Source organism: Dunckerocampus dactyliophorus, chromosome 13 (assembly GCF_027744805.1).
Source record: "Dunckerocampus dactyliophorus isolate RoL2022-P2 chromosome 13, RoL_Ddac_1.1, whole genome shotgun sequence".
In the NCBI taxonomy this organism is placed as follows: Eukaryota; Metazoa; Chordata; class Actinopteri; order Syngnathiformes; family Syngnathidae; genus Dunckerocampus; species Dunckerocampus dactyliophorus.
In genome coordinates this window covers 21,993,163-22,065,251 of record NC_072831.1, presented here as the reverse complement: position 1 = coordinate 22,065,251, position 72,089 = coordinate 21,993,163, and the positions used below count along the sequence as shown (strand labels likewise).

Here is a 72,089-nt window from a genome sequence, read left to right as displayed (position 1 = left end):
TCTGCAGTGATGCAATGACAAATGAGCCACGGTACGCAGGTGGCCCCCGTGGGGCTCTTCGTCGGGGTCGGAATTGTGGGGTTGGCTCTATGAGCAATACAACTCGGCTTGTACCCCTTTTCCACTGTGACTGGTTCTGAGCTCTTTTGCAGCTGGTTCTCAGAGCTTTGCTTTTCCATTGTCACACTTCCACAATTGGTTCGAACTGAAGCTGCCTTTTTTGGTTTAACTCTGACTCCAAAGGTTTGCTGGGCTGAGTGAGTGAACCGTTTGCATAATGAGGTAGGTGGGGTTACCTCAAAAAAAGTCAGCGAATTACCTTCATCTTTATTACATTGCATTGCAACTCTCACAATGGAAAACGCTCCCAAAACATGGACACCAGAGGAAACCTGCTGTCTCTTGTTCATTTGGACAGCTAAGCCAGGAATTGTTGTGCCTTTTTTGTGTCCACAGAGCAAAAAACAACTGTTGCTGTCTGAAAACAAAAATATAAACGCTTCTACGTACACAAAAGGCCTATCTCTCTCTGTCTCAAATATTGTTCAGAAATCTGTCTAAATCGGTATTAGTGAGAATTCATCATTCATGATTCATATCCACCTCACAGGTGTGGCATATCACGATACTGATGAGACGCCATGATTATTGCTTACAGCTTACATGTATGTGTCTTACACACTGGGGTCTTACAGACTTAAAGGGTGAAATAAGTATCGCGAGATTTCATCTCGGGTGTGTGATCCAAGATGGCTGCGTAAACAAACCAACGACAAACACGACAGCTTGTTACGCGCTCCATATTGTACGCTAACCAAGTGGGTGAACGCAAACCAAGGCAAGATTTTAGCAAAATTTTTGGATGTTAACCGAAAAACACGGGGCAGACTATAGTCACATACATAAGTCAACAAGCATGTACTAAAACTAAGCTGCAGTATACCAGTGTGACATTTGCTGCACACAGCTCTGTTTTTTTTTATTTTATTGGTTCGATTTCTAAAAATAAAATTAAAACACAGGCCGCATCAGAAATATATCAAGGCTGGATGAAAACGGAGAAAATAAGAATGCACGTTGTTCTTGCTTTGACTGATAGCAGTTATTATTGCCAGTCTGGCGTCAGAACTCACTGGAGACCCGAAAGCATGAAAACTCAACACCTCCAGCAAGAAATCATCACTCATATCTAAAAAGAAGGAGACACTTCATCTGGGGGATTGACAGAAGTAAATGTAGCATACTTGAACATCTTTCACCTTTTAATGTGAGAGAAACAATTGTACTTGACAGTATAACAAAATAGGGCTTTTTTTCTTTCTTTTTATTTATTTATTTTTTTTAAAAAAAAGGGACATTTATTTCCCCGAGACTGGAAGGCAGTCAGCTCCTTCTCGACTGCCAACATTGCGAGCCAACAACAAGTGATGGGCAAACTGTTCCTGGATCATTTTGTCTGCCAATCATCACAACTTCTTTTTTTTCCTCTTTTGACAGAAACAAAAAAATTGACTTGATTTTAGATTTATCACAATTACATCAATCAAAGCACTTATTATACTGGTAAGTGCTTATTCATGGAATATTGTGTTGCGAATACGTGAAGAAAAAAATGCTCAGTTTTAGATAACTAAAATATATCGGTGATGTACTGTAGTACAGTACTAAAATATACCATCAAAATAAATCGTTTTAAATTATATTTGTTTCTTGAGAAATATGTTCTCTCTATTTTAATTTGGTCTTACATTTGAATTCCATGTGCACTAGTACCAGTGATGGATACATATTACACAAATAGTACATTTGATTGCTTTAATCTGATTGTCAACATGCAAATTTTAATTATTTGGACTTTTCAACTGTATTGTTTTGTCAACATAAACCCAAATGTTTCAACATAAAATATTCATAATGCAAATAAAGCCTTTTGGCTAAAAAGCTCTTTCCCAAACTTCAAAGCCTGCAACAGAAGAGAGGAAAAAAATTAATATTTTTTTTATTCATGTACATAAATTTAAGAACAATATGCGTAATGTATACAATTGAATAATTAAATGATGTTTTTTTTTAAACTAATTGGTCATTAGTCATTATTTCTCACAAGGCTTTGTAATTTAGTTTGAGCTCAGAATAATTCGTTTGTCAGCCTTTAATTGGTCTTTATTACATCTCTACGTGTCTGCTTGGTTTGCACACCCACACGCATTTTAGTCATTAAAAGAATTTCATTTTTAGCATCATGTTTTAAGTTAATAAGGCCCTGATGTGACGCCAATAATGATGATGTTTACTTTTAAATTCACTGAAAAACACAAGAAATGTTATTTCTGGCATGCAATGCCAGAAATAATGAAGTATGTTTTTTAATAAATAATGAAGGCCTTCCTCCAAAGAAAGAAAGAAAGGAAGGACTAACTAATTAAATTTTCCGCTTGATGTCCAAAGGCTGTGCGCTGGCCCTTCCTCCATCCTGCAGTGACCCCGCTCTGTGCCACATAGCATCATGTGATAAAAGTAATAATGACAGGATGAGGCTCCGAGAGGCACGCCTGACTCCTTGAAATGCTTTCAGAAGCTGGGGAGATGGCAGCCAGCTATATCTGGACTCAATTTCCAATTTATTTTCTGGTCTTGCTTTATGAATTTTTAATATTGAAACCTCCCAGCTGTAGAAAGACAAAGAGACTATCAGGAGTTTAACCTCACATATTGCACTATTTTTAACTCCGCAAAGAGAGATGGACACATTCGAGCAAGAAAGCTTGGATCTATGGTGGCATTATGAAGTGAGTCTAACGGCCCACTTTTATCATCTCCTTTATTCCGGCACCAAGAAGCATAGCAGATTTATTTTGTTAATTAGATTGGCTAGACAACTTTGCTCGCTCCAGCTGGCCAATTGGAGATTGCAGAGCGTGCACGTGGCTATCAAAAGGTTATCAAGCCCATCAAATGAGGGAAAGTCATCTTGGGATGTACTGGACAGTGAGCAAGGAATGAAACATAAGTGACCCACTGAAGTGGAACTATTCTATTCGCATCACAAGGCTGGGGTAATTGATGCCTTCTTGGCTGCTTTAACACTTGTGGTTCGGTACTCTGGTTCGCACAATAAAACAAAAAATATATACTTGGTGGACACTTCGGCGTTCATGTCACATCCCCGTTGGTATTTTTGCTACGGGACCAAGGTGCATCACGTGAGGACTTGATTGGTGACCTTCCAAGACAAATTACCAGGGGTGTCAAAAATAACGCGTAAATGGCAGAACACATTTATTTAATTAATTACGTAAAAAAATGTTACCGTAATTAACGCATGCGCATCATGGCAAGTGAAGGTGGACGGAGATGCTTTTGCATATTGTAGCTCAACTTAAAACCTCATTAAAATCCAAATGTGCAAAATGCATATTCTAGCAATATATAATTATAGCAATATAGTCTTAAGATTTTGATCAGGTCTATGTATGTACTGTATATGTTGGAATTGAGCATTATATAACATTATGTATCGCCAACTCTCAAACATGTTCTTTCGTCCATTTGTGAAACTACACTTGCTCATTGTCACCACACTACCACGAGGTGCATTCATGGACACTCTGAACGCCGATCATCATTCTATTTACCACACAAAGAGGAATGACTAAGCAATAAGCCAATAGAGGATAAATGTACAGTATTTGAAAATAGCAATACTGTTCAAAATACCTGTAACTCCAACTTACAGCCAAGTTCAGAGGAACTGCAGAAAGAAACACTGCAAAAAGGTGCAGTCAGATGTCACGAGACACCCAGCTCACGAGACGAGAATCAAATATTCCCACACAAAATGCTGCCTACTGGGTTGAATATGTTAGCTATTTTTATATTATGCTATATTTACCAGCTTAAATTTCATGAAAAGCTTCCACAATGTACTTTCGAAGAGCGCCGCCACAGACATAGCGTGCCGAGAAGAGAGACCGCATTTCCAAAGCATCTTCTCTTACACATTTGTTATATCTGCATGGTTGTTGCTGTCATTTTGTCTTTGGGCCATGTAGTGTTCACATTTGAGCTCAAGTGAACCAAACCACACCAAGACCCGTAGGTCCACTTGCTTGTTTTAATCGAACCACACATAACAAGTGTGAGCGCATCCTTAAACTACTTTACTTGTACGCGGTGTTTGGCGGGATAACTAATCAGCCATGTACAACTCATGTAAGAGCTGCTAATACAGCCTATTAGCTGCAGATGCAAGGGGCAAAATAATCACCTTGTAAAAACATACAGCTTGTCCGCCGTGTGCAGCCACTGTCCGCCTCTGTCTTGGCAGTCAGGGAGGCAACAGCCAGCCATACATACATATGGATTGGGAGCCGTAATGGCCTCCCTCAGGAATCCCAATAGCAGCGGCACGGGCCAGAGAGGAGCTCCTGTGGGAAATCAGAAGAGCAGCAAGCATTCAGGTCAGCTTGTTCGTGCCCCCCCTCCCCACATGTTACATCTCCATTTCCCGCTCCCGCCTCCGTGGTGATTTATACACTTGTGTTATGCATTGAGGAGAGAGCATTTCAGGAGCACAACTGGCTTTCTGTTGAAAGAGTGAAATATGGTTTGGCTGAAAGGATTGATGATGTTTGGTGAGGTGTGGCTGTGCTTTTTTGGACGAGTGGGGGAGTTTGTTCGTCACTTTTGCATGCAGCAATTGAGCAATTTTCACTATTTAGCGACTCAACATTGCCATAAGAAAGCTTATTACCAAGATATTTTGCACAATTCTATGCTTGAAACTGTGCTAATAGCAATGAAAAGGTCACAGTGCACATAACAAGGTTCAGAACAGCATGCCTGGATGAGTATGGTGTGGAAGAACTCGAGGGCTCTGAACAGAGCTTGCGTTAGCTGACGAATGCCAACATTTGACCACCTAATAACACAATACCTATCAAAAGGGAATACATCCTCACATTTCAGCCAACCACTTTTTATTACAGTATATCTTCTCAAAAGGCAATGGATAATTGGATATACTTTAGAGTAGTTAGCGTACAGCTTGTATAAGTAGTGTCCTCTGAAAATGACTCAACACACAGTCTAAATGGCGGGCAAGTGAGTACAAGATAAATGGTTCCCAGGGTTTCCCCTAGGGTTTCTTTAAGCTGTGGTGGTGGGCTGCATGGGAGGGCGGACTGCCGCCGCTGTGTCTGCATTTTTTTTTTTATATAACAAAAAGCTAATTTTTATGATTTATTGATGTATTATTTATTTAACTTTTCAACAACTAGCAGATCATGAACTGAGAACATTGCAAAACTGTTACTTTAATGGCAAAGTAGCTGAGAGCACTGCCAACATTTAAATGGCACTTTATTTACAAAGCATATCTCCACTCAGTGTGCTCATTTGTCATTAAATACTGGTGTCATGTATGAATAGAACACTTATAAAAATACTAAGAGGTGAAGCAAATATTCTTTGGTGAACTACTCAACATCAGCTGGTGAGCTGGTGCTAGCATAGGAGCTACCTGTTGGAGAACCCTGTGGTAGCGTCACTGTCTAAAGCTGTGCCCATTACGCGTTTCAGGTGAACAACTTTGACACACAAAGACTTTTTTGAAGACAAGCCATAAGTATTATAACAATAACAAGAGAGCAAGATGGTTAAGTGACGCTTTAAAAAAGTAAGTTGTGATGATGAGCGATGTATTCCATGTGTTCCATGAACTTGTAACTCCGAGCTAGCTAGATGCCACCAGCCAAGCATGTAAACAAAAATGCCAGAGAGTGGAATGATATTGAAAGGTGAAAGATCACACACGCTGGCATAGTTAGGCTTAGCATGTGACAAGCTGCCGTCAATTGGCTACACATTTTACGAGCTATTGTTCATTCTTCCAAAAATAAGAAACAAACTGAAAGTCAACACAATACGTGCTGGTCACTGGTCAAGTAAGGCAGACAGGAAATTCCGGTGCATGCTTATCAAAATAAAGCGCAGTGAAACATTTATATGATATTTTAAATTGTTTTCAAAGTAATTGTGGGTAATTAGTGCATAAATAATAAGCTATATATGTATCTATATATCATATACATACATTCAGACAATATGTTACTTAAAATTGTTTTCAACGTTTTAAAAAACCCCAATTTTTAAGGTGTAGCGGAAACATGTAGCGGAAACCCTACAGTTTCATTCCTACAGTCTAGCACGGTAGCTGTAGCACAGGGCTGTCCAGGGTGTGGCCCGTGGCCAGACATTGTTAAAGTTGTAATATTAAGAGAAACACATTTTTGAGAAAAGTAATTTTTGGAAAATTAGGTTGGGGAAAAATATATTATGATTAGAAATAAGGTCAAATATTTTGGGAATAATAAATAAACAAAAAGAAAATTTACGAGAAGAAAATTGAAGTAGTTGGAAAAAAAAACAAAACAGCAGAAGTGAAAAAAAACTGTTATTTTATGAGAATAAAGTCAAAATGTTACAGGAAAAAAGTCACAATTCTAAACGTTAAACACGTCATATGATGAAAAATAATGCTATTTTAGTAGAGTTTAAATATTAAAGAAAAAATATGTTATTACAGTCACAATATGAGAAAATAAATACCGTATTTTTGGAAAATTAAGTTGGGAAAAATGTTTTCATAGTTATATTTAGTTATAATATTATGGGCATGAAGTCATAATATTACAAGAAGAAATATACGTATGAAAATTATTTCAGAAGAAATGACAAATATTTTGAAAATAAAAAAAAATCAGCAAAAATTAGAAAAAACAGGACAAAGTCTGAAGTTCACATACTAACATCGCTTTTTCAAGTACTGAATATCACAAAGCTGGCATGCAGTTTTTACTTTATATATACATAACTTTTAGTATAGCAATGTGTTGGTTTACAAACATCACAATGACCCTTGCATTCTTTAATTTTTCCATATGTGGCCATCATTGGAAAAAGTTTGGACGCCACTGTTGTAGCGTCATAGTCTGGGGCTGCATGAGTGGTGCCAGCACTGGGGTGCTGCGATTCATTGAGGGAAGCATGAATTCAAACATGTACTGTGACATTCTGAAGCACAGCATGACCCCCTCCCTTGGGAAACTTGCCGTTATTGTGAAATGGCGACACCAACAACCATTCTGACTTCCTTCCACTTTTGTTTAGAATAAAGCACACAACTGGTGAAAAATTTCCAAAACAGAAATGATGAGGCACTTTCACTCAAGCATCAACTTTTGAAGTGGAAAGCTGGTTCGAAAGGCTAATTCACTTTTGTTTATATGGGAATTTATATAGGAAAAAAAATCTGTGCTTAAAAGCTAATTTGTCAGCAGCAAACACCAGATGCTTTGCTAGGGGACATCTGATCAAATCCGGAGTGCGTCAGTTGCATTCGACAAAGCTGACGTCTTTCGGGCGTTAATCAAACAAACCCAACATAAATACAAATTACATCAGGAGACAGATTTTGGAAGGTGACGCCTGCCCAGAACAGGAATAAGTGATACGATGAGTCATCATTTCATTTAAAGGACTGCTGATTATGAAGGAGCTTTATTAATTACCTTACATGGAGAAAAGTTGACATTTCAGTGACACTTTATTTTTAATTGACACAAAACATTAAAGAACATCAGCTTCTCCGTGAATCACCACCTTATCGCGGTGGAGGGGTTTGAGTGCCCGAGTGATCCTAGGAGCTATGTTGTCTGGGACTATATGCCCCTCGTAGAGTCTCCCAAGGCAAACAGGTCCTTGGTGACAGGCCAGGCCAATATTGATTCAGAAGACCCGATGAACAAACACAAAGGAGGGACCGCACCTCGCTCGGACGTGGGATACTGGGGCCTCACCCTGGAGCCAGGCCCGGGGGGAGATGCTCTAAGCGCAAGGATCCGGTGAAATGTGTTTTGGGTGGCGGTCGAGGGCAGGCACCTGGGCGACCTGGTCTTCGGCAGCCAAATTTGTTTTTTGGGACATGGAGTGTCACTTCTTTGGTGGGAAAGGAGCCCGAGCTTGTGCGAGAGGTTGAGAGATTTCGACATAGTCGGACTCACCTCGACCCACAGTTTGGGTTCTGGAAACAAACTCCTCGAGAGGGGCTGGACCTTGTTCTACTCTGGAGTTGCTGCAGGGGAGAGGCGGCGAGCTGGTGTGGTCATGCTAATAGCCCCCCGGCTTGGTGCCTCCGTGTTGGAGTCATCCCCAGTAAACGAGAGGGTCATTTCCCTACACCTTCGGGGTTGGGAAAAGGGTCCTGACTGTCTTTTGTGCGTACGTGCCAAACGGCAGTTCAGAGTACCTAGACTTCTTGGAGTCCATCAGAGGGGTACGGGAGAGCACCCCAGGTCTATGATCAAATTTGTAGTGGTATCATCAGACCTACATCCGCATGTTCGGGACACACGGGTGAAGAGAGGGGCTGAGCTGTCAACTGTCAACCATCACCACTGGTGATGAGTTGGATTAGATGGTGAGTAAGGATGCCGGACAGACCTGGGAGACCCAAACATGTAGTGAGGGTGTGCTGGGAATGTCTGGCAAAGTCTCCCTTCCGTCGAGGCTTCAACTCTCACCTCCGGCAGAGCTTCGCCTGCATCTCAGGGGGAGGATTAGGATATCGAGTCCGAATGTACAGTATTCTGTGCCTCCATTGCTGAGGCAGCCGATCAGAGCTGTGGCCACAAGGTGGTGCCCATCATGACGGCAAGCCCAGAACCCGATGGTAGACACCAGAGGTCAGGGCAGCTCTCAAGCTGAAGAAGGAGTTCTATCGAGCATGGATGGCTTGTGGGACTCCCGAAGCAGCTAACAGATACCGGCAGGCAAAGCGGCATGCAGCTTCGGCGGTAGTCGAGGCAAAAACTTGCATGTGGGAGGCGTCCGGTGAGGCCATGGAGCATGACTTTCGGTTGGCCTCGAAGGGGTTCTGGCAAACCATCCGATTCCTCAGAAAGGGGAAGCAGTGTCCAGTCCACACTGTTTACAGCGAGAATGGTAGCCTGCTGACCTTAACTGAGGACACAGTCGAACAGTGGAAGGACTACTTTGAGTCTGAGGACACGAATGCGAACGAGTTTCCGCCAATGGGTGGCTGGACTCACCCTAAGAAATAGGGTGAGAAGCTCGGTCATCCAGAAGGGGCTCAGAGTAGAACCGCTGCTCCTTCACATCAAGGGGAGCCAGTTCAGGTGGCTCAGGCAACTAGTCCGGATGCTGCCCGAACACCTCCCTGGTGAGGTGTCCAGGGCATGCCCAGCCGAGAGAAGGCCACGGGGCAGACCTAGGGTACGCTGGAGAGATTCACAGCTGGCCTGAAATGCCTTGGTTTTCTCTCCTACATATTCCGTCATGCATGTGGAATACATTTTTGATTAATTACATCTTTGAAGTAATAGTCAAAATCTAGGTGACTTCCCAGCAGCAACCAGCAGGGGCACTGTTGATTTAGTCTCAACTAGTTTGAAGTCTTCTGTCTGATTAGAAATAAAAGTAAAAAAAAAAAAAATCAATTTATTAATCGTTTTTTCTTTAACTCCAGTATTGAGATATTTTTGTAATAAAATTCAACAGAAAACATTTTAAAAATAGAACTGCTCATATTAACGTCACATTTCGAGTGCAGAGAGGAAATGACCAAAAAGAACACTACAGTTGTCCCTTGTGTACTGTAGTTAATTGGTTCCAGAAGTGAATTTCCGCAAAGTCACATTCAATATTAATAAATGGAATATTTTTGTAGTAGAAAACCTCTTTATGACTGTCTAAATAGGTTTTTTAAACATTATTAGATCCCCGTAGACATGACACAACACCCTTACAGTCACCTTTACACTCATATTACCCAAAAGATTAGACATAATCATAGAAATTATATTATTGTTTGTTTACACTACATTGCGCAGGCGACAGGAGCACCTCAGGGGCATAAGAGATGGCTGCCACTAGCATAACAAGCTACCGAGCTAACTAGTTAGCCTATCCAATTTACTTATTCTAAACCTAAGAAAGTGTTTCAAATGGAGTGGGGAAGGACAAGGTAAGACGCCAAAAACTTACCACTTCCACAAGGAAAAGGAGGAGACCTTTTTTCACTCTATTATGTTGGGCATGCCATGGCTGACTCCATGCCGTGTGAGGGTGATGTAATATAACGTCATGTCTCATCAATGTAACATTACTGACACCTAGTGACCAGAATACTACATGTAACTTGTCTTTCAATATTTTTGACTAGTAATAGACTATAGTCAACCACGACACAGCAATCATTTATGAATTAATTTTTGGCAAACCCCAATAAAGTGAGTGAGTGATGTTCGAACTGCGATGTAGCGAGGGATGAGTGTATAAAGATTGTTAGATAAATACATATGCATCCATCAAACTATTTCATCAGCATAAAACAGATAGTTTGGGCACTGAATGTCCTGCCCTTAATACAGAGACAGCCTGAATAAATCATGACGAAAAAAATTGATCCCAGTATGAAAAGTGATGGGAGCTGTTGTGGAGAACAATCGTCTTTATCTGAGCACATTCAAGAATGCTAACAATGCAAGCGTCATAAGCAGAACATGTGACCTTGCCTCCCTCCCACACAAACAATGTATCAATACCGCCTGTGTCTGTCACGGCCTAAAGGGTTCTGCACACCATGTGACCAACTGAGGTAAGACAATTAGAGAAGAAGAGGGGTCAAACCACATAATTTTATTAGCATCTTTTTTTCAACTCAATTTAAAGGCCTTGGTAAACCGAGGCTGTCAAATACCAATGCTTTGTTGTCGCATGTAGCTGGCACACAAGGCACACTTCTGTGTCTGTGAGGATGCAGCACAACATTACTTAACTCTGCTCACTCCATTATGAGACCTTTGAGCTATAAATAATAAACCAGAACATTATTGTACTAATTTCATTATGAACATTCTTAATGGTCACATAAGTGTAAAAAGAATGAATAGTAAAATATAAAACCAATCATTTAGATCGATAAAACCCAATTATAACCTAGATAAGTGACAGAGTTGCAATTCTTGGAATTCACAGAACTTTATAAATCCTAAGCTCATGTTCTTTCAGCTTTTTTGGACTAAATCAGTGCTTCTCAAATAGAGGGGCAGGGCCCCCTCAGGGGGCAGGCGTGAAGTATCGGGGTCATGACAAAAAATAATCAATGTAAAGTGGTGGAGGTACAAATAAAGTTCCTTTTGTATTTTATGTAGCCTATTTGAATTATAATGACCAAACATGACTTTTTAGTCAGCGTAGAGTCCACGTTGTGAGCATTGCCAGTCAGTCGTAATGGATTGTGTATGTGCATCCACAACTCAACACCTCACACTGATAGACTCCAACGAGTTCACTCTCCATCCATTCACCCAGTTCCATCATCATGTATCTTCCTGCCGTCCACCCAGCATGTGTGTGTGTGTGTGTGTGTGTGTGTGTGTGTGTGTGTCAGGTATGGTTATACTTCCACACAGCAGCAGCAGCAGCCGCCGCCTGTGGAAACAAAGGTAGGTTGATTTATAGCCCCGCACTGAGAGCATAAATCACACCTGCAGTGCCGCGCCTTTTAACGCCCTGCGTCCTGACAGCATTTACCTTTTATAAATGATTGGGCTGCACCTCCCATAGAGCCTGAGACCACAAAGCTCACTCATTCCACGTCTGACTCTTCCTTTGTTTCAGCTCTCCCTCCTTCCTGTCTCATTTCAATATTCTCTGGCTATCTCCCCGAGCACGTCAGCGCTCGGATTCAGCCGTCTCCGTTCCTTTACCTCAACTTAATCGCTCCATATCATGGCCTTCCTTACTGTTTGTGGGGACATGATGGGATGCTCCCGACCGCACCTTGCTTTCCTCTCACCCAACGTCCAAATTTGTTAGGGGATATATAACGAAAGCTGCTTAAAATGAGCCAGCGCTGCATCGGCGCCTGTTAAGAAAATGAATGTGTCAGTCTCGGCCCTATCTGCCTTCCTCATGGCCACTTTTGTGACAAACATAAGGGGGGAGGTGTACACACACATTTATAATACCACACCTGTGCATCATTGAGGGAGTGTGCAGCAGCCTCAGCTGCAGAGTGTGGCTAAAGATAAAGGTGACGTCTTGAGGCCATTACTTATCCAGCACAGCGGAAAAGGTTTGCTGATATTATACCTGCCGTCCCTGCATAATAGCTCCAGGTTGGGGGGCCACAAACACGCACACATATAAACAACATAGACACAAGGTGCACAGGACAAGCACACATAAAACCCGGCAGGGCTATTTATGCACATATTCGCACACGCGCTGCTCATCTGAGTTAAAGCAGATAAAAGAGCTGGTAAATTAGATGTGACTCAACAGTTTACAATGACAGAATGGAGAGACGCAAGTAGCAGGATTAGAAAACGACAATATTTTTTTTAAAGGTGCCACAGTAAACACCAACGGGGACATCACTAATGTGCTTTGTTTTTAAAATTGTTCACTTTTATTGGACTGCAGCTTGCCCATCGTACCGGTGTGGACGGAAAATACTTCCACACTTTGGATGATTTTTTTATTCGCCATTACGACCCAATAAGTCTATCAATGTTGAGGGTCTTCTTAGCGTTCAAAGCTAGCGCTCACCTCAGCTCCACTGGATTGTGCCACTGAAGCGGGTGATTTTATGAATGCGTGGGAAGTATAGGTCTTCTCTTAAACACACGTCATTTTCAATTAATTATTAGCACAAATTAGGTAGTTTTTGTACCAAAATAGGGTATTACAAAAGCAAAGACTTCATTAAAAGAATTTAGTAAAAATGTATGCTCAGCAGAAGCCGTGGCCACCCCCCATGTAGGCAGAATGGCAAAATCTTGATCACATGACATTTTTTTTGTGATCCGACGGCAATATTGATCGTCGAATCAGACTCCTCCTGATCAAATTGTCCAATAGTCGACTATTCTAAGACATCCCTAAAACGAACAGCCAAAACAAAGCTTTTATTTAATGCATTTGTAGGTAAAACAAGTGTAAACAATCTCAAAGACTGAACCATCCATCCATCCTGTTCAGAGCTACCCGTGAGCTAGAGCCTATCCCAGCTGACTTTGGGTGAAAGGAGAGAGGTATACCTCGGACTGGTCGACAATCAATCACAGAGGCAGATAACCACACAGTCACTGAGTGGGAAACTAACATACACTGGAAGTTAGCCGAGTGAACCACTACGCTATGAGTGACCTCAACTCGTAGTCGATGTCCAGAAATACACAAGTAACAAATCCTGTCTTCCGATACCATTGGTACACACCATTGCAAAAGATGGCACTATAAATACCAACTATTAGGCCCTTTAACCAATCAAAAATAATTTCTGGAAAAGGAACAACACCAACAACGGCAAAAAATTGAGTCATACATATTGACATATTGAAGTCAAACTCTACAAAATAAGCAAAAAAGAATCATTTAGCTTCAAAAGATCACACCAAAATACAAGAAAGACAAGCTCTTGAAAAATAAATAAATGAATAAAAGTCCGGTTATAAGATCCATGAATAAGATTCAAATGATATGTGACCTATGCCAAGTCTTCATTTTAAGGTGACTTTCAATTTGGATGAAGACGAAAGACAAAAAAACATAAATTACACACATTTGCAGCAAATGATCATTTCAAAACCCTAAAATTTAATGACCACTTATCAACCGCTAAAATTAAAGACTGGTGACAATAACTCAGACATTCTGCTCACGTCCCTGACTGAGGACTCCCATCCACGTAAAGCATGCAAAGTGGATTCATAGCATCCATGCATTAGCACTCCATTTAGTCCGAATTCCATCTGTTAAATCCTTACGCACTTGATCTTCTCCCTCTAGCGCGGGGGGTTCTCATACACTTCCAACTTTTCATGGCAGGGAATAAAAAAGAGGGACCCTGACAGACAAGATAAATGGAAACCCAGCCAGTCATTTCAGCTCGAGTTTGAATGTGACAGTTGTTCTTTGTATTTGCGTTGGACACTCTACAGTGGAATGGAGAGATACCCTGCAAATGTGTGTTTTTCTGCTGCCAGCATGCCGCTTGTTCTACTGTAACCGAGCAGGAGTGTGTGTGTGTGTGTGTGTGTGTGTGTGTGTGTGTGTGTGTGTGTGTGTGTGTGTATAAAATAAACACCAGTGAATAAAGCTTTGCACATATCCTCGAGGTCTGAGATTCTTTTTTTTTTTATTTGTATACAATGACATGTTTATTGCAAGAGACAGTGAATGGCAATGCTTTATGAATTAGCCACAACATGGATAGGGATTTATGCTGCTGGCAGAAAGCAGTGCTTAACCATGAATGTGGATGCTTTAATCGAACAGCGTTATTTTAGGGTATGAGAAGGTAGTCCTTAAGGTTTGTGGTAACAGAGTTTGATAAATTGGAAATACAGTGGATTCCTGCACATTTGCGATTTAGCGTTCACAGCCCTGCAAATTTAGTAATTTTTCTTCGAAAATAGGCATGTCATTCACCAGAAGTCGGTAATAATTTATTAATATGTGATAATACAGGTAGAATGTACCACTGTTACAAAGCGAACAAATTTTTACATAATGTTTAGATCTGTATGTGTCATATTACATTATCATTCAACAGTGGTGAGTATCTAGAGTATACATTTTATACTTTAAATGAGTTTAACAAGTGTGTGAGGCATACTTAAGGCTTAAACCTGGATTATGTCGCAAGTGTTGGCAACTGAAAAGAAAAGGGGAAGATTCTGGCACTGAATCTAATCTAATAATTATATATAATAATCCCTCTGTTAATTGGTTCCAGACCCTACAGTGATAAGTGAATTTCTGTCAAGTACAATTCCTTCTTGATAAATGGAATATTTTTGTAGTGAGAGCACATAAAATCTGTTTGCAACCTTCTAAATGTGTTTTGTTAACATTAGAGGCCTGTAGACATGAAATAACACCCCTATAGTCATTTATATATTCTTATTACCCAACATAGTAGACATAATAACACAAAAAAAGCCATTTAATACATAAGTAAGACTCGTGCTTGTGTGTGTCGCTGTAAATGCGTTCCAGTGGTATGGACAGGAAGCGATGTCGGGAGTTCAGAGTTGAGTTTTAGCTTGACGTGGGTAACGACCACAATAGTAGCTCATGTTAGTGAAGATTGGGCCTGTTGGGAGATTATTCAAACCTGCAATAAAAGCCTGTTGTTCTGGCGATCAAGTCTGGTGCTTGTGTGCCTTACGGAACATTACAGTAACATCACTAACACCTAGTGGCTGGCGAAGAATACTACATATCATCCCAGAGTCTTTGAATACGTCTTCTGAATGTCTACTATTTGTATTTTAATTCATTTAGTCATGAAAAATGCTTGAAAATGCTTAATTTAATAACTATAACTGTATTGAACCACGAAACAGCATGATATATTAGTTAATGTATCTTTAAAAACTGAGTTCATCGTAAAAGGATATAGTCATTTAAAGTTATTTAACAAGAATTTATTGTGGAAATGTACAATAGTTTAAGTACTATATATACGTACTATTCCTTATGAGAATAGACTCAAAAATAATATTCCCGACTGCATTATTTCCCTCCGGGAGGAAGCCAACAGTTGCACAAATATTTGTATTTGTCGGCTATTAGCGTGCCCTCAGTTAGTGCTGCAGAGGCCCTGTGTGCTGTCGGCCTGACCTCCATGTTGAAAACGAGCGAGGCATCATCTCTCCTGAACCAGACCTTGCTCTTTCTGATGCATGAATAGGAATACAAACACACACACGTACACACTGCTCTCGGCCTTGGGTTAATTGGTTTGATTGTTGCCCCCGGCTCTGGCTAATTCAGAGGGGGGACTTCGAGCTTGTTGTGATGGCGAGGGCACATAAAGCATTCAGATGGTATTAATTAACTATTCATAAGAGTATAGCTCCTGGCTGTTGTGTTTACCTTATCTTCAAATATCACCTTTTATAGTCAGCCAAAGCTATGCCTCCTTCATGAGTAGAGGTTGAAGTTATGTAGTCGTGGTTGCCAAACAATAGAAATTGGAAGGATAAAAAGAAAGAAAACGGTGTATAAATTCAGCCGTCATTTCATGAGGCACTTTGCCTTGAGATTTAAAAAAGCACTGATGTACAGTTTGACCAAGGCCAGCTACAGTAAGCCTTACACGTGCATGATTAAGAAGAAATTCCTCATGTACAAACAGGAGTTGTCTTAAATCATGGAAGTTTTTGGTCTACTAGGCAGCAGCCACTAAAAGGTGAAGGCGCCCTCAATCAAACGCATCCTTCATCCTGAAGTGTAAAACAAGGCCGAAGCATATCAGCAGCCAAGGCCCGATAAACTGTCAGCTGTGCCATGCAGTGCTGATCTTGAGATAACAGCAAGGTGCACAGTGTAATGTCAGGTCATCTTAACCTACCCTGTATCAAGCAGTTTAATGAAGAAGTAAGAAATAACTGTTTTTGTTCCATGGCTCTGCAACATTTAAAAAAAATGCAGTAAATATGCAAGTGTTTCATTATAATACAAAATCAACTCCTGAATGAAACCAACATCAAGCTGATGGAAATGGAAGCAAATATTGATACTAGAACACCGAGAGGTGTCCAAGCTGGTCCACCAATATTTTTGACCACTAAAACAGGCAATCTAGCTTTACCTTCAGAATACAAATACTGCTGCAATTACAAAACATTGTACCATTAAACATTATTTTGTTTTGTTACTTTAAAAGGTAGAGTTATTACATATTGTAGCTTTAATCCAGCTCCCAACCTTGTCTATTTTATAGTCCGGGGGTCTTCAATTAAAATTAAGTAAAGTCCTTTCATGCAATTTTTTCACAGCGAAGGTCTGAACCTTATTTTGCCTTAAATTGCGTCAAACTGAGTAGCTCATATGAATATCAAATGTAATGCAACCCTGCACATCACCCTACAACCAGTCCTTCTCAAATAGCTGGGCAGCCCCCCACCGGGGGCCAGAGAATGGGAGGACTTTCAATATTAGTGCAGACCTGCCAACATGACTGAACATGCATTGCTTGCATGCTTCACTGCCCGCCATTTTGTTGCATTTTGCTGGTTTCAGTTTCAAGTTCAGTCTGTAAAGTACATATAAATAAATTGATATTAATAAATTCATATTATAGCTTCCATCCATCCATTTTCTATACCGCTTCATCCTCATTAGGGTCGCGGGGGCATGCTTGAGCCTATCCCAGCTGACTTCGGGCGACAGGCGGGGTACACCCTGGACTGGTCGCCAGCCAATCGCAGGGCACATATAGACAAACAACCATTCACACTCACATTCATACTATGGACAATTTAGAGTCGCCAATTAACCTCACCTGCATGTTTTTGGGAATGTGGGAGGAAGCCGGAGTACCCGGAGAAAACCCACGCGCACACGGGGAGAACATGCAAACTCCACACAGAAATGCCCAGGGGAGAATCGAACCCGATCTTCCCGATCTCCAGGCTGTTCCTGTATTGGCCAATGTGCTAACCACTAGACCACCGTGCAGCCCCATATTATAGCTTGTCAATACTTATTTCATATTGTGGGTGATGCTAAAATGTTTCTGTCCCCCAGTTTGGGCATGACAGAAAATCATTGAGAACCACTGTCCTACAACACACTTATTTTGGCACCTAAATTACATTTAAAAGAAAACAGGACCAAATTTCACATAATTAATAAAAAGTTTGACTGTACAAACAATGAATGAACACAAGAGGCTTATTTTTAAGTGAAATAAAACTGCACCGGTTTCTCTGAAAAAAAAATAACATGAAATAATAATTTCTGTCTCTTTAACAGAAAAGCTGCAACGGTACATTGTTGACCTTTGGGTAAAATCTCGGCAGCAGAAGCACTCCTCCACCACCCTCCCGTCAGCAAAAGATGTTGTTGTTTTGCTCCAATATGCACACAATCCTGAGTGAAGACTCATTGCACCTTGCTGTGCTGTAAATGCTTTTTCATAATGGGTGCTCCAGTTTCAGAGCACATGAGACACAGCGGTTTGGCACTGGATTCTGGAAGAATGAACATAAATTGGTCTGTCCTTTGACTTTTAAATGTTCGGTTTTACTTTTGAGCAAGCCACGGTTCTCATTCGAAGATTAGTGGCATAAAACATGGATGGATGGATGGTTCTCGGCAAGTAAACAAACCATTTCATTGGCTCATTTTGAGTGACGTCACCACGTTTGCTGTCACGTTAACCGTGATAACTGATGCTGTAATCGGTCCGCGAGCATAATTATATGTTATTATATTTCCCATTAACTTTAATTGGTCACGGGTCCGTAAAGGGCTATCACTGGGTCGGGATCCGGGCCGAGGTCTGCCATTTAGTGATGCCTGTTATTGTCCATAAAGTTGAATGTTTTCACTGTTTATGTGAAGGTGAAACAAATGTATTATTGACATTTGAACAAAAATATATTATGCTCTAAAAGTAGTTTATGTTCATTTATTTTTTTCCTACTCGTGATATTAGGGATAAGGATAAACATCCATTTATCAATTAATCAATCATTAAGAACTAGATGATGGCAGTGCCTGAAGACATGGTGTGGGACTGCTTAAGCAGAATGAACAGATGAAGGGAAAAAACAGAAATGAGCAAGACAGGCATGAGTGTGGAAATTCATACAAAAGGAATCCTACTTCACAAAAACTCACTTATGGTCGGGTCTGGAACTAATTAACTGCAATAAATAAAAAACAGCAATGATGACAAATTGCCATTGTTTGGTGTTGATACGTTGGAACACAAAGCCCAAGGGAGCAGATCATGCTCTGAAAAATGAAGTCAGTAACAGTACAGACCTGTGCTGCCAGATATTTAGACAATAATGGCTGTGCGTTGAGTCATTTTCAGTGTATACTATACCTACACTGCTATACAAGCTGTACGCTGACTACTCTAAAGCATATCAAATTTCTAAATCGTTGTCCCTTGAGAAGATATTCTGTCATAATAAGGCAGAAATGTGAGGGTAACATACTGTAGACTCAAATAGCAGTACTGCAGTAGCACTTGTATGTTTGTATGACGGTCCCGACTGTTTACAATGACTTTCCTCCTCCCTACTCTTGCACCTGCTGAAACATCCTCCTCCTCCTCTATAGTATGTATACATTCTGTGGTTCAACATCACAGGGGAGAGAAATATATATATATAAATATAAACACTAGCTCTGAATCATGTTTTCTCCTCCTTCCCCTCCCCTCCTCCTCCCTCCTGGCCCCTACATTGAGAAGTAATGAGGGGCTACCTGTAATTACAAGCAGCTGCTGTCTTCCCTGACGAACGCTAATTGCCAATAATGATTTTGGAGAGCTGTAAAAATTCACCGGCTGACGCTTGTCTCCCTTTTGCCCGTCTCTCTACCCGAGACAGAAAAGGAGTCGTTTTTTCCTGCCTGTGTCGCAGTCAGGAGTGCAGTGAGCTAATTTCTGTTGCTGACATATCAGAAGCCCTCGTTGGCCTTATTGGCAATGCCTCCCCATTCTTGCCTCTCTCACGCCTGTTTGCTGTCTTCTTCACGGGCTGATAGCAGCTTTATTAGCACCATAATGTGCAGGTGGAGGTTTAAAGGTCCCGTGTGAGGGGAGGAAGGAAGTGGAGGGAAGCAGAGCGAGGAAGACTTGGGTGAATGGCTGAGGTGACTAATAAGCCACATGCATAATTAAAAGACAACGAGGCCGCTAATTAATGAATGCTTATGTTTGGCAGTGCGTTGTAATGGAAGCGGCATCAGCGTGCGAGAGAGTTGGGGCTGAGACAAATTGAATTAGGCCGTAAAATAAAATGGAGAGGACGACTCACGCAACTTGCATTATGCGAGCTGTCACACTTGCTTTTTGTCACATGGAACACCTTGGAATGCATTAAGATCCATGTTCAATTCCTGTTTCCTCAATTAAGAGCCAGAGGTTCTCACGCTGAAACAGAAAGCAAGAAATACTCTGATCATCCTTGCTTTTCATCTTTATCTCCTCTGGTGTCAACATCTTGTTCCAAAGATAACTCTGCAATAACACACAGTGAACAAACACAGTGAACAAACACTTAGGTAGAGCTGCAACACTGCATAAAGTCCATACATGAAAGCCTTTTGACGAGCACAGGAACCCACCTGGCCCAAATGTCCTCAAAAACTCTATAAAAGTGTATTTCACAACCTTTAGAAGGACTCCCTCAGAGATCACCGCCAGCAGAAAATATGATGAATTTTCTACACCAAGTAATGCACTGTAATTACTGCAAAAATACATATTTTTGGGAGATTATTTGAAACTTGCCCTATTTGTTTTTCTTACATATCACCACAAAATTAAGACAAAGCAGACTTTTTGCTTTTGACAATTTGTGTTTGTTTGTTTTTTTTAGATCAGAACATCTCGGTTTAATGTCTATATTCAGAATTTGTATTAGTTTTTATTTCCTCAGTGACAAAAAATGTACATTCACTGTCACATACATCAGACCATGCTTGTTATGATCCTACTAATAACCTCTCTGTACTGTAGACCTTTAGATACAATGAAAAACCTTGTTTTTTTAGATTTTTTTTTTTCCGAGAAACATGGCATAGGGCTTACGTATGTAGTTTAACATACAACAAAACAAGTTTAAGCTACACAAACAAAATTACAGAAAAAAAAAAAACTTAATCTAATGACAACGTTGGTCTTGGATTATGTTTGAAATAGTGATTCTATCTTGTATATTTAAAAACAACAATAGGTGAAGAAGAAAAATACAATAAGCAAAAAATAAACAACTTTGCAACCCATAAGTGGCAGAAAATGGCTTTTTTTTAATAAAAGAAATTCCAATACCAAACTAGTAGGGGTGTCACAAAACCTCGTGTTACAAGATCTCGCCAGATGGAAACGAGATGTCTTGTTCAAAAAACAAAAGTGTCTCATGGGTAAATAAATTAATCACACAATAAATGAAAATGAACTTGATAATTTTGCCAGCCTCGATATATTGCCATGTGCATGTGTGCCTGTTATCCTCGTCTCCCACCTCCAAACAAACAGGAAGAGGCTTCACTCTGTGCATTGGTTTCAGCACCTTGGCACATTGGTTCCAAAGAAAAACGGCACGAACGGAGTGAGCACTTTTGTTAGTAATTCCATCTCTTTGTCTCGGTAGATGGAGACGGGGCCGCTAGCATACAATGAATGTAGAAGAGTGTAACATAATAGAAATGTAATTATTAGATTGCAATAATTGTCAGACAACCAGGCAGTATCTGGTGTGGCCATCCTTTGCCTCATAAAGTGCGACGATATATCCTTCAAATTGAATAGACCAGGTTGCTAATTGAGGTCTGTGAAATGTTGTTCCACTCCTCTTCAATGGCTGTGTGGATTTTATATATATTGTCAGGAACTGGAACATTGTATACAAAGCTCCAGAGCTTCCCAAACATGCTCAGTGGGTGACATGTCTGGCGAGTAGGCTGGCCATGCACGAATTGGGATGTTTTCAGTACAGCACAGTACATTGTGTACAGATCTTTGTAACACGGGGTCGTGTATTATCATGCTGCAACGTGAGGTGATGGTCGTGGATGAATGCCATAACAATGGGCCCCAGAATCTTGTCACGGTATCTTTGTGGATTCAAAATGACATCAATAAAACGCACCTGTGTTCCTTGTCCACAACATACCCATCCATACCCATCCCATACCAAGGAGAAGTGCTCACTAACCCAAATTTAGACAGATTCCAGATCATATTTGAGAGAAATACGTCTTTTGTGTACATGTAAAAGTTTTAGACAGAGTTCAACTCATAAAAGATGTGAGCAAAAAAAAAATGTGTTGCATTTATAGTTTTGTTGAGTGTAAATTTTGATATAAAGAGCTGTTAAGAAACTTAATCAACGGTGGTTTATCTTGGGGCACATTTTTACTCGCTGTTTGTGATCAAGAGGTACTGATTTTTATGGCTGACAGACCTTTGAACACCCTTAACTGTGGGAACCGTCCGCAATAAAAGATGTTTAAACACCACCTTATCTCAGCCGCTTTGAATAGTTTACGCGTTTATTGTTATGTGCTCATCACTCTCTAATTGTTATATTACTCTCGTAGTCCCTACTCTGTGGGAAAACTGTCAGGACATTGACTTTAATCGGCGCCTTCATTGCCACAGAGATTTTTATGCAGAAAGGAATATGACTTGGAAGTTTTGGGACGCAGTAAAACGATATGATGTCATGCTGTTTCATTGTCTTATTTGTTTTTCCTGTCTTCTTACTTTCTTTTCTTTAAAAGGGAATCAGACAAGCTTTTTGGAGTGATCTCATTGTTTGGAGAGCCAGGCCCAATTCTCTCCTTTGAATCCAGTGATGTCATGACAGCTCCAAATACAATAAGGTAGTAAAAGGCGCTATCGGATGACATTTTAGTATTCTCCATTTTCACGCTATCACGCACAGTCTCAACAAATTGGAGTGACCCTCTGTTCAAAGTCGAGAAAAATACACAGTCGATGTAAAGATTAAATGTTGAGATAAGGAAATTAGCAGAATTACACTGCAGGCATATGGAAACACATTCAAAAACGTCTAAATTTACCATTCAAACTAAATTCCCTGTGGACATTTATCTCTATAGTCTGCTGCTCTTAACAGGCTCGACCAGTTTAGGCATATTCCCCCCAAGCCAGATACTCTGGATTTGAATACACAGTCTGATATTTGGTATGTAATAGGGGGCCTGGAGCCTTTCCCTCTCAGTGAGCAGCAAGGGCCTGTCTTCCCGATAATACCATGCATGGATAACCGAGTGAGACGCCATCAGATACTGAAACCGGCGGGCTTAAGGGAAATGAAATTTATTTGGAGGCAGCGGGCGAGGGCGGCGGGGATAATTGAAACGGGGAGCGTTCAGTTGGGGAGAGGAATTGAGATGTTGTCACCTCGTCCTCCTTATCGTCATCGGGGCCACTTTGCAAAAGCAATTAAAGAGTCAAAAAGAATATCTGCAGTTGTGTGGGGAGCAAGAGAGCAGAACGCAAGTCAACTAAGGAGCTGTGCAACACACACACACACACACACACACACACACACACACACACACACCAATTTAAAAGTGCAGGTCCATTAAAGTCTCCTCCGGCATATGCGTGAATGTTTAAAAATAAAACCTTGCATATTTACATGATAGATATTTGCATTGCTTCCATGCAGAGCCCACAATGTGATTCCACATGTAAAAATAACAGTTGGCTGAAAGGAAAGGTTTACCATATTCTATACAATGACAGCCTAAGTTGATGCCAACTCGCTTTCACTGTGGTACCATATGAGAGTCTGTGGGTGCACTTTGTGTCTTTTATTGTTTATTTTTTGTTGTTTGGAACACAAATTAGAATGTATAAAAGAGCTGCATACAATTAGGTAAGCAAATGCTCCTTTCACGTCAACAATGTTTCAGAGGTGGGTTGGCGGCAGTGTGAGACGGCATTCGACTATGCTGGAACAGGGTTGTGATGTTTTACAGCGGAGACTCACTTCACCCACCCTGTTGTGTTGAAAGCATTTGTCAGTGTCCAGATTCTGAAGCTGACGAGACCACGCATCTAATTAATAAGCCCACTAACGTGACAGGCAAACAAGAAGATCCTGGGGTTTTTCTGTTATGTCATGTGTCACATGTGAAAGAGGCTAAAGCATAAAGACTTTTTCTATCACGTCTGAGCTAAATCTTTACATTTCTCTTCCTTCAAATTGAATTGGGAATAAGGGGATTTAAATGGGCCAATTACAAAAAATGTTACAGGCAAGACTGCTCAAAGTACCTACAATGCAAAGACAAAAGATGCCTTTTCTCCCAGCTTTAACATCTACCGACTAGGGATGTGCTTTGGACTGAATTTCCCTGATCGTAACAGAGAAAATTAAAACGTAAAAAAACAAAAAACAAAAAAACAATGATAAAATGGGTTGAAATAATCTCTCTTAATGTTCTGAACTTCTTTTTCTATGCTGGTGTTATACTAAGCGGAATAATGCTGCTCAGAGTTGTTCAACGTATTTTGAACAGTGCCTCTACTGGTTACAACTAAGTAGTGCACTCCATTTTCAAGTGATTCAAAACGTGATTAATCTACAATTAATTACACAAACTGAATTTGTAATGAATTAATCGATTAGCTCCATCCCGACTACCTACCAAAGTCACGATCAGCTCTGGTAAACTGCGTCCTGCATAAATTCCAAGAAAAAGGCAGGAGAGGACTGAGCTGCAGAGTCCACAAATACCAAAAGTAAGAGAAAAAGTGTGTGGGTGTAAACGTCAGTATAACAAAGACGGAACTGGAATGGGCAATGATAGACAGACAGCGAGGACAACAACAAGGGAGCGGGCAAGTGGAGCTGAATGAGGGTGGTGGTGAGGTTCTCAGTAGGTGGGCCCATAGTAATGAACAGGTGGTGGGGGGAAGAGAAGGTTAAGCTCATTTCTGGGGGTGTCACTGGAACGCGCCCCGTGCTGTGTGGACAGATGTGCAGACGGACCACTATCTAGCTCCATCATGGTTAGTCCTGCCAAAGCCTACATATAGCCTGTGCTGGAAAACTCACTTGTTTATCTGCTTTTGTTCTTTTGGTTATTTTTGGATGCAAAAATCATCTGCTGGACAGGAATAAAAGCACATTTCAAACCTAGAACTCGGGCGAGCGAAGACCTCCACCAAGGCCAATAACAGGGAGTTTTGCCTCCTAACAAACGAGTAGGCAAGCTGTTTTTAAACTTGATGTTAAACTTGATATGAATACCAAAAGTCTTAACTGTGCCATTCCAATCCTGTAGGTGGCAGGAATCGGTATTACAAAACTCTTTCCAACCTAAACCTAATTTCTCTTCTGTTGTTGTTGCTTAATTTATTGGTATTAATGTTTCTTTTGTTCTTGTTCATTTTCTTGTGTTTTCTTTCTTTCTTTTTTTTGGGAGAATGAACAGAACAAGAATTTCATTGCACAGTATAACTACCTGTTTTACCGACCTGTTTTTTGAATCTTGAATCTTAAAAAAAAAGTCTGCAGTCTACAACGGAACCTCAGTTTAAACAACTAGTACTAGTAAAAATAGTAGTAGTAATTAATTAATTCATTCATTCATTCATTTTCTATGCCGCTTTTCTTACCCCTAATAATTACTATTGTAATACAACAAAACCAAAACATCAATTCTTCACTGTGACAGGCTTATTTTTGCCAAAATTTAAATATATTGTGATCCAAAATGTGCACAAATGGCAGGGCAGCATACAACTTTGGAAGGTGTACATAAAAATCACATCCCATACCCGATGTGTAGATGGGCGTTCTCTGATGTCTCTGTTACAAAATAGGCTCTTTTTCATTCAAGATAGAGCATGACATGCTGCTTGCTGCTATACCTCACTTTACCCAGAAAGAACAATAGGAGGCGATGACATTGCACCCCAAATTTGAAAGAATCTGAAAATATCAGGGCTGTGTTGGTTCTTAGGACACATTTAGGTAGACGTTCTCTAATGTCACTGTTACAGATAAACAACAATCCCTCGTAATTGGTTCCACACTCAACTGTGATGAGTGACTTTCCGCGAAGTAGGACTAAAATTCGCTTGGGGTCTGTTGACAGGCACCAAGGAACAGGATGTTGTCGTTAGGCGCTTACATCGTGTGCGTGTGTGTGTGTGTGTGTGTGTTTCTGGCGCAAAAGTCATTTGACTGAGGGCTGTATGAGACAGGTGTTTCCTTGTTTGTCTCTCTGACTTGTTTTATATTCCCACCTTATAGGCAGGGCTTTATAATCTAATAATGAGAGCCTGCACCAGAAAGTGATTGATTTCCACAAAGAGTCACTTAGGTGTAAAAGTGTGTGTCAAATCACCTGTGTTGGCACAGAATAGATTGTGTTTTTTTTTCTCTAAACAGAGAGATGTGGTCTGCACCTGTTGTCTCAGACAAACACACACACACACACACACACACACACACACACATACAAAGACCAGATGAAATCAGTTGACAGCATGGCCAGCTTCATCAGATGGGCCCACTCCTGTTCCGTTCATTAACGTCCAAGCAAAGGCTTGGCCCGCGGCCTGCCGTTAGTCCCACGCCGATAAACAGCACAAAGCAAACACGAAGAGAAAGACACACATGCCGACTAGAAACACAAAGTAGCAAAAATTAGTTGAAGAAAGTACAAGAACGCAGCTGCCGAGACAAAGCGCGTGATAGGATACAGCAGGACGGGGTTCCTTGGTTCCCAGCCTTGGTTTTAGGGAGGTCAGTCGGGAATTTCGGATTGGCATCAACTGTGCGACGCCCACGCGCTCGGCCCGCTCTCCCTGGGATGCCGTCGCCACCTGCTTCCGTGGTGGATGGCAGCTTTGGAGCCCAGCAGGAGGGCTGGACGGACGGACTGACAGACAACATGTTTCAGCTAGTTTGTTTGGAAACCTGCGGCCGCCCAGCCAGAGAGAGGAAAACTTTGGGTAGAGAGGGGTGAGACAAACAGACATCAAGAGAAGGATTTTTTTTTTTCAAGAGTTTGCAGCGTCTTTTGCGCTGTCTGACAACAAAAATTGAAGCAAAACAATGATCTACACTGACTGGCGTGCCGCTTCGTGTGCTGATTTTTAAAAAAAGAGATTCGGTGAGGCTCATTTCACCAGATATGAGAACAACTGTGGCTTTTTGCCATCTTGACAGGCAGTCTTTGTCCCAAACATGCAAAACCAGCAGCATGTGTCACAAAACAACACAACTGCAGCATACAGAAGTATGCCTTTTTTGAGCCAATAAAATATTTCAAAATACAGAGGAGCCCGGTTTTTGACAAAAATTATTGCTAAAAATATGTCTTCGTTGTCCACACGGGAATGCTCCTGAAATTATTATTTGTGGGCTGGTTGAAAAAAATTTGCATCCACACGGTGTTGGATTAGCAAATAGTTGCATCCAGACTGGAAACGATGTAATACACAAGGCACCCCTACGTCTGGTGTTGTGGTTTCCAAATGTCCTCTAGACTTACGACATAGTGGAATTACATGTGCGTCATTTTGGGAGTATAAGACCAGAAAATACCGGGAGAATGTCGACTGCGGTGAGTCACCACACTTGAAATATTCAGATATTATGCTGGCTTGTCGTCAAAGCTCCCTTCTGGTCACGTGACAGCGACGGGTTGCTGACGTCATCGTTTTAAACAAGCTCTGGTTTGCTCGTCTATACGAAAACAACGAGCCGGCGTTTTCAAATTTTGCCACTCGTTTTCAAAAAATGCCATTTCAGGGCACCTACAACGTCTTTTCCGTGTGGATGAGAGGCTGAAACGATAAAATACTTTTCTGTTTTGACCTGAAAACATTTCCGTGTGGATACCCTCTCAGTTATCGTACGGCCAAACAATGCACCTAACAAACTCGTCTGCTCGCTCGCGTATCATTCTGTGGAATTTAGTGTCATCCACGCGTTGGTGACTCAGTTTCTGTACAGAATGGATATTGGTTCTTTTAAAGTTGGACACTATAGACAGATTCCAACCAGGGAATCAATTAATCATATTTAATTATGTGTGTGTGAGTTGATTAATTGTTCATAAAAAACACACAGAATGATAAACAACTCTGTATATCCCTCCTTTCTACCTTCTGATAATCACCGTGCACCCTGTGCTGATGAGCACTGCATAAAGTGCCAGAACTTTGATAAAGAAAGTGAGAAACACAACTGAGTTCAAGTAGTCGTAGTAAAGTACAAAGGTAAAATCTGCTACAATGAGATTGCAAAGTCAAGGTTGCTAGTTTTTGTTATGCTGCCCCCACCGCTTGGAACACTATGTAGAGTGAACTGAAAATGTCAGAACTGGTCTCAGTCAAAGCTTTTTGTTGTATTTTACACACAAGGCAGCGAGAAACCTGAGCAATGCTTGTGTTTTTAATTGTTACTGTCCTTAAAAGTGTTGCATTTCCATTGCAAAATTGTTAATTTTTTTCTATATTTCTTGTTTGTATTTATTGCCTTAAAGTTTTTGGAATTTTGTATTTATTATGACATGTGCTGCTGACCTCTTGGCCAGGTCGCCCTTGTAAATGAGATCCTGATCTCAATGGGACTTATCTGGTTCAATAAAGGTAAAAAATAAATAAATGGAATAAAAGAGGCAACAGTTTAAAGGGAGACACATTACAGAAAGTCAGCCGAATCAATGTGTGTAATGATGATTGTACCCGCTGCTGAAGTTGACAAGAAGGTTCATGTTAAGTCAAGTTAAAGTTAAGTTTGTAACGGACTAAAATGAAACACTGGAATGTCCACTTGGCTTTTCCGTCACCTCCCCTCCTCAAGCCACTCATTACCGTGTTCACCAGCAAGTCTTCAATAAGGGTAAAAGTCATGTTTAATGTGCTTTTGTCCGCTTTATTTGTCATTTATATGTATTTTGCATCATTTTCAGCTAGTAAAACTCGATTGAATCGCTATAAAATGTGTTTTGTGCTAACATTTCTAGGAGTTTATAACAGATTGGATTTACATTTTTATTTACATTTACATTTTTTTATGGAGAAATTGCTACATTAAACAGCATAGCAACATAAGACAATGGTAAACAAATAGCTATCCATCATGAAAAACCGCCAGGTTGTCAGAAAACCCACAGCTTCTTTGGCTCAGGCAATGCGAGTGACATCATCATTGGCTGCCAAACATTCACTGCAGGCATCTTCTAGGGTGAGAGCCTAAAAATGCACCTGCTGTGTTATATGGAAAGTATCTGAGGTCAGGAGGTGGGATTGCAGTGTGTATTTTACCTGAGGTGAGGGTAAAACACCAGGAAAGAGCGAGTGAGGGGAAACTACCTGCGTGGGAGATGAGAAGAATGCAGAGGCCACAGAAGGTTTGTGAAAACTGCCTTCCAAGAAAAGGTAACCTGGAGACTTAGAGGAAGCAACTGATATCTTCTTCTTAAGGTCTCCTACTAGAGATGCTTAATACTGGCTTTCTTACAGACCTCCAATATACCGATATTGCCCAGCACTTAATTACCTTCACCGATATCAACCGATACAACATTGACAGCAGTTCTTCCCTAAAACATCATGGCAAGTTTTACGCATTTTGTCTCACCAAAAGTCATTTAAAAAATGATGATCAATAGTCAACTAAATTACCATGTTCTCCTACTATCAACAAGTAACACACGTTAGCCTTAATAAATTCACAAATAATAATAAATAAGTCTGGCAACTATTCAATTTTGAAGCTGGCCTCATTCAAGACTGCTCCATTTGCTTCTTATTTTGCTGCAGGTACGCTAGCTGCTTGTGACTCAGAGTGATTTTAGAGGTGTGATATTACATTGCAAGTATTAAAGAAAGACGCCTTCTTCCCCCCTTGCAGTGCTTTACAGTATTTGCAAATTGCAATTGCATATTTACAATCCAAAGGCATTCAAGATAGACAGACGTCCTGAGCTAGCAAGCTTCTTGCAACATCAACACTCATGCGGCGATATCATTATCGACAGAAAAAACTATACCGTCATAGTGCTGGGTGACATGACATCAATTCAATATTGCAATAAATTGGTCAGTTTTACCTCGATAACAATAAATGCATGATAAATCCTTGAACACTATATATTTTGCCATCTGAAAATAATTGCAGGAAATGTAAACTAACTGCTGTTCGTTGATTTGTTGACCAACTGGCACACATTACTTTCAATGAAATATAATGCACGTAATGGGATGCACCTATTCCGCCTATAAAGCCTTCTGAAAAAACCTCCAAAAAGCGCCAACAACGCTTCATTTACATAATGTGCTTTGGGTGCTAACGACAATTTTCATACCGACTTTGCATTTCGGGTTCTTTTGCTCAACATCATCTTTGTGGAACCCAAAATAAATTTCCCTGGGACTGCGGTCCACAAATACAGTATGAATGTATGGTACATACCCTGGCATACTACATCCTGTACACACATGTACTGAGCTACACATACAGCCACTTAACATGACTGGCATCACGTCTCATGCAATGACATTACTCATGGTCACTTATTACACTGCGTTGATGTCAAACCAACCTACCACAACCATGTCAGGTAATACATTCCAATAATAATAATACCATGTATAAATATAGTGACTTTCACATTTTTCTAACAATTCTATTCAATTCCAGACATTCCATTGTCATGTTATTTGCATATATGTGTGTGCCATGTTGGCTTTACAAACTGGATAGATAACCATCATCAAAATGACCATTTACACAAAGAAAAGAGAACTTCGCATGCTCTTGTAGCCAAGTTACCATCTATTCGTGACATCAAATAAAGCATGGAATCCTTAAAAACTGCTACCAACAGCAAACTAATCATGGTTCCTATAGATACACTTTTATAAGGTTTCTATTATCTGGTTCTTTATTTGTGAATTGTCAATTTTGCAAATGCTGGCAGTGTGCAGCCGCTTTTTCATTTGAACCATCACCCTTCCCCTGATCGTCTGTTTCCCTTCTTGCTCAGACTGGATCGGCTGAGTCACGCTGTACCTCGTCTTAAAGGGGACTGAACATAACATACCAGCACACACAGTCAAAACAGACAAAAACAACTTTTATTTTCTTTTTTATTAAAGCACCAAATTTATCGACATGGGCAAAATGACATCGGTTATCGTGGTAGATTTCGGTAACGGTAAATTTTCGGTTTATCGCCCAGGCCTATACCGTTATGAACCGATATCTAATTTTTACGCCATTATGGGCCAATAATATTGGCTGGACATCCCTAGTTATAACAATAAAATGAAATTATAGCTACTGCCTCTGATCTGCCTACTGGGTAAAAAAAGCAGGCTTCGCTAGACATCTTAAAATAAAACCGCTAGCTCTGCCAGCTATCTGTCAGACAGCTACAAAAGTGAGAGTTGTAAATTTTGTTGTTTTTCTTCAGCACAGAGGCTAACCTGGCATGATGTTGCTGTAATTTGACTGTAATGTTAGCACTGTAGCTCACAGAGCTATGATTTGCAAGATTTGCGGAAATCAGAATGAATGCATATTTGTCGTGACAATTCTGAATTGGATCACCCTTCTTTAGAGGTTCCACTGTATCGTAACGTCTGAAAAGTCACAGTGAGCTTGATCATTATCTCAAATAGTAAAGAGCTTGCTTAGGTAGCCGGATCGATGCCCACGAACTGATAATGTAATGATTCACTTGGCTGACTTCTGTGCAGTCAGCGTGGTTCCCATACAGACATACATTCACACTCACATTCAACACTATGGACAATTTAGAGCAGTGGTTCTCAACTGGTTTGGCTGCGGGACCTACCATCACCCATCAATGACAAGTGCAAGTGGTGACTCAAATTGTGGAAATGTTTTTAATGAAACCTTCTCAAATATTTGATTTATTTAATAAAATACATTTATTTATCCCCCTCGACCCTAGTGAGGACAAGTGGAATAGAAAACGGATGGATGGATGGACATTTAATTATTTACATTTTAAATGTAAAAGGCCTGTTTACGTTACGTGGCTGTCTAGTATTGGTATTTATTATGGGTGAAATTTTTCCCACGCAACACAATGTGAGCTTTTGCTTTATGCCGCGCTCTTCTCCAGTAGATATCTAGTTTATCTAGCTCTGTTACGGACGAACGGCACGTTAAGTCGACACTCGATGTCCTTTCCCTCCCACTCAAGTTTGACCATGCCGCCTATAAACATGGCACGCACCTTGTGGTGACGTAGCGAGCGAATAGCACTGGCGCAAAGTGCGTTCACGGATGGGGTCGTGCAAACTCAGAAGCGTGATGTGATCTTAGTTCATGTGCTAAAAAGTATTCGTTTTTTAATGATAATGCTTTCCAAAGACAAATCATGTGTTTCAATGGAAAAACAGGTGAATGAATGAATGAGCTCCACTTTCCTTGTTCTATATACACTCCAATAAAAAATAAATTGATGATCTGACAGAATCCACATCACGCAGGCTTCCTCCAGTCAATCACAAACCTACTCATCTTCCTGTGCTCAGAATCTCATTTGCTTTCCTACGCTTGCCGGTGAGACTCCAAAGGGGGGACGTGGGGATACAGTGCGTTATTACTTTTATCCAATACAACTCGTGCAGTCAATAATTGCACAACGTCAGGGAGTGTTATTGTTCCCAGCTGCTGCGATGGAGGAGATGCAACATTTCCTGTTGACTTAATGACAGCGATCACTTCCCGCTCACTACAGTCAATAACAGACAGGCCCCGCCCAGGCCTGTGAGGTGCAGGCGGCGATAAGGCTTCTTCATCATCTTTATTGGATTCCTCCTCCAAACCAAATCACGAGAAAGATGCAGTGCATTTTGCCATGTTTCTCATATAGATTGACTGCAGCTGCAGGAATTATTGGCCAATAATAAACTCCTCTCTGCGTTATTTGAGTTATGAGGCCGACTGCGCAGCACCGAAACCCCCAATAATGTGTCACAATCAATGTTGCCCCATCGCTCCTCCCATCCCTTTGCTATTCCCGATCCCTGTGCGGCTGTCAAGCAGGTGAATGCCCTGCAGACAACGCGGCAACTGGCCTGACTGTATTGTGTGAAGGTGTTGCGGAGTTGGCAGGAACTTCACAGGTATGACGACTGGGAGAGCAAACAAGGAAAAGATCTGAGGGAGATGGCCAAGCCTGAGGTGCTGAACTGTTTTGCAGGTTGCTTTTACCGTAAGCCGCTGAGATACTTTCCCTCCTGTTTGAATTTTGGGTACATTCATGTATAGCCCTGCTTACCTGCTGAAATGAATCATTTGAAACATTACAGGGTGTCGCCTAAATGACGAAAAAGTAAATAAATCACCTGTATTCAATTATCGGCATGTCACCCGCACAAATTGGCACCAGCCATGACAAGGCTTGATGACATAATTTCCACTGTATGAGTAATATACCACGTTGGAATGTTTAATAATGAGAGGATTCAAGTCCAGGACCTGGAACTCACTGTAGGTCTCACTACTGGAGCCAGCTGGATGAAGAAGAGGTCCATCAGCAGTGAGTCTGAGGGGGACAAATAGTTGAATGCTATGGTAAAATCACAGTTTTTCTGAAGGGAGTCTGGGGAAATGAATTATAGGTGGCCCTTTGGCTATGAACAAGTTCCGTTCCTTGACTGTGATGTAAGTCAAGTTTTAGTGTAAGCCAGAACATATACCTAGGTAAATTCTATCTGCAGTATAATAACTCCCAAGTTGCTCACATTGTACACAGAACACATGAAGGACATATGAAATAATATATAGAAAGATATATAAGCATAATATACATGACTCTATATCAGACCCGTCCAGGCCCGTTCATGCAGCTATGCTAAATCAGTGCCCTCCAGAAGTATAAAAACAATGAGGTCAATCGCTTTATTTTTGCTGTAGACTGAAAACATTTGGGTTTGTTTCCAGGTATTTACATCTGGATCGGATGCACAACTTAGAAGATAGCATTTTTTTTTAACCCACCCATTTTTTATGTGAGCAAAAGTACCGGAACATGTGTCCTTTTCCATCAGTAAATAGCATTTAATGCGTACGCTCAGTTTCAAATTGGGTAGACTAGGTTTTACCTGTGTAGCCTGCATTTAGAGAGTAAAACAACATGAAAACCATCTGTTTATGGTGAATAACAAGCAATTGTGAATCTGAGAGAAGATGGAAAATCAAACAGAACTTTTGCACAAATATTGGTCATAGCCAGTGCAACTATTTGGAATGTCCTGAAGAAGAAATAAACCATTAGTGTACTAAGCAACTGTCAAAGAACAGGTAGACCAAAGAATACATTAGCAGGTGATGACAGAACAATTGTGAGCGCTGTTAAGAAAGACCCTAAAACAACAGTTAGTGACGTCAGGAACAACTTGTAGAGGGCAGGATTGAAGGTATCACTATCTATTGTTCATAGAAGAGTTCATGAGCAAAAGTACACTGTCGACACCAGAAAATAACCACTAACCACTCGTTAGCAAGAAGAATAGGAAGGTCAGACTGGAAATTGCCAAAGGCAAAAGTTTTATGGACTGAACGCAGTTTTCAAATCTACGTATCTTTACCATCCAGATAAATTTGCACCCATTTTAAAGTTGTTCCTGGTACTTTCCCTTGCACCCCCTACCTGTTCATTCTGAACTTTGCCTGGCTTTTGATCTGAGCCACGGGCGATGCTGCCGCCCACTGCCCTCCACAACTGAACGCCCACATGTTGCGGCATAAAGAGAATTATTCATTGTTTGCATGCAGCAACAACAAAAAGTGTTTGAGCTCAAAAGACCAGATGCCCTCACATAGTTTATTCAACATTGGGTGCCATGGCACACTGAATATCAGAGGTGTCTTGTTCATTGCCTTTCTAGTATAATCCATGGAAAAAAACACAGGGTGGGGAAATTTTCCAAAAAGCATCTGAACACAGATGAAAAAAGAGCTGTAAAGTGAGAATGTATCCAAACTATTTACTTAAAAGGCATGTAACTGTATGCGTTGATTGATACAGCAACTTTGAACGAAAACCATTTAATTTAATGTCCCCTACAATGACACCACTACAAATCAACATTTCATAGCCAATTCAAGAACATTTCCCATGTAATCCCTCCCTAATTGAGACAGGACAGAGAGGAGCGGGTCCTGGTTGTCATCCCTGCAGTTCACCACCGAGGACAGTAACGCCTGTGCCAGATCTCCTCATGCACCACTGATTACATCGACTTGGCCCAATTCTGGTCTGGACTGGACCTGCACTTTTGCGTCCCAACTCGCCACCCAGTGTCTGCTGCCACTAGCCCATAAGTAGGCGCCCGGTGCCCAGCCCACTGAGCCCAGCAGTGGTGCAGGCTCTTACCCAGCAAAGCGGCAGACGTTTGAGCCAATGGTTAAAGATGTGTGGTGGTGTGCACCATCAAGTGAATGAAGTGATCATCAACTTCACATTAACAATCAGGGATGTGCACAGCTGTGGCCAGTAGCCATTGGCAACCTGATCTTCACCAAACAAGGGAAACTAAATGAACTGGTTAAAAGCTGGATGGAACACCTGGTGTCATCATACTTACCTCATGAGAAGCCAGAGAAAGGTACAAAAAATAATGTAGTGTATAAAGTGTAATTTGCAATACTATATAACAATCTGGCGGCCATGATGGATGGTCTATGCAACTCTTCTGAAATACTGCACAATGTAATGTGATCCCTGTATCACAAATTCTACTTTTACAAGTAGAAAAGCCTATGAAGCCTAACTGGCTCATTGGAAATGATGTAAGACAACAGCAGGGGAAATTGTTCCATGATGACTCAAATGGCAATATTTTCAATAAAAACAATTCCTCACATGAAAGCTGGACAAAACATAATGCGAAAATTATGCCAGTTTTTTAATTCAGATTTACTTCCTGGTTTATGGAGAATGTTGGAATAATCATACAGAACTATACTACAGTATTGAGGTGAATTTTGGAATTTTTCAGTATTGGGAATAAAATCAATTCCTTTGTATCCGTATTTGCATAATAATGTAATAGGCTGTAAATAGAGATGATATCGATATCTGATATACTAATGTTGTCCAACACCGATATCAACTACTGGTCACAAATATTTTGTTTCAACAAAAGTCATTAAAAAATCGTGACAATAACATGCTCTACTACTAAAAAATACTAGCACAAATAAGTTTGTTAGTTTTAAGAAATTGACAAATATGAATCAAATTAAATCATGTTGGTAATTACACCATTTGGAAAGCTGCACATTTCTATGTGGCACAACCATCCTTATAAGAACCAAGTAAAGTGCAAAGTATGAAACTGTGGACTTATACAATCAGTGAAATTATAAACTGGGCTCATTCAGCACATCACACATAAACACAGCATGAACAAAACATATCAGATTAGAAGTATTAAAAGAAGATGTCTTACTCCCCCCTTGTACAGTATAACCAGCACTTTCATTGTTATTTGCATACAATAAACAATTATAATTACAATCAAAAGGCCAAACTTGGAAATCATTCCAGACCACCAACATACAGGTCTAGTTGAGTAGGCTCAACACTCCATAAAAGCCTCCTTAACAGAGAGATCCTGAAAAATTGCTGCATCCAAGCCGTAACTACATCAAACATTTATCCATGCATCCCACAATCTGATTATTACACACACAGCAACATCAGCACCGGTCTCGGGCAGCAACAATTGCTTCCAACACAAAGCAGGAGGAGTGAGTGTCCAGTCCCCCTGTCCTGGTATTTCCTTACACAGAGGCGCTGTCCCACCTCTGATACGACACACATTCATTGCCAGTGTCGTTTATACAGAACAGCGTCCCAGAAAGAACGTGGAAAATTGGCAGCTTAAACAGCCATTGTGAAAGGGGCTGTAGTTTCATGTAAATCTGCTGTTACAACAGCCGAGCAAAACAAAACCTTTGAATCTGTTTTACACAGTCAAAAGGTTATATATTTCAAACTAATTCCACTTATTTTATGATTATTTTGGTTGTTGTTTACACGTACCCCTTGTAGTAAGCGGGCAAATTGCAGGCAGTACGTGGAAACATTTAATTTCCAAGATAATAAGTAAATATTCTCAGTCATTCATTTATATTGTGCCAGACAATAAAATGGAATGTGTGCGCTACAGCTATTTTCGCCAGGGAGACGATAACCTGTGGCAAAGCTGTGCTAAAATCATAACAGTTATTACATTCCATTTTTGGAGAATTATCAACACGTATGAGTGAGGGGGTACTCATGGAGTTACACAAGACAAAAAAGGTTGGGAAACACTGGTTTACAGTGGTGTAGACTGTACTGCATTACAACAAGGCTTTATGAAAAATACCTTTATGGATCAATCAATTGGACCTTCGAGTCAAGGCAAAACTACATATCAGAATGTGTTGCAGGCACAAACAAAACCTTAACATTTTTGATAGAGATCATGGATTGCATCCCAAACGAAGTGGCCGGTGAGTGTATATGATAATTATTCATGCTGCGAGGTGGAAAATGAGCCACTTCAGCCCATTCAAGTGAACCAATCAGTTGCGCAAGCTGTCAAGAGAGTCTGCAGGTAACACAGTCCCACAGAGCAAGCATCTTGTACCTTTGCTTCTTATTCTGTTCCAGTGCCAAATTCCCTCCTGAGCCAAAACAGGAAAATGAGAGCGTCTCTCTGAACCCGGTAGACGGAACAGAAGTTGTACGAGTTGACAGATAACGCCGTGCCTGCCAAATAGGAAGGCTCCCAGTTTCAGCCATCCCGTCAAACTTTAGATCAATCCTTGCACGACTCGCCGCGCTCATGTCCACCAGCCATCTCCAATCAGCTGCGAAGTTAATGCTCAGGTTAATTATTCAGGCAAATCTGTTCAAAGAAATTAGAATAAGAGCCAAGTGCCATTTGTCACAGATATTCTCAGTTTACTCAACTCAGGATAGATGTGTCAATAAAGACAAGAACTAATCAGCAGCGACTTATAAGTCTATGGTAAACAAACAAAGGAGCATCCAAAAATTGATGGCATGGAGAATGTAATGTGTCATCTTCATCTTTAAGACAGTACTGCAGACGAATGAATCAAACAAATTACCATTTCATGATGCACAAATTAATTTCTACGCACACTCCGATGTCTCCATTGATGTCACCCTATGCTGCTTGTCACACAAGCATCACACCACTGTTGTATCACCAAGAAAAACTACACACTGCTCCTTTGTTTGTGATAACTAACACTTTTGCTCCTGAACCGCGGCACACAAAAGAGTAAACATTTGGCAAAACATGGTATCCACTAAGTAAAACCGTTCGGTCCGCCCTGTACAGAACAAGCCGCCCTAAAGGAATACATTCTGCACTGTGTTTGTGCAAGTGTGTACCTGTCCAGGCTGGCCAAAAGCCCTCCCCGCAATGTAATGTCCCAGTTCTCACACTGTACAGATTTCAAGTGAGGGACAGCGGATACAAAGGCAAGGCATTCGGCGGCAGAGTAAAGGACAGAGTGTAGGCATCAACAGCCGAGTGGCCTCACGCATCTGTGATGGCAATGTTCAAAGGTGTTTCGGACCCAGCAGATCTTCTCAGCTACATGCCTATCGAGTCCCCCGCCTCCTGGCTCCCACGTCGAGGTGCGGTGCACCTCTTTTTGAACGAACAAAGAAGAGTGCATAAGATGAAAGCAGCGTGATGGCGTTGCTGAGAATAAGAACAGTGCTGGCTAGCTGCAACTAACTGCGCTTTAAGTAAGGAGCTTTACTAAAAAATTAAATAATCATCACCCTCTTCAAACTCTTACTGTTGCACATGCATCATTTTAAAAATAAACACTGTAAACCAGGGGTGTCCAAAGTGCAGTCCAGGGGCCATTTTCAGCCTGTAGCTTGTATGTTCTAATGAGATATATTATTAGATATTACACTAAATTGCTTTGCCACATATAACACAAAGCTTATATAGCTTATAGTAAAATATAATTGCTTACATTGGCTTGCTTTCAGCATATTTAATGTGCTGAGGTAAGGACTGTACCGTGGGTTACCTGTACCGTTGCACACCTAGTATCCACATGGATTATCTATTTTTTAGCAGCATGTCAGTGACCTCCAACTTTCTAGTTGCTAGGATAAAGCCACTTTTGCAACCGCATCTGCCACCCTTTAAGATACCAGACCACTGCAGTAGGTATTCCAAAGAAAAGAGTGTTAAAAAGTGTTACGGATCATTCATTGTGTACAAAATTGTGTGTTGTGTGTACATGGGGCAAAACTAAGTTCTTAAATGTTTCGGATCCCCAAGCTTTCAGCCTCCTTCAGGTTGGCTAAACTCTCACCCTTTTGTCCTGCTCACAAGGAATTAGCATGGAGATGAAAGGGAAATCGAGCAGGATTAGGAAACAAGCCCCGATGATTGAGGAATGCTCACTCAAGGACAAGCTCAAAGACTCCACTCTCAGGTCCGGAGACCAACTGAGAGGGTCTTACTGTAAAGCCTCATGTGAAAATGTTCACGTGCAAGTACTTTGGAACTGTATTTTCTGCAGGGACTTAGAGGTGGTCCAAGTATTAAAAGCAGTATTAAATCATCTAGTTTTAATCCCCCACACTCTACTCAGGTATGAACTTCAGTATGCAACTGCTAGTGTGTTGATGGAAAAGTGTCTCAAGACAAAGTCTCATTATTCGCATAGTGAAAGGACTTTGATGGCTTCAACTCTTTTGAAGGCCGCCCTTATCTTACCTTCAGACTAAGACGATAGCAACAATCGGAGCATTGGTAGCCAAAGCCCCATTAAAATGCTGAATGGCAGAGAATGCTAATTTCACCCTAGATCCTTGAGAAGTGCGGAAAAAAGACAACAAAAAGGGGTCTTCATTAAAAAGAGCATGCATTATTCAAAGAGCAGCAGGCCAGAGGAATGGCTTAAGGCCAATTACGCACTACTGGAATCCTCCCCTGGCTGGCTGGCTGCACAGCCCCGTTCAGTCTCATATATTCATATATATTAAAAATTAGAGAATGGAAAAAAACATAATTATGAATCAGTTTTGCATGGAAGCCTCGGGACTTAATAAATGACCTATTTCTGGTGGCAGCAAGAAGTCTAATCATCATTCCACCAAGGCCAAATGGCCAAACTGAAATAAATGTTTTATTGCAGAGTTTTACAAAGTGTGGCGCACCAGAAGATTTCAGGGGAGACATGACAGCCTGTGAAACATATATAATATATATAATATAAGATATCAAGACAATGCTTTGACGCTTTGTGGAAACGTCATTTTACCCTGCTGCCTGTCGTTATATCCCATGAGCAATATAGAAACAGCTTGAATGTATCATTTTACTCAGAAACAGGAATTCCAAACAAGTCTGCTTCCACAAAAAACAAAAATAACCTTATTTTACTGATATTTTAGCCTTATTCAAGAAGAAAATGCCCATTTACTTACTCTTTCATTATGTCCGGCAATCATTTGCACCACTGGCTGCAGTGGTTGTCAAATAATGGCGTTGTGGATAATGTAAAGCAAAAGTGTCCAAACATTTTCCAACAAGGGCCACATACTGAAAAAATTCGGTAGACACTTTTACCTTTTTTTTTTTTTTTTTTTAAACCAACCCATGTGGATATGTGTTTTTTTTATATTTAAAGACTAAACAGCCTGCATCTCAACTTTGTGTCATTGGTGACAAAGCATATTATTAGGATGAATGAACTTTTTCTCCTTAGATTACACTTTTGATTGTTTTTTTTAAAAAAGATTTTTACTTTCTCCTCATACATTTTTCCCTTATTTCTTTCTTCTCATAATAATTATATAATATATATATATATATATATATATATATATATATATATATATATATATATATATATATATATATATATATATATATATATATACACACACACACACACATATACATATATATAAGAGAGCTTTATTATTGTAATATTTTAACTTTTACCCAACCTAATTTTCCTAAAATTGCAACTTTATTCTTTTTGTTTCTCATATTACAACTTTTTTTTTAATCACATATTTTAGTCTTTAATATTTAAACTTCTTGCTATTTCGTGTTCTATTATGACTTTATACATTTTGTTGTTATTCTCATAAAATACATTGTTGCTGGGGGTTTTTTTCTTGTTTAAATGTATTTTTAGAATGTGTCCCTGGGCCACACTTTGGACACCCCTGATGTAGAATATTATTAAAAGTGATTTCCAGTCTCTTATTTGTTCCAATTGGTATCACTATGGCAGACACCAAGTCGACTGTTGATGTTTTTTGGGTTTCTTTTATGGCTATTTAAAATTGCAGTTATGGCGAAGCGGAGTTTTGGTTTTTGTTGTTTGAGTTGGAAGGCTTTCTGCTCAGTGATGGAGCTCTGTTACTGCCACTGTTTTATGGTAACGTTCAAAAACAGTTCTTGTAACATTTATTTTAAATACACAATCTTTCTCATTTCATTGCATCTCCTTGTACGTCTCCTTGTACTCCATTAACCAGTTGGCATCATTCAGAGAACATGCACGCAAAAGTATGACATGTGTCACTTCGATGGCAGGTTCACATGGACAGGAAGTGGAAGAGAAACAGGAAGGAGGAGAGTCAACGGCTAACTGGACGTCATTGCCGGATCAGATTGCACAACAGACGGAGGCTGCAGTCAAAGCGAACAGCTGCTGGGACACAATTTATTAACACTGGAACATAGGGTGCGTGTGTGTGCGTGTGTGTGCGTGTGTGTGCGTGTGTGTGCGTGTGTGTGTGTATGTACAGAGAGCGAGAGAGAGGAAGTCATGGGGCAACAGCCTGTCCCTCTGTCACTCATCCTGTCACAAGACTTCCACAGTGTGTTCTATTGTGTGCATGTTAGTGTGTCAGGAGGTACATGTACAGCTCTTTCATTTCAGGGCCATTTCCCTGAAGCTGTAACTAACTGTCCCAGCAAGACCTTGTGTGCATGTTTGTGTGGTCTGGGCCGACTCTTGGGTCTGTTCGGTAATAAGAGCAGACAGTGGTTCGGCAACAGAACTACAGATATATCGAGCAACCCAGCACCTGAAATCTTGTTGACACACACACACACACATACACACAGAAAACATGGAGTGATAAGCAGAGATGGGAACTCATTTTCCTGACAGTAATGTTGGCATGTCGTGCTATCTGGAGTCATGTTACTGTATTTGTAATAAACAAAAATGCTGCACAGGAGGAAAGAAAGAATACACAACTACCGAGCATCTTGCACCTCATCCATGAGTAATCAATAACAATCATTACTACATAATTACTTGGGTGACTACTGTTCCCAGAAGTTTCTGTCGCTGCATCTTCACAGATGCAACTTTAATTTATCAGAAATAATGCCAATTTGTCTGAAATAAATACATAAAATGCAAAATACTGTTTTTTTTCACCTGCACCATTTTTAATATACATAACAAACATGTATACAGAGTATACAGATGCATTTTTTGTTTTTCCAGTATATTTCTTAAATGTATGTATATTTTTATTCATATGATGTATACAGGTATAGATTTTAATTTGTTTTGTCTTCATCTACAATACTGTAATTGTTGTTACCTGTTCATTACCGTTGTTCCATGCCGCTGGAATACTGTACATTTCACCGGAGAGGGATCAGTGAAGTCTTATGTTATCTTGTCCTTTCGAGCAATGCTTGCACCAAAACCTTGAACTCCAAGGGCGCAGCCATGTGTCCTGCCAACATATAGTGCAAGACTTCAGCGTACATCACTTGAGAGCCGTTCAAGGCATGGAAATTAAGTCCAGAAATTGGCATTTGATTCTAGCATTCAATGCTACCACAAAGTGATTTTAGGTTTTAGTTATTTCGAATTGTGACAGTCAAATGTAAAACAATGGTATCTTTTACATAGATACTTTTATTGTTTTAAATAGCGTGTCTGAGGTTTTCTTTTTTTTTTATTTACACATAGAATTACAATCGAGGAAAAGGCTTCTTGAGACGTCATCTGTACTTCTGTGAAGAAGGTGTCGGACGTTTCGCTCCTCATCCGAAGAGCTTCATCAGCGAACTAATAAGTGCTGGTAGCCTAGGCCTTAAATACAGTAAGAGTGGGCGGAATTGGTGTGCCAACACCCTCCTCCTATTGGTTCTTTACACTAAGCCTGGGCGGAGTAGTGGTATAATCCTATCCTGCTATTAACACCTCCGATAAAAGGGAAGTGTCGCTCCCTGAATTGGGTATGAACGACTCTGATACTGGCTCGTTAGCATCTATTGTTCTGGCTCGGCCCTGGCTTCACCTCATTTGCAAGACTAAGAGCTGTGGGTTTTGGTCTCAGTAACCTGCTGAACACAGGGTCCAAATTAAACCTCAAACCACCATTCCGATTCAATGATGGGTTCTGTTGTTTGACAAAAATAGCTTCCTTTACTCCTCTTTCAAACCATCTGTTTTCTTTGGCCAAAATCTTTGCTGATTGCTGATCAGCTGATACTGCTGATTGAGGACCACTAGAATTGTCCCTGCGATGTTGATAAAGCCTTTTTTGGAGCATTTGCTTAGTTTCCCCAATGTAGTGCTCTTTGCATTCCTCATCTTTACAGTGGATGGAATAGATCACATTGCTTTGTTTCTGGTTTGGAGCCTTGTCTTTAGGATGCACAAATTTTTGTCCCAGGGTATTTACTGGTTTGAAATAGGTAGGAATTTTGTGTTGCCATAAGATCCTCTGGAGTTTTTCGGAGACCCCCACTACTTAAGGGACTACCACTCCTCTCCTTTTTGCTTCTGTGGGCTTTTGGGTTTCTTTCCCTACTCTCTTCTTTTGACATTTGTTAAAAGCCCACCGCGGGTACCCACAGGTTGAGAGCGCTCTCTGGACATGTTGTGTCTCCTTTTTCTTTCCCTCAGCACTAGTTGGTATTTGTTCCGCTCTATGTTGGAGGGTCCTAATAACCCCTAGTTTATGTTGTAGTGGATGGTTTGATTCAAAAAGCAGGTATTGGTCAGTGTGTGTGGCCTTTCTAAAGACCTCTGTAAGTAGCTGTCTGTCCTCTCCTATAATTACCTTGCAGTCTAAGAAGGCTAGTTGGTTCTCTTTGGTTGGTTCTCGCGAGTAAATTTGATATTGATCAGCAGTACATCTACACCTTAAAGCTACCAATCACTCTTTTGAGGACAGCGAGGTAAAGATTTTGGCCAAAGAAAACAGATGGTTTGAAAGAGGAGTAAAGGAAGCTATTTTTGTCAAACAACAGAACCCATCATTGAATCGGAATGGTGGTTTGAGGTTTAATTTGGACCCTGTGTTCAGCAGGTTACTGAGACCAAAACCCACAGCTCTTAGTCTTGCAAATGAGGTAGAGCCAGGGCCAAGCCAGAACAATAGATGCTAACGAGCCAGTATCAGAGTCGTTCATACCCAATTCAGGGAGCGACACTTCCCTTTTATCGGAGGTGTTAATAGCAGGATAGGATTATACCACTACTCCGCCCAGGCTTAGTGTAAAGAACCAATAGGAGGAGGGTGTTGGCACACCAATTCCGCCCACTCTTACTGTATTTAAGGCCTAGGCTACCAGCACTTATTAGTTCGCTGACGAAGCTCTTCGGATGAGGAGCGAAACGTCCGACACCTTCTTCACAGAAGTACAGATGACGTCTCAAGAAGCCTTTTCCTCGATGGACAACTCCTGTACGACTGAGAGCCTACACAGACGCATAGAATTACAATGGTTATTTTTACACCGAATGGCTATTAAGAACGTTAAATTCCATTTACACTGCAAGTCAAAGCCAGGATTCTTTGCGCAGTTCTGTGTAATACTTCTTAGTCCCTTTTTGTGGTCTTACGTTTTATTTGTATATGAAGTACATGCACCCTATGCTTCCCCAGGAAAAGCTCTGATACTTTGTTGTAAAAGTCTGATCACCTTCGGTTGAACTTGGATATATTATCCTCCGTCTTGTCAAATCCTACTGTAGAGCATAAAAAAATCTTTAATGCATTTTACTTATTGCTAAACAGCTGCTCTTGCTAAAGGCTGGCCTATCCTCTCTATAGAAGGGCGGCAGCTAACGAGCACCTTCCAGGTCACGCATGCGCCCACCTCTTCAGAATGAGGAGGAGTACTGTCGCGCCATTTTCTGTACTTTGTCTGATTAGCAAGCCAAATGATGTCACGTTTACATTAAATGCATTACACCAGCTGTAGAAAGTCATGGTGTATAATAAATGTTTCTGCAAACATTATATCGTGCACTAAGCCGAAAAGAGACACTCATGGCAGCCTCATCTCACGTTCGGCCCTTTACTTGATCAGGAAATGTGCAAATTCAGCGATTTTTACAGAAAAAAATTGTATTTACAGAAAATACATTTATAACAGCTGAATGGAAAAATATTCCTATTTATCTTAAGTTATCATTATTAATTTTTTTTTCCATGACCTGGATCTCCTAACCGCATGTACCTGGAGGACGCTTGTATGTAAGGGAATTCCGCAATGCCAGGAAACCATACAGTAACTTATCCAGCCCTGTTGTGTTGAAAGCAATGTCCAGGCATTGTATGTATAAAAGGCTTTGTTGGATAAATGCGAGACTTTCTGTTATAGCAGTGATGTAGCAAGTTTGCAAGACGCCTATGTACAAAAAAGTTTAAGAATGTTACTTCAGACACTGGCTGTACATTTAACAAACAGGACCCCAAAAAAGATCTTAACTACAGTGCATTCCATCCTCCAGGCTGCTGTAACATCAATTAGTCCTCTTAAATCACCAGTGATCAGGCTTGAACCATCGGAGGCAGAATTGCTTTTTTTGCTTCCAGGCAATTTTCAGCCAAATCTGTACTGACGATTAAGTAGGATTATTATTTGGTCTACAGCGAGATTTAGTGACAACCCTGTCCTGCGCTCCTGCGAGTGGTGTCTGTGTGCATGGAAACGAGGGGACGAGAGACACTGACAGACACGGATAGCAGAGGAGAGCGAGCTTTGGTTCCAACTGAGCCCCTAATTAGCCAGGCTAATTGAGCTGTTAATTGATCTGTTGTCTTAATTAAACATCTCCCAACGCTTCTTTGCTCCTCATAGTTGGGACATGCGTGCGTGTGTGTGTGTGTGTATGTGTGTGTGTAGGAGCATGTAACACTTAGGTAGCCAGCCTAAAAAAAAGATGATTATAATCTGAGTGGGCTGATGAGTCCATTAGACACTTTGGCTTCTTTGGGTTTGGGGCTAAAACCATCATTACAGATTTGCTGGTGGTTAAAATGCTGCTGAAATGCATTTCAAGCAAATCTGATTAAAATTAAGCTACCAGAGATGTACGATGCTGATAAAGCTGCCAATTTCCGCAAAATCGGGTGATTGACAGGCTTTGTAGATTTTTTTTTTTCGATAGATGGGAGCGGCATCTGTTTTTGTAAATCTGAAGAAGATCATTTAGCTTTATCTACTTGTTAAGACAGAATTCCAATACAATTGTTGCATACGGATGTGAACAACAATGAGATGAAGGAAAGAGTCAATACATTCTTAAAGGGCCCAGTGAATGATTGATTGAGCATCGTAATGGTTAACCAGCATGGCGTGATTTGGTCTTGTTGGGAACATTGCAAAGATTAATAGGAAGTGCTTGACCGAGTTGACCCTTGTGCTCAGTGAAAGGATACAAGACATGGGTGGAGAGTGAGTAAACAGTGTGGACAGACAGGAAAGTTTTCTTGGTGAATAGGATGATATCATAGGACGGCTACACAATATAACCTTGTTTCATGTTTTGGATACGTGAGTTTGGGTCATCGGTAGTGTGGTGTACTGTTAAAGTGGGCATATCACTAATTTAACAACATGAATTTAAAAATTAATTCATTAGGTAGAAGAATCCTTCTCTGAATGTTCTGAACTCCTGTTTCCATGCCAATATTGCATAATAGTGCTTCCAAGTTTCTACACTGAAGTTCTCAATCCCATTTCTAACATTATTTTGCTGTGTTTTAAACCAAAGGGTTCTCAAATGGTCTCAACCTGGGACTCACATTTTCCAATGGTCATAAAGTTGCCAGCAACTTTTATTTACTGTAATTTCCGATGTACGCTACCTTTTTCTCACGCTTTGAACCCTTCGGCTTATACAGTGATGCGGCTAATTTAAGGTCACGTTCTAATCTTGCGACATCTCGTATTGGCTACTTACGAACAGCCATCTTGAATTCTTCCCTTGCACGTGTCATCCCAACCTACAATGTATTTGTGGAAAAAGTACTTGTTGAGACAGAAAATCAGCAAACCAACAGACATGGGCTGTGGTAAAAAAAATAATAATAAATACGGGCCTAGACTGTCTGCAATGATGGATACTAGAAAAACACAGGTACTGTATATTGTGGGTTTTCATAATTCCTTAAGTCCTCACATATATACACACCTCAGGGGCCAGACAACCCTCCACGAGCCTAGACTTCCTGTTAAAATAATAAACAAAGTACTGTATGTCCAGTGGTTTTAGGACTTCTGCCTTCCTAACAGACTAGCCAGTTGGTCAGACAGTCGACGGCAATGAAGATGCTTCTATGTTGCAACACTTTTTCGCGTAGAAAGGCCCACACAGCACAGCATATGAATGATATGCAACTGCTGCTCAAACGTTAGCCCACTATCAAATTCTAAATCAGCAAAGAGGACGCTCACGTGACAGTTCCACCCCCATAAATTTGATAGCATACATTTACGCAGCATTACAGTAGGTTATGATATATCCAGCATGTTTCCACAGCTGTAAGTCATTGCTTTCTTGTTCTCATCTGAAATGCAACAGATAGCAAAATATCAACGTGTCAGAAATATATATCTCCATGTTATGAACATGACTATCAAGACTAATAACTCATTGTGCGTCACTGTGGAGGCCAACACAGCAGTCCGCTTATTCTTCTACTCCTTTTTATAGCTTGATATCAGCTGTCCTCTCGTTACAGAGTTCACGCTCAGGCATCCTTCACACTTAATGTAAACAGATTAGCTTGGCGGAGGATCCAAGTGTATACTCCTGCAACACATGAAGCATGTCAAAATAAGGCCCACTAAAAGGTTTTCCAGCTCTGCGTGGATATGTGATAGTGTGGATTGTGCCTGCAAGAGGAGTCGAGTCGAGAGAAAGCAGAAAGATTAGATTAAAAACGAGGCGGGGGCGGAGTTAATGGTACGCAGCGTGATCAATACATTTAGGAGAGGTCAGCGACAGTTCAAGTCCACACACAAACTACAATGACGGATGAGGAGCTTGTCTGATGTCTCATAAGCTTGTGGTGTTTTTATTTGTCTGTGTCTAGTTTGAGATGCATTATACAGTAGGACCACAAGGCCTGCTGTGACCTGTGAGTGGGATGAAGGCGGTGGAGTACACAGGAAGTCATTATATACTTCCTGCAGCTGCTTTAACACCTACTGACCACACGGAATGAATCAGTGTATTCATCTCTAAATGTATTCAATAAATTCTAGATTAAAAGATGTTCCTCCCTCTAGACCAGGGATGGGCAAACCTTTTTTTGTTATTTATTAATGTCTTTATTTATACACTCTTGATCAAACTCTTAAGACCAGTTGGAAAATTGGTAGAATTTGCATTTTGCACATTTGGAAGTAGAGCTACAATATGCAAAAGCAAGAAAGGGGAGTGAGATAAAAAGCACTTTATTTATTGAAAACAACAATTAAACTGAACACTAGGCTGTTTATCAGCTGATGCAAAGTTTAAGACCAAGTATAAGATCAAGCGAGCATTGTGAACTGAAGCGTTGTCCTGTTGAAAAACCCAGCTGTTACCACACAGACGAGGGCCCTCAGTCATGAGGGATGTCCGCTGCAACATCTGCACGTAAGCAGCCGCCGTTTGACAACCCCGCACCACCTGAAGCTCCAGTGTTCCAATGAATGAAAAAGCACCCCAGATCATGATGGACCGCCCCTCCACTGTGCCGGGTAGAAAACATCTCAGGTGGGATCTCCTTGTCATGCCAGTAACGTTGGAAGCCATCTGGACCGTCAAGGTAAACATTTTTCTCATCAGAGAATAAAACTTTGTTCCACCTTTCAATGTCCCATGTTTGATGCTCCCTGGCAAAGTCTCAACGGGCAGTTTTGTGGCATTGAAGGAGACGAGGTCTTTGAATTAGTCTTTTGTTTTATAAACCCTTTTCCCGCAGATGCCATCTGATGGTTATTGCGCTGCAGTCGGCACCAAGAAGGGCCTTAATTTCGGTCAAAGACCGCCCTGTGTCTTGATGGACAGCCAATGTGTGATTTTTTTGGGGTCTACCACTTCACAGAAAATGAAAATTTTGAGCAGACTTTGGCTTTTAAAGCCTGTGGTCTGTGGTCAGGTGATAAACAACCTATTTCAGTTTGTTTTTGTTTTTTGTTTAAATTCCAAGTTCCAAATTTTTTTTGTCTCACTCCCCCTTCTTGCTTTTGCATATTGTAGCTCTACGTAAAACCTCATTAAGATTCAAATGTGCAAAATGCAAATTCTATCAATTTTTCAACTGATTTTTCAACAGATTTTGATCAGGTCTGTATATACTCCTCTGGCATCCTTCTGTCTCAAGAGACAACAGTGTGTGTCATAGTCGACCCAAACACTCTCGTCTGGAATCATCAGGAGTGGCTCAGCAATCCAATCCTGGCATGACAGTCTCTGCCAGATCAGGTCCACATAAAAGCTGCCTGCAGGTTGCCCGTCACAATTTGCTGCCTCGCTTTCCTCTTCGCTCTTCTGTCCCCCAGCTGGAGGATCCTCTTCTCCTCGCCCCTCTGGACACCAGTACTAACAGTGTGGTGCCAACCATCACAGTCAGCTGCAAGAGCCTCCCAATCTCCTGTACGTGCTACGGTCCCTTTTTTCATGAGCACTTTAAACATCTGGAGGTTGCTTTGCAGTACTGCATGCTAAAAATGTTTTAATGACAGACCCCCTCAAAAAACGGAATAGAATTTTCCAGGTTTTTACGGAAAAAGACATCCAGAATGTATATGAATAAAGAATGTGGGATTTACAATATGAACTCTGAACTATAAAACATTGGATATCAAGAGTATGTGAACTTGCCTCCTTGTATACCTCCCAGACGACCAACTCAAAATGTTTTGCAATCAAAAACACAGAAAAAATGCGACAAACAACACGCCAAAGCACGAAAACAGCACAAAAAAAGCAGACATAAAATATAAAATGTCATGAATTTTGTTGTAGAAAGCAGGCCTCTTTGACAATCTCCGTCATGTGGGCTCGAGCTGCTCTGTAGCCAACTCCCTGAAGCTGCTTTGAGGTAGTCTCTATGATTACCGTAATGATCCGTATATTACTAGAATGTGCAGAGCTTCTCGTTTCATTGGAATAATTTTGACAGTTTAAGACTTATTAAACTAATTTAGAAATAGTATTCCAAATTCTATTGCAGGCTAATAAAAATAATTTGTAAACGTTGGGCAGGTCAGTGCAATGAATTTGGATTTTTGTTTTTTTACATTTTGTGTGTTGGAGGGGAATCCTGCAGTCTTTGTTCTAAAGTTCAGACAGGGAAGCAGATGGCTCTTCTCAGTGTGACTCAGCAAGCCAGTTAGCTGTACTGTGCGACTTTATCGCCTCCGCTGGTTCCACTGATGTCGATGTATAGAAAAGTGGCAAACAAACGACGGCTTGCGCCAACCAGAAGCATTTTGCACAAAAATAGAATAGTAGAGAGACATTCAACCTAACAGTGCCAAGCATTCATAAGCTTGGCAATAAGGTGTTTTCATAATCAATGAAAAGATAAAAACTTAAAAGATTAAATGTCAGAGGGATTGCAGATGTCGAGTAAAACTACCTGATAGTCTTGAATAATATGCAAAATGAGACATTACTGGTCAGAGTTGGATAATTCATGACATTTTTTTCCTGTTGAAAATAATGGAAATAGAAATGTTTTGTTCTAGAGTCAAACTGTCCCTATATACACAGGCTTTATAAGTAACATTTATAAATCATTAACCATCACACAAGTGTAAAAATACAGCGTAAAACTTTTAAATCACTCTTAACTTTAATGACAAAGGCATAAAGCAAAGCTTACTTGTGTCACAGAAGCACCTCCAGCATCGCACTTTTTATGCCTTATTTGTAAGCTAGCCACTGTAACACAGAGACACAACTTCTGGTGTTTACAGGCGGTCCTCGGTTTATGACAACATTTCGTGGCTATGAATGCGCTCCGATAAATCATTTTAAAACTTAATTTTGGTCAGTAAACACGAGACTCTCTCGACAACTAGTTACGGAGAGTGCCAGCATGCCACATGCAGCACAAGAATGCAAAGTGCTATGAGTGTGTGTGTGTGTTGTGTGCCGCATGTGTGAGTGCTTCGTTGAGAAGCCTGATGGCCTGTGGGTAAAAGCTGTTTGCCAGTCTTGTGGTCCTGGACTTCAAACTCCTGTAGCGTCTGCCTGACGGTAGAAGTGTGAATTATGTGTTGTGGATGTGTGCTGTCCTTGATGAGGTTGTGTGTTCTGCATAGGACTCTAGTTTTACAAATGTCTTGCAGTGAGGGGAGGGTTGCCCCAACAATGTTCTGTGAGGTCTTGATCACCCGCTGGAGTGCCTTCCTATCACGTGTTGTACAGTTACCGCACCAAACAGTGATGGAGGCGGTAAGGACACTTTCGATAGTGCATCTGTAGAAGCAACTAAGGATTTTGGTGGACATGCCAAATTTCCTCAGCCTTCTCAGGAAGTACAGTCTCCTTTGGGACTTCTTCATAATTTGTTGGGTGTTTTGAGACCAGGTGAGGTCCTCGTTGATGCGTGTACCAAGGAACTTGAAGGTTTTCACCCTCTCCACCGCAGTCTCATCAATAAACAGGTTTATGCGGCTCCTTTTCCCTTGTTCTTGGGTCGATGATCATCTCTTTAGTCTTATCTGTATTGAGAAGGAGATTGTTATCACGACACCAAGCTTTGAGGTCTGCCACCTCTCTTCTGTATGATGTTTCAACACCACCAGTGATCAGGCCGATGACTGTAGTGTCATCCGCAAATTTAATGATGCTGGTGTTGTTCTGGGAGGCCACGCAATCGTAGGTGAAGAGCGTGTAGAGGAGCGGACTCAGCACACACCCCTGTGGGGTCCCAGTGCTCACAATTCTTGAGCTGGATGTGCGATTGTGGACTCTGACTGACTGGGGCCTGCCTGTTCGAAAGTTAAACACCCAATTACAGAGGGAGGGTGACAGGCCAAGTGTGAGGAGCTTATTTGTGAGTTAGTTAGCTTCATTGTGTCTTTTACGTGGAAATGCGCCAAAGAAAAGGAAAGCCATCACCATGGAAGTGGAAATGAACGTCACAAAAAAACCCCATCAATTTTGACCGCTCTTTTGGTCCAAACCACTTGACTGTCGCTACCATTATGAAAGACTATTGAATGCTAATGACTGCTACAGGGGCCATGGATTCAGTCTGCTGTTACAAGGATCAAAGTATTTTTTTTATTACAGTTTCACTTAATTCTTGTATTTAATCTTTTTAATTACTGTATTTTATCTGTCTTTCATGTGTTCTGTGTACAATGTGAGCGGCCGGAGTTCATTTACGTATAAGTTCCTACTTGCACTAAAACTCGACTTACATTACAGTCCAGGAATGGAACTCCTTCATAACCTGAGGACCACCTGTATCCCTTTTCTGCTGTTACAGTTCAAGACAAGAGCAGAGTGACTCCCTGGGTGCTCGTTGAACTGATGCTTGTGAGATATGCTGAGGCCGCGCATGACTTCATGCTTGACGGCAGCCCAGCTTTTGGAGTAAGTGTTGCCAGAATAGCCAAAGAAAAAGCAAAAGATTCTTTGTGTTCATCTTTTGATACTCCAAACTGAGGGGTCCTGCATGACAGTTTTGTGACTTAGAGGCAGATATTCATCTTTAGAGGTTCTACTTCACATGAATCTATGACTACTAGCAGTTTATTCCACATACAGTAAGTCTCATTCAGCCTCAACATTTTTCCTGTGCAATTGATACTACATAATTGTTGAACTTATAAAATATACAATATATCCATCCATCCATTTTCTATACCGCTTCTCCTCTTTAGGGTCGCGGGGGTATGCTGGAGCCTATCCCAGCTGACTTCGGGGGACAGGCGGAGTACACCCTGGACTGGTCACCAGCCAATCGCAGGGCACATATATATAATAATAAATAATATGACATTTCAAGGCTTGTTCCAACCTTTGAAAAAACTGCTACTTTGCTGATTTACTGAAAAGCAAACTTAACAAACCGTGTCGCCAGAAATTTGTCCCGCTCATAAAAAATGCCCATTTTCAATCAAAGGTTGTCCTCATTTAGTAAGGCACATGACTCGTCAGCTGCACCATTTACGTACAAACATCCACACTTCCTCAGAAGAAAACCAAACTTTATCAGCCGCGGTGCCATCTTTTCTCCCTTTTTTCCCTCACTTTTTCACAAGATGTCTGGTCTTTAATGTATTTCAGAGAACATCTGCTAACTATCACCGTACCTCATGGGATTTCCATTTAGCCCAGTTAATTACTCTATCAAGCCAGGTTCATTATCATATTCCTCCTCTTAAAAAATGCACCCGACACTTTGTGACTGCGTGTGTCAGTGTGTGTGCACATAGGTGTAAGTGTTTAGTGTGCTCTCTGACGTGTGTATGCGTGCGTGTATGCTCCGTCTTAAACACATTACTAATTGCAAGTGGTTGAGCTATTATACGCGCGTTAATGAACCACAGCGGTCCATAGGAGTCATCTCTGGGAGTCAAGGAGGGAACGTGTTAGTTTGCCTCTCAGGGGAGGACTAGGAGCTGGTATTAATCTTCATGAACAGCCGCCCTGTGACTTCTGCCGGTTTGTGTCATTCCCTGCAGAGGTTCTTCCAGGTGACTGATGGCACACCCTTCCTCATATGGGATATATTGTTTCCCTGAACGTGACAGCACCTCTTAAAAATAGCCCTTGCTAGAGTCATCATTTTTATCAGGTCCTTAACTTACTCAAAATGAATGGAGAAAAAAATACAGTGAAACAATTAAAAAATAACAGATTTTGTATGCAACAGTCTTTGTATGATTCGTTTTTGTCAGAAATGCTCACCCAAAATTTGCCTCGGTTTACATAGAAACTAGTCTGTGTGCCCTATATTGTATCGTTCCGCCAAATCGAGTGCCAAACAATGCACCCTACGCGTTGCCGACTCACTCTCTGGGCATTTTTTATAGATTTTTTTATTGCGTGGGACCACTAAATAACCCCGCCAAACTTTCTTTGGAGTTGCGAGTGCTAGGAATTTGATAAAGAAGGTGAAAAACATTATTGAATTCAATCTGGCCTGATGTACATGAAGTACGCATCAACAATAAGTTCCATTCATTATTTATAATTATTTCACACTAACTTAATTCTTAATTAATTATTTCAAACAACGATTATTGTTTAGAAAATGTAGTTTTTGTTATTTTTGGGTGTCTGGAACAGATTAATTAATGTTAAATTATTTCATATGGGGAAACATTTTTAACCAAGCTTCCACTGTACATCCATTCTCAGATTTGTTTGGAAATGTTCCCATAGCAAATAATGGAAATGTGATTCGTCTGTTCCACGGTCAAATTGTCACGATCACCAAAACCTTCATTAACTATATGGGCAATCTTTTCAGTACCTATTAAAATAAGTTAAACACACACACTTTAAACACTCATATCAGTTAGCTACCTGGGCTCGGCCTGGGATAGGAGTGGATGATGCAGTGATCTACCTGCTGCACAGATCACTGCTACACCTGGAGGACAGCGGGAGCGCTGTGAGGGTCATGTTTTTTGACTTCTCCAGTGCCTTTAACACCATCCAGCCGTCACTACTCAGAGTGAAGATGGAGAGTGTGAGAATAGACCAACAACTGACTGCATGGATTATAGACTACCTCACCAACAGACCACAGTATGTGAGGCTCCGTCACTGTGTGTCTGACATGGTACTCTGCAGCACAGGTGCCCCTCAGGGTACGGTGCTCTCCCCTTTCCTCTTCACCCTCTACACCTCGGACTTCACACACAACTCCACACAGTGTCACATCCAGAAGTTCTCCGACGACACAGCCATCGTTGGTTGTGTTTCAGAAGGGAATGATCTGGAATACAGGACGGTCATCAGGGACTTTGTCAGCTGGAGTGAGCTTAACCAGCTACAACTCAACACCAGCAAGACAAAGGAGATGATCATTAACTTCCAGAGGAAAACATCCCACTTCACACTGGTGAACATCCAGGGAGCGGACATAGAGTTGGTAGACAGCTACAAATTCCTGGGTGTTCACCTTACCAACAAACTGGACTGGTCCGTCAACACCCACGCCCTCTACAAGAAGGGCCAGAGTCGCCTCCACCTGCTGAGGAGACTGGAGGTCCTTTGGTGTGTGCAGGACTCTTTTACGGACCTTTTATGACTCTGTGGTAGCCTCAGCCATCTTCTAGGCTGTTGTCTGCTGGAGAGGGGGCAGCACGGACAGGGACAGGAGCAGGATCAATAGACTGATCAGGAGAGCGAGCTCTGTCCTGGACGGTCCTTTGGACTCCGTGGAGGAAGTGGGGGAGAGAAGGATGTTGGCTAAGCTTACATCCATCATGGACAACACCTCTCACCCCCTACATGACACTGTGGGTTCCCTTAGCAGCTCCTTCAGCAGCAGACTGTTACACCCCCGGTGTAAGAAGGAGAGGTTCCGCAGGTCCTTCATACCGACCGCTGTCAGGCTCCACAACACCTGCACCACCTGAACCATGTTGTATTCACTATGTCACTATGCATTCTTTACTTGTGTATCTTGCTTGCTGCTGTAACAAGTGAATTTCCCTGCTGTGGGATTAATAAAGTACTACTACTACTAGCTCGTTGCTAACATTAGCGGTCAGTCTTTGGAATTGAATGTGAGTCAGCTTAATTTATGTAGCTTCCTGTGTAAACTCTTATTTTCTCCTTGTTGAGGCTGTTACTTGTTTTCAAATAAGTGTTGAAAAAAGCCAAAGAAGAAGCATAACGGGCAAAGAGATAATTAGTGAACTATGCTGAGGTTTCACAAGAATTGAGGCAGTCTCTTGTTGCAGTGCGATTTCTCAAGGGGCAGTACTATAGAAATGAAATACAGTATATGTGGGAGTTATCAGTGTACAGGTAGTAGTATAGATTTGCTATCTACTATATATGTATTTGCTAATTATTTATCAGGGGTCTCAAACTTGCGGCGTGACCATATTTTGAAACCCCCTGCATGACATCAACGTTTGGGGTAAGTGTGGCCACGCCCCTTGTGCAAGTTATATTTACTGTATATTACATTGTTATATTGGATCCTGCAGGTGATAGTCAGAGGCACTTTCGCTTGCTTAAAAAAAGAGGCTCTTTAACTGGGCGAGTAATAACCAACACTGACCCTATAGTGAGCTTGTCACACAGCTTGTCACTAGACAGAACACTGACTTCAATCACGGTGCAAAAACAAAAATGACAGCACATGTCAACACATAAAGCAACTACGACTATTATAGGGAATAACAAACAACAACTACGTTAACTCTAAACACGTGATGTAAGCACTTTTTTACTAAACAAATGCCGCAAGGCATGCTGGGAAGTCATGCTGGAAGCAAGGGGAGTGATGCACATTATGTATGAACGTCACATGTAACGACCACTAGACCTCCACCTTTTTGTGCAACTTTTGCAACATACTGTACGACCATAGGACATTTGAATTTTGATGTACTACGTGGTAAGTTCTGTGCTGGCAGAAACCGGTTTCCCTTAAAAGACAAAGCAATGTTATAGGATGCGAGGCATAGCAAATGAGAAGCCATTTGTCACCCACAGGGTCACATTTCTCCTTCAGGGATCAGTATTCAATAACATAAAAATAATCATCAAGGAATGATTGCCTCTCTCAACATGCAAGCAAAGTACTTGGAAATGAAACTCCATAATGAATTTGTTGTCATCATTTAAAACACGCCTTAAAGTGACTATTGTTTCGTTCCTAGAGGTCACAGGATTTAAAAGCGTCGCCAGCTGTTGTGCTAAACAGCAACGAGAAGACAAATAATAATCACAGATTCATCTTCTAAAGTATACAAGACAGAAGGGCTTGGCAGGATCAGAGAAGCTATTTGAAAGTAATAGAGCTGCTTGATGGAAACGCTTTGACCTCGACGTTGTACAAATACTTTGAATCCATCTTGAAATGATGGATAGAATGCATTCTGAAGTAAAGACACTTGAAAGCACTGTAAAGTACAAGCTTCCACTGAGAACCCACTGCCTACTTTAGGTGAATCAATAAACCATCCGTACCTGCTTCATCATTTAAGATAAATGGCTCTGAGGAAGCCAACTGTAATGGCAAAGAAAATGATAAATCACCATTGGCAAAAGGTAAGACCTACTGGACTAAGATGTTTTTTGGATCAGTACTAAAGTTTACTATAGAGATTAAACTATATAACTTAGGGTAGTCAGTTTAAGCAGTTTAGATTTAATATCCACTGCAAATCACTCAACACACATCATTATTGTCCAAATAGCTGGTAATACAAGCCAATACATCTCACAACGAATGGGCATGGAATTCACCAACTTCACCAACTCCACATTAGCGATGCATCGGTCGTGAACAAAACAGTTCTTAGATCCGGCTCTTTTGAAGTAAACAAACGCCGCACTTGGTGTGTGGTGCCACACTAGCTAAAGCCATATAAATCATAGAAATGTAATATAATTAATTGTATTTTTACATTCCAAATTAATTTTACAAATAATTTGTGAATAAATCAATTGAAGCAACCAAAAAAATCTGCCATTTGAAAGCTGAAAGAGACAATTCTTTTGTTTGTTTTGTTTTTTAGAGCCAAAATTGCAATCACTACTAGACAGGTTGTAACTAGATTCCTCATCCACTCCTCCTTGATGACATCACAGACTTGTAGTGGATGTTAGATCACCTTCAGCTCGAGGATGCCTCAGACCACCACCATACAATACACCAGGGGTCACCAACGTGGTGCCCGCGGGCACCAGGTAGCCCCCCACGACCACATGAGGTGCCCGCAAGCCTGCTTTTCATTCAGGTTTTCAGTTAATGAAAGAACAGTAGAAAGAAATGCATTCTGAAATACAAAATGTGAGTTGTGGACACCAGCATTTTGTTAATGTTCTGGTAAAACAAGCATATTTGTTTTGTTTGGGTTTAAAATAAGCTCTGAAAATAAATGTTACAAAAATTAGTAGCTCTTGGCCATTTTCATTTTGTAAAAGTAGCTCTCACAAGGAAAAACGTTGGTGACCCCTGCAATACACTAACTACTATAAAAGTATACTGAAGTTTACTTACTGTAGTACACTTCCCCCTGAAGACACTGTAATAAACTTTTGTGAGGTATTGTCTATACAGTATCTGCCTTTGTTGCTTAGAAAATTGCTTAAAACTGTAGAAGGAAATGATTAATAATGTCCTTCAAGAAATCCAAGTCCAAAAAGTAATGTGTTTTTCCATGATGACCGTTATAGAATAATTTTTGCTCTGTGACACAAACATAAAAAACGACCAACATACAGTACAAACAGACGCGGGTGTCTACTCGGTGGAGGTCAAGAACAGCCTGTCTAGACCAGGCAACGCCACATAATTAATTCATGAGGATGCGCCTTTTTTTTCCCAAAAATAATCTGTTTGCCCCAGACAGGTTCACATTTTCTATTATGAGCCATGTTTGCTGCTGTCAAACTGTGGGCACCAACTGAGAAAATGTCTTTATTGGCATCAGTGAAACTTTTAACAGATCTTTACGTGTCATTTTCATCTTAAAGCAAATTTTCAAGATTTGGATTGTACTGTGCTGTGGATAACTGCACATTGATGATTCCGCATTCACTGTCCCACAAATTTGCGGCTTTTTGTTCAAATAATATATTTTTTACATTATTTTTCCACATAAAACTCATTCTCAAAACTCATTCACTATAAATCGGTAATTTATAAATACATGATAACACGGGTAAAATGTTTATGTCTTTATACTTGTGTCTTTGTACTAATGATATTGGTTTTTTGTGAGTATTGAGATTTCACTTTTAGTTTGGCGGTCATTGAACGCACCATAATTGTGAGACACATGTGAAAAGTTTTTTGGGCTACAGAAGCACTGGCTTGCAGCGAGGTGCACTCAAGGTAACATGTTATCGTAAGTCGTTACTAGAATTACAACAGGCAAGCAGTATATGTATAAGCGGCTTGAAAAAATGCCTTCTCTCTGATGTCCAAAGGCTAAAGGCTACACCGTGACTTCAGTTCCATTTGCTCAGCAATCATTTTACATTATGATTCATTTGATGGTGTGTACCTATACATTTTATACTTTAAATGTATTTATAAATGTGTGAAACACATTTAGGGCTTAAAGTTGGATTTAGAAGTTGTTTAAGAAGGGGAGGGTTTAGGAGCTGAATCTATTTTATTGCAAATGTTGATCGGAGGAGCAGTCAATGTCAGGATGGTTTTTGGGTGAGAGAGCTGTGTGTCAAAAATACATCTTTATGGGTGTATCGATGACTCACGTTTTTCCACCATTCGCTGGTGGTCCCTTAACGTCTATATGGTAGAGGTGTGTTCAGCCTTGGTAGTGCAATGGTACAAGACGACAGCCTGTGCTGATGCGGAAGGTTCGGTTCTCAGCCACAGCCCCAACACTCAGCATTTGCAGATGTCCAGAGCCCTGGATAAATGGGAGGGTTGTGTCAGGAAGGGCATCCGGTGTAAAAACTAAGCCATATCAAACATGGGATTTACTTGCTGTGGAGAACCCTTTCGGGAATAAGCCGAAAGACAAAAAAAAAAAAAATGGCAGAGGTGTGTTTGCTGAGTGCGGAGAGACAAAGTCTACCCTTTGATGAGATTAGCTGAGTGGTGTACTTGAAATAACCTTTCATACGCTGCCATTATTGTATTAATCTATTCTAAAACAATTTGGTTGAATTAATTAGGCCCTACATATTTCAGGGCCGCTCACAGGCTGCCTGGAAACAGATGGCGCCGAGGACGAGCCGCTCTCTCCGACGGATGTGTAGGGCTAGGGAGTTTTGAGGAAAAAAAAAAGGGAAAGGAGGAGGTGGAGGAACTGGAACGATGTGGAAAAGGAAGAAAAACTATGGTCTGAGGGTGAGGAGAGGTGTGTTATCAATGCCCCAGCGCTATGCACCTGACAGACTGACAGAAGAGGTGAAATTAGTCAAAAGATTGAGCCACGAGAAGGGAGAAAGTTGAGAAAGAGATTGGTAGCTTAACAACATTTGGGCGAAGGAGGCTATTATCTCAATCCTACAGTGTTGCGGATGGATTCAACCTTGAACAGCTTGTAGATGATGAGCCTATCCATATGGTGTTTAAATCGCTCAGCCTTTCCTGAGCCATTAACCTTCAGGACACCTTGTACTGTTCCTATACTTTGACTGACAGCTCTGTGTAGATTTCCTGAAACATCCTCTCCACTGGCTATATTTTTTTCAGAAAATAGAGCTGCAGACACAAATTGACAGTCACACTACTTTGACTTAAAGTGTACTTCACTTTGGGCCTTTTCTCTCTATCAGTGCTTTTTTTTTAATCATAGTCAAAGTTGTGGAGGACACCAAAGAGACTGAGGGCATACCCGCCTAAAGTCTGGCACCTTTGGCCAATGGTAGCGCACTGATCCATGCTCAAGTTTAAACTGCTCAAGTTCCCATCCTTTGGCCTGACTGGAATAGGTGCAATAGGCATGTTCTTAATGATAACCGACACATTTGCCAAAATTTGTGTGCACTATAGTTTGTTTTGATTAGTATTCACATTTGCATTTTTGTCATTTTGTCGACCAAAGGCTGTAAGAACATGCTTAAAGTAATGTCATTGGTAAGTTTCTGTGACGCATTATGTGACAAAAACCCACATATTCCAACCACAACTGCTGTCGGCTATGTTGAATAATTTCACTATTATTATATTGTCCTACGTTTACCAGCTCAGATGCCACAAAAGCTTCTAAAGTGTACATATAATGAGCGGCGTTGCCAGTCAACAGCGCACTCACACACAGAGAGAGCAGAGGGACAGTTCTTTTGACGCATTTTCTCTAAAATATACTGTCTTTCTCTAATATATATATTTCCCCTTCTCTCGTCAATTGCCATTGTTCGTGACACTATGCAGGTTTAAACCCTAAATATACCTCACACACTTATTTAAATGATAAAATGTATTGGTACTCACCAGTAATGAATGATAACGTCACACGATTAATGAACCCATGGAATTGGACTCACGGTGTTGCCTTTAGCCTGATTGTCAGGCTAGCGCTTGAGGCTAGCAGCCTGGAGAAGGTGTATCGCCAGGCCGCGTCTACATAATCCACACTCTTTGCGTGCTGCAATTACAGTAACGATATATGATAATATATGAACTTTATTAACAGACCTTTGCATCTCACAACAATCTCATAACTATGGTGCATTCAAGGACCGCCAACCAAAGTGCGAAATGTCTGATTTCTCTGAATATTCAATCATTGCGGGCTTTCTAACAGTGGTGCATGTACGCTGTACATTTTACCTGGATTATCATGTATCTATATATTATTATCGATTTACGGTGGTGAATGAAATGTGTTTTCTGTGGAAAAAACGGTCTATTTTCAGTAAAAAAAAATATGTAATTCGCAATCCGCAAATTTGTGAATGGTGAATTTCAAATGTGATCCACTGTATACCACTTTTAGGCTCGTGTCTGATGGGCACCAAGACAAGCGGTAAGCAGCACTGATTGTGAGATAATGGTGAGAGAAAGGGAACACAAATCATGCATTTTCTCAAAGAAAGTTTCTCTTCTCTAGTAATAAATGGCAAAAAAAGGAACTTCATTTACGGTTACACTAATCTTCTCGATTGAATTCATTGATGGGTTCCACTGTGTCAGCGCATTTATATATTGGATTTAGATAGCACAATCTGCCATACTAAAGCATACGGTGTGTTACCCAACTTTCAATTGGCCATAGGCAGTGAGTACAGTTTGTTGGATTCCAGAGTGGAGAAGCACGAGTGCCGAGCCACATCATGAAGGACAAGTTAATGGCATAATGCACTTTGTGGCTCTGGTCCAGCAGACTCTTTTCAGATGATCATGATACCATCAGTGAGGAGAGAGAACAAGGGCAGGAGGGGAAGGAATGACTCTGCAGAAAGGTAGCGAGAAAGATGATGCTGAGGTTTTTTTATGGTCAGGACGGAGACGCTCCTATCAGAGCATTGGATCATGGACCTTCACAACCTCTGGCACCGTCTCTGCCTTCAGCGAGACAGAAATTAAAGTCCTGTAACTCCTGACTTGGCTGCAGCTGAGGCAAATGATACCCTTCACCTTAGAGGCAAAGAGGGAGTCTTTACATTGAGAGTGATGTCACCTTCTCGTATTGAGCTGCAGGGACAATACAGCAATGATGCAAAACAATGTGTATACACAGCAAGTTTGTATCGAGCAGTGACAAAAAGCTACTGAAAATATCTGATAGATGATGATCTGAAGATAACTGTGCTAGGAAGACCTTTGCAAGAGCTAAATCCAAGAATCTTGGATGCAATAAAGTCCTAATACTGAAAATGTACTTATTTAACCTTAGCCTACTGCTGTATAATAAAAACAATCAAAGCCAAATGTAGTCCTCTGGTTTTATGTGGACTACAGTTCCCACCTCACATTGTACTAACTGCCCTTCTGTTTCCCTGGCACTATGGTATCACCATCTCTTTCCATTCTGCTCCGCCCGACACGAGTCAGGCAGAGTCATCCCTCGAGTCTCCCTTTTATTACCTTGTTGACACCAGCTGCTACTTTTAAGCACTTTTAAATGCTGAGTCGGAGCGGTGGCTCAAATCACAGAATTAATGCAGTTTATTCCTGCCCAGCTTTCATTTTGGCAGCGCTTTTAAGCTGCCGGACTTAACAACAAGCCTGGGTTTTATTCATTCAGACAGCTGGTGGGAATAAGGCGGTTGCCAGTGGCGTAGAACTGCGTGTGGGACTTAAAGTGTGCTCGACACGTGTGGGAGGGCATCTGAATATTCAAGTGTCCTTTTTAAGAGTTACTCATCCGCCGTCCAAATTTAAAAAAAAAAAAAAATGCGCATGCTGGTCAGTTTTTGTAAACAAAGATTTAGCTGTCATTCTCAGCGTTTTGGCATCAATAAAAAATGCGGTGCAAAATGTGACATAACCAAATGTTGCAGATTCCTCCTTCCTTCTTCGCCAGGGTGACACTCCACTTGCCACATTGCTGCTACGCAAAAAAAAAAAAAGAAATACTGCTACGCCCGCGTGAAGTCACTCGCCTCGTCTTATGCACACATTTGCCTTCACTTCACACACACCAACTAAGCAATGCTACGAAGCAGCTGTACCTCTCCCTGTGTGCAGAGTGCTCTTCTCCCAGCCCTTCTCTCACACACAGTGAACATATGTCAGTCAGAAACAAGCCGCACTTGGTGCTCATTCTTCTTAATAAAACAAAGTTTGGCCCTACTTTCATTTTGTAGAGGCTGCTTCTGTGGAGAGACTCTCAATGTTGCAATGTCCTTGTGTTTGAGTACACACTGGTGTTGGGACATACCAGATTTTTTTGATTGGATACAATAGCGATGACTTTTTGGGCTTTTTTTTCCCCCAATACTGATACTTTGCTTAATTTTATTTATTTTAAATATTTCTGTTGTGCATAAACAATGCAAAGAGCAATAATCACAATGGCCAAATTTTTCCCTTTTTCTTTTTAACATGCAACACCCAACCACAGTGAAAAAAATGACAATAAATAAAAAAGATATTTTTTAAAAATTGTTTAAAAAACAACAAAGGAAAGCAAATGTGACACTAATAATATGTATACGTATATATAGATATAGATATAGATATATATATATATAGTAAATGAAGAAATTGTATATAGAAAAAATTTAGCATTAAAAAATTGACAAACTATTGATCACAAAAACAGATATGCATCGCTAATCATTTTTATCATCGCATCACAAGCCTCTGAATCGTATTGTCATCGAGTGAGGTGGTCAGAAATTCCCACCCCTACTTCAGCATGTGCAGAAGTCCAACCTTTTGTGTGATGGTTAGCATCCTCCTCTGCCTTTTGGGTGCAGAATGTTTCGTCGACTAGTACACTGACCCCGTGACCACTTTGAAGCGGGGCGGACCAATGACATTCGCCTTACAAAAACAAAAAAAATTACGAGGAAAAAAAAAACTAATCAGCTCTGAAATTGGCTCCCAACAACGCAAGCCGGCTCCTCTCATTCATTTCAAAGAACTGGCTCTTAGAGCCGTTTCATTCACGACCGAACATGACTTCCGACTTCAATTGTCTTGACTTGAGACCTGACTTGGACTTGCACGTCTTCACATGAGACTTGGGATTACAGACTTGACACGTGCAAAACACTGACTTCCTCCCACCACTGGTTTTAACCCTCCAAAGTTACAATGACACGTCCATGATGAATTTTCTTGACCAATAACCATCTAGTAAGGGTTTAGATTATTAACTTGTTCATTGGTTGAATGATACTGTACATTCTACAAAGCTTTGTAGGGCCAATTACCTACATACCAAGAAAAAACGTAATGCTGTGCCTGACGAAAATACAAAAATGCATACAAGTTTTGGTTGTTTTTCTTCCCGTTATACTTCAATGGTGAAGGAAACTGAAGGGGAAAACATTTGAAGAAAAAGTTATACAATACTGACTGACATCATTGTAGTGACACAAAGAGTAAACTGGCAGTTACTGAGGGTTTGACCATTCAATAGTATTCTCGGTGTTAATAATGCATAATGGTTAATGAACACCAGCAAAAAAAAATAGTAAAGCTATTCTGCAGGATGTTGTGTCATGTACAGTATTTATTCCTCAAAGTTACTGTACCATGTTCACACTTCAGTGGCCACCCGAGGAGAGAAAAAGTCCTGAGGGTCCAAAAGGGAACCGGTCCAACATATTCAGTTATAACAGTCAACTGAGGACAAAAAAAAAAAAAAAAAATCAGCAATGGCACCTGTTTTGATGATGTCATGTTCTCACTGCTATCCCATTCTCGCTTGAGGCAAGAATGAATGTTTTAACCTGGTCCTTCACCTCTCCCTGCCCTCGCTCAGTGAAACCTTACTCTTCCTGCTCATCCACCACAAGCAAACTGGCTAAAATGCCAACGCTTCCTCAGGAGGTATGCTGGTGTATTTTGTCATCTTTGTACAGACAGGTCTTTCTTGTAAAGACATAGAAAGTACTGCTACCTGCAGTAAGATCTGTCATGATAGGTGTGGGGCCAAAAGGGCGTAGCGGTCAACAGAATGACGTGGATGTCTTTACTTAGTAGGGTGAGTAAAGGTGGAAGGTAGACGGACATGGAATGTAATGCATGAGCAATATTTCCTAAATCCAACGAGAGGAGATGAGCCTTCCATGATACGGGATTTCGCGATAGCCATGCAAACTACATTAACAGCAATACAGTCGTCCTTCGCTACATTGCAGTTCAAATATCGCGCCATTATATCACGTTTGTTCACAAATTAATTCATTAATAAATGGCTGCTGTTTTGTGGTGCACTATGGACTATTATTAATCCAAAAGTATCAAAAGACAACTCGTCTTTCGATATTTTTGTGTATATATAGTATTCTGGTCACTAGGCGTCAGTAATGTTACATTGATGAGACGTGGCATTAGATTAGATTACCTTCACACTGCCATGGCATGTCAGACTTGTATGGCGAAAACAAGTTCTCCTCCCATTCTACGTGGTTTTTGGCTTCTTACTTTGTCCCTCTTCCCCACTCCGTTTGAAACTCTTAAGTTTAGAACAAACACATTGGAGCTAGCTCGGTAGCATGCCATGTTTAAAGCGGCCCCCATCTCTTATGTCCTGTCCCTGCAGTGACACTGTAGCCTGTGCATTACAGTTGAGCAATGTGGCATAAACAAATAATAATAGGAGTGTAAAGGTGACTATAGTGGTATTACTTCATGTCGACATGTTTAAAAATCTTATCCAGAAAGCTATAAACAGGTTTTCTATGCTATGAACTATAACCACAAAAATATTCCATTTATTAATATTGAATCCTACTTCACGGAAATTCACTTATCGCTGTCGGGTCTGGAACCAATTAACCGTGATTAACGAGGGACGACTATACAGTAGCAGCAAGGTCCACAAAGGGATGTCCAAAACTTTTTCATGCTTCATTACGTTTTGGAGAAAGCCACGGGCCGATAAACACGCTGCGAGACACTAACAGTCGCACCCTTTCTTGGGGGCACTATCAAGAGCAGAGACAGTCCTATTTGAATGGGACAAGCTTGCCTTATGGACATTTCCTGGGTGTGTCACGTTTCCTTACATCACAATGCAAGATGGCTGCATGTTAGCATTACGAGCATTTCATATCATGCACATTATGCATAAATTGCTGCACGCTTTGTGCCGCCGTGTTGAATTATTTTTTTATAGATGTCAATCACATTGTTCATGCACGTTTTCTTATCTAAATCATCAATATTTCACATTGTTTGCAATGTAACGTGATCTTTGTCATCATTTTGCTTCTTTAAAAGGCATTCACTTTCTCTTGCAGCCCATCCATTTGTTTAGGAAGTAGTGCAGTGTCAATTCTAATTTTCAGCATTCTTTTGTTTCATACGCAACCATATAAAACACACAGACCGCGACCAGTAGGACACAAGAGAGGCGCAGCTGTGACTTCAGATTGAGGGAGACTCGTGCAGGCTGATAAACAGACACAGATGTACAAAGAGGGTGGGGAGGGGGGGGAGAGGAAGGTCAGCCCTTTCACAATGGGACAGTAGTAGCGAGGTCAACCACACCGGCTCACAGTGAGACATGCCAACGCAACTTCCAGATTCTGCGATGTAATATCCTGTTTTTGGAAATACAGTTCATGCTGTTGTGTGTCATTTTGATCATCTTTCATGCATTAAGATACAGAAGTTGTGTTTCAAGCCAAAAATAATGTCTTGCTGACGTGCATGTGCAGTTAAAAGTAAACCATGTAGTTTGAAAATGAAGGCCAATGTTTGTAAAGTTACTATGACCACTAAATACAAAGAAATCCTTTGTATTGCTGACCAAACCCAAACCAGGAAACTGTGGGGATACTGAGAATACGTTGTTTGTTTAATAATCATCTTGTCCAATAAGCATCAAATAGAGCGCGTACAAACAACGCTACAAGTGCCATCCCTGACGAGCAATTGCAAAATCATCTTGCTTGATGAAGAGAGGAACTTGAGGAAATTCACCTCCTCATGTGACACGCACACACACACACACACACACACACTCGCAAGCTTTGGCAATTGTTGCCTCCCCGGGGGTGACTCCCCACCTGGGAGATCCATCCTGTCAGTGCACATTAGCTCAGTTACCCTTTCATGCTCTCTGGTTACACTTGTTCCCAGAGTTTTCTCCCCGAGTCTAGGGTAGGTATTATCCACGTCCACAACTGAAGGCACTAAAGAGGGTAGCGGCCTGGTTGTTTAATGAGGGATCATTCTTTTTAAGAGTGCACTTGAGAAGTGAGAGAGGAAAAAGGCTATTAAGAAGGAAGACATGTTGGTCAACCAGCTCATTCGTGTGTAAAGGCGTGGTGACTTTACGTCTGTTTGAGAAAGCGTCCCTTTGAGTTATCGTTTGAACTGCTAAATCATTCATGCCAGCATACATGTAAAACAGATATCCTCAAAGTTGTATAATGATTAGACAAATGGTCAATTTGTTATGGACTATTAGTTACATCCCAGCTGTGCTTCGTCAAAGATGTGCTTGATGGCGGCCATGTTTTTAAACAATCTTGCTCCAATTTTACACACACTAGTCAGTTCCCTAAAGGTGTATACCAAATTTAATGGTGATCTGGCTAAACACCCAAAGGTTACAGTGAGCTGTGTGAGAAATTTCAAGTCAATTTGACTTACTTCTCAGAAACATTAATAGCACAGGCAAAAAAATAAGGCTGTCAAAGTTAACGGAAGTTTCCTTTAACAGCACTATTTTTTGACGCGCGATTAAAATGCCTGTTTGCCCACACCTTCGTTTGATAGAGTACTATCCACAAGAAGGAACAATTATTGAGCAGAAATCAGAAAGAAAAGGTTATTTTGATTGGTACATTTAGCTACAAAGCCTGGCAGATGGCTCTTGCAACAATCGCAAAGTTATTTGTATCTACAGTCGCTGTGATTTGAGTTATCACGGATTACGTCGCTGGCCAGAGACTGGAGCAATGCAGGTATTAATTTCATTGTCATACACAGTGGTACCTTGGCATACGAGTTACCCAACTAAAGAAGTGTTTTTTTTAGATGCGAGCTATCATTACGCTGATTTTTGCTTGGAACTGCGGGCTAAAATTTGGGTAACGAGCTGCAATTTGTCAATGTGACGACCAAGGCTGCAGTCTAGTGGCTGTAAATAGCATTAGCAGTGCTACCATTAGCATCAAACTAGCTCGGGAAAGATTTTCAACACCTCAGTAAACCATATGTACATTATAACGATCTCATTTATGTTATTTATTATGTATTGTGTAAAACTATAACATGAACAACATCAAATTAAAAGGACAAAATGAATACAGACCCACCATCCTGCCTGGTGGACCTTGTCTTTCAGACAGGTTGCATACCACAGATATGCACATTAGCACTCAAGAAGGTAATCAGATCTTACCTTTATGCATCCCCACATAGTATCAGCATTTGGGACCAAATATGAGGTGAAAGAAAAAGGGGGAAAATACAGCATAGTAGTCCATCTGTGCCTGGGAGAACGTTAGAAGGTGCGTTCAAGGACCGTCAAACAAAGTAAGACAAACGGACGCTCTTCCTAAACATTCAAAAACAGAGATTTCTAACTAACAGTTACTGTATTTTAATCAAATAATATTTGCTGTCATATAATTATTAATATTTATGTATTTTAATGACTGTTTTAAAAGAGAAATGAAATTACATTGAGTACGAGTTATTTTTATGACTATTGTCCGGCTCAAAAAGTAAAATGTGTTTTAGTTATTTTCATTTGTACATTTCATTAAGGAAGAGGTGCATTGTGGCAAATATTTAATAATAATCATTTATAAATGTTCCTAAATAGACTTTTGTACTCACAAACATTTAGAATTTAAAACTGGTAAATCAAGAAATCTTACTTTGAGCTGACACTGTAATCGAAATAACATGTTTGTGTCAGAGTGAGACCTCTCACTGTGTGAGTTCTCACTCGCTCACATTTTGTATTTGCTGAACCTTTGTGGGAGTGGTTAAGAGCTAAATAATAATTTTAAAAATCTATGCTTTCTGACTGTATATTATTATTCCTTTACATAAAATTTGATGTAGTTATGTAGTTGCGTATCAGATTGTTTACCTACTTATGTATTATAGATAAAATATTATTTCTGGACAAAAAGCGATTCATTGTTATTAAATATTTTAATCGATTGACAGCCCTAGAAAAAAAACAAAAATACTCATTTGTGGGGATCATCAGAGGTCAAAAATAGGGCACCTCATGGAGTCCTAATCCTTTATCTCATCACTGTACATTTTTGAGTCTCTGGGGTCACAAAAAACTACCTGGCACATCAGTCGGTGACGTCAAAATCCATTGGTAATTGCCAAGGCAACAGGTGGTATTATAACTTGCCTCCATTTTAGCCAATTGTGAATTCAGGGGAAAAAAATAAGGTTTTCTAGTCTACATGCAAAGGCTGAAGTGTTTTGGAAAGTTTTCACCCAGACTAGTGAGTAAAAAAAATAAAAGAAAATGTACATTTCAATGAAAAAATCCAAAAAGCGCCCTGGTGGAAGATGGTCAAAAAATGCCTTTTTCAAGCTTAAATTCTCACGCCAGGAGACCTTACCATGCAGCATTTCTGCTTCAGGGCTCCATTCAGGTTTGACAGGATCGTCCTTACTGGCGGTCATCTTAAAGCACGTTAGTGGTTTGTAATTCACTGCAGTTAAATTCTTTCAAACCTTTTTTTTCTTCTTTTTTTTTTTTTTACTTCCACTCTGGCTCTCAGCAGTCTCTGACTTTACATAAGAAAAGAACAATATTCCTGTGTTTTCTTAGAAAGCAAGATGCTCTGCAGTGAACTTCATGAACTCCCACACACAGTCCATCCTGTTTAGTGTGTATTTTATCCACTGTCTTGTACCAGATTATGCAGTGTAATACTGCATAGTCACTGTGGTAGTGTACTTTATTTCAAATTCATTCCACCCTGAAGTACCGCAACTGTTGCTTGCCTTGTTTGCACTTTGTCCTGTTCTTAAAGAAACAAATGCACCATTTTGCTGCGTCACAACAGTTACAAATAAACTGTTTGAGAATAAGAGCTGAATGACCCTTTGCCTTGGGGCTGCTGTAATGTATAACCAGTGGAAGGTAAACATTTACCTGCAGACCTGATCTGGAATTAATGAGTGATCACTGCCTGGGGCGAAACCAGCTCTCTGCTTCCTGACTTAACATACTAATAAGTTGCCAGGTGTGCTCTGAAGGAGGTAGAAGTGAAAAGGCTGTGAGATAAACAGCAAAGCAGAAGGAAATCAACGATTAGCCAAGTCTGCTCAGCTTCTGTTAGCCACAAACTGCCAAACCTGAAAACTGACTGATTGACCTGAATATAAGACAGCCCCTCTTTTTCATGACTCTTTTTCAGTATCAATTTTATCACATTTCATGAATCGTATTTCTTCAGATTGATTCTGTCTTATCTTAAAATTTGCGTCATTACTCCATCTCTGTTAACACATGTACTTTGGTCTGTACCAAAGTACATGTGTTAAAAAAATTGTCATGGGCTAGAAAAGGCAATAAAAAACATCGGCATAAATAAATAGGCAAGTTTTGTGATTTATGTGATGAAACTCAAATCTTCCATTTTTTAGATTCCGCTGTTTGACTATCCCTATGTGAAACATGAACACGTATTTCCCTTTTCTGTGCCTTCTAGACAGCCGTCTTGTAATAGGGATTCACTTATTTCACCTATAAAGCAGTCTAAAAAACACCCAAAAACCGACACATGCTGGAACCATGTAGTAACAGTTGCATTCATGATAACATGTAACATTCATTTGCAGCCATTGACATGACATAGTTCTCCTCACGTTCTGTGTAGAAGCGATATGGTTTTGGCTTCTTACTTGGTCCTTATTCAGGACTCAGTTTCAAACCTATTCTTAAGTTTAGAATAAATAAATTGGAGGCTAACAAGTTAGCTTGTTAAATTGCTATTGTTAAAGTGGCAGTCATCTCGTGTCACTTCAGAGATCCCATAGCACAAAGTGGTGTAAACAAAGCCAGCAGTACTGTCGGAGTGTACGTCTATTAGGGTTGTGAACGATAAAGCGATGCGATCAGATATCCGGTTTGACAAGCGAAGAATTTGGCTGCGCCGGTTAGTTAACCAATTGTGGAGACATGCACGGGGTATCGCGAGAGAAGAAATCGGTTGACAGTGTCTTTTAAACAATGCGAGAGGCTGGGCTGCCGTCGAAAGTATTGTTGAACATGCTCCATAGTTTGCCATGACTGAAGATGACAATGGATGTAAATATTAGCTAGAGTCACCGCGAAAGATTTGAAACACATCAGCAAAAAAAAAGCCTAAAGTTTGGAACGTCTTTTTACAAGAAGGTCGCAAAACTTCACCAGCCACACCAAGGCAGGTATGGTAACTTTTTTCCTTTGTAACTTGTTTACTTTGAAATGTTGCACCTTTGTTACCTACCTGGAGTGTTGAACACATTATTATCGATAGATATAGACCAGACACTGACAAAAACAACCTCCATGGAAGAGGTTATTAATGACCTCCAGACGATCCACAAGCCTAACCTCTCTATACATCATCCATGCTGCATTAGCCTGGAGTTTTCTGAACAAACAATAACTTAACATTTGATTTCGGTCCTGCATCTAAATTGCAACCCTACTTTTAATTATATTTTAGCTTTGTACTTTCATAGGCTGTCCAAGTGAGATAAAAGATACTACTTCCCCCTCCTTACTCCCACCATCACCTTGAAAGCCAAACAAGCGTTGAGACTCCAGCAAGGCCCATGCCATATTCTCAATTAGCGTCGTTGTTGTTGTGGGACATCAGGGCTATTAATTCTATCTGAGCTTCATTAATCCACATTTTCTCGTCCAGCCAGAGCGTCCTTAATCATTCTTTCAGCCTTTG

The 72,089-nt window shown here is 40.7% G+C and overlaps 1 long non-coding RNA gene across 1 annotated transcript; it reads right to left on the bottom strand.

Annotated features, from left to right (window-relative positions):
- Window positions 1-42,159: 42,159 nt before the first annotated feature.
- Window positions 42,160-68,640, bottom strand: LOC129193063 (uncharacterized). Its single transcript, XR_008573541.1, has 3 exons — window positions 68,561-68,640; window positions 59,328-59,485; window positions 42,160-42,384 (listed from the first exon to the last, which is right to left on the bottom strand). It is a non-coding gene; the product is annotated as an uncharacterized LOC129193063 (long non-coding RNA).
- Window positions 68,641-72,089: the final 3,449 nt, after the last annotated feature.